The sequence below is a fragment of the Canis lupus genome, chromosome 14, assembly GCF_011100685.1.
Source record: "Canis lupus familiaris isolate Mischka breed German Shepherd chromosome 14, alternate assembly UU_Cfam_GSD_1.0, whole genome shotgun sequence".
In the NCBI taxonomy this organism is placed as follows: domain Eukaryota; kingdom Metazoa; phylum Chordata; class Mammalia; order Carnivora; family Canidae; genus Canis; species Canis lupus.
The window spans coordinates 19,363,797-19,435,885 of record NC_049235.1 but is presented as its reverse complement, the minus strand read 5'-3'; the positions used below and the strand labels follow the sequence as shown (position 1 = coordinate 19,435,885).

General features: G+C 38.0%; 2 protein-coding genes and 1 long non-coding RNA gene across 3 annotated transcripts; all 3 read right to left on the bottom strand.

Annotated features, from left to right (window-relative positions):
* Window positions 1-45,147: 45,147 nt before the first annotated feature.
* GNG11 (G protein subunit gamma 11) lies at window positions 45,148-49,458 on the bottom strand. The gene is made up of 2 exons (XM_038556377.1): window positions 49,274-49,458; window positions 45,148-45,574 (listed from the first exon to the last, which is right to left on the bottom strand). The coding sequence occupies exons 1-2, from the start codon at window positions 49,367-49,369 to the stop codon at window positions 45,449-45,451; spliced, it is 222 nt and encodes a 73-aa protein (XP_038412305.1). The 5' UTR covers window positions 49,370-49,458; the 3' UTR covers window positions 45,148-45,448.
* Window positions 49,459-49,718: 260 nt separating this feature from the next.
* On the bottom strand, window positions 49,719-50,819 carry LOC111098756. Its single transcript, XR_005369376.1, has 2 exons — window positions 50,719-50,819; window positions 49,719-50,625 (listed from the first exon to the last, which is right to left on the bottom strand). It is a non-coding gene; the product is annotated as an uncharacterized LOC111098756 (long non-coding RNA).
* Window positions 50,820-56,067: 5,248 nt separating this feature from the next.
* Window positions 56,068-60,601, bottom strand: GNGT1 (G protein subunit gamma transducin 1). The gene is given in 3 exon segments (NM_001003225.1): window positions 56,068-56,336; window positions 60,352-60,457; window positions 60,544-60,601. Coding segments are annotated over 2 exon segments (225 nt in total). The 5' UTR covers window positions 60,448-60,457; window positions 60,544-60,601; the 3' UTR covers window positions 56,068-56,207.
* Between the last annotated feature and the right edge of the window lie 11,488 nt (window positions 60,602-72,089).

The following is a 72,089-nucleotide window of genomic DNA, read 5'->3' as shown; positions in this document are numbered from 1 at the left end:
CACTTTTAAGAATGCAATTTACCCAAGGTCTTAAAAAGCCAACCAACTTAAGTTTTGATGGGGCAGGAAAAGCTTGAGTCAAAACTACTTAGGTTTACATTTTAACTTTTCTATTTTAGCTGGGTAGCAAGCCATGTAATGTCTTTGGCCCTGTTTCCTTTTCTCAGAACTTGGGACACTTATATCCATAGCAAAGAACTGTTGAGGGGATAATTCATTCACTCACTAAACTAAATATTTAAAAAGCCCTCCAAGTGCCATGCATTTTGCTAGGCATTAGGGATACAATGAAGCACAAAGTAGGGAAGAGAGAAACTAAATCCGCAGATTCACCAAACTGGCATATTTTGATAAAGAAGTAGGGTAATTACCGTAAGAGTTATTGAGGAGGCCACTTTAGGTGGGATGATCAGAGAAGGCCTCTCTGAGAAGCTGAGATTGGGAGGATCCCAATGAACCAGGCAAAGCAAAGAGCTTGGAGGAAAGATGAGCTGAGTAGAAGAGATAGTGAGTGCAAGGGGCTAGAGGCTGACCCAGGGACATGGCACAGCTCCTACAGAACATGTAGCACTTACACCTCACCGCTCACCTCCAGCCCCAGCCTACTCACACTCTTGTAGTCATTCTGCTTTGCAGACAAACACTTCACTGGACACGCACTAACAGCTGTAATGAGTTTCAAAGGCCGCAAGCCTTTGGGGAAACTCAGTGTTAGTGTTAATATAATCATTTAAGCCTACGTGCCTGAAACATTTCCAAAGAGGAGCAAAAACGTAATCTTGAATACAGTTACTTAGGTATAGGTAATCTTGGAACAGGTCATAAATTCTAAAACATTCAAATAAAAATGAGTCTGGCACTTGCCTCTCTACAATTTAATTAATAGGTTAATTGTCTATTGTATTAACTTTCCACCAAAAGAAATATTCTAACAATATATTACTTTTAGTCAAAATAATATTCAAGTTTAGTTACTGAATCGCAGAGAGTAGCAGCCAATGTTGCTAAATTACCCAGTATGAGCTAAACAAATATCTTGCTGATAAGTTTGCAGCTTGATGCCCCTTGAGGTCTTTGTATATTTTACATGTCTTGTTAACTTCACTGAAAAATTGCTTTGAGGAAAACAGACAATCACGGACCATCCAAATAAAATCATCTTTAAAGGGTGCAATAACAAAGCTCCATCACTGAGCTCTGCGCAACATTTTGATCAAGCACTCCTGTCAAGAACCAGGTAATAGTCTCCTGATTCAACATACATAAAATTCAAATGTACAAAGACAAACATGTATTCAAGACCAGAAATATTCCAAGTACTATCCTGGTTTACAGGTTTGAGCAGATTCTAAGACATTGTCCAGGAGAAATGCTTCATCACCGTCAGGGCTGAACACTCTGTGAACAGTGGACAAATCCACATCCCATGTTATGACCCTTTGACAAAGATCAATAGGACACTAGACTGAAGTATCCAAGTGTTCCTCATTAAATCATGACGCTTTTATTAACCACAAATGATTGAGATGAGACAAAATATGAAACAAAAAGCATTGCTGTGCTAATTCCTGTTGCTTTAAATTCAATAAAAGTTAAAAATTTTCTTTTATAGTTATCCAGAAAACCATTTTCAGAGATCTTGCCTATATTTGGCTTGACTAGTAAATGAATAAAGCTACGAGCATCAAAATATTATTTTTTTAAGATTTTATTTATTTATTCATGAGAGACACAGAGAGACAGGCAGAGACACAGGCAGAGGGAGAAGCAGGCTCCATGCAGGGAGCCCGATGCGGGACTTGATCCTGGAACCCTGGGATCATGCCCTGAGCCAAAGGCAGACGGTCAACCACTGAGCCACCCAGGGGTCCCACAATCAAAATATTCTTACGTTTGAATTGTTACTCCACCACTTAACGTGAATGTTATATATATATATATATATATATATATATATATATATATGCATATATATGTATATATACCATGAGTAGACACCTTTCGATGTATGTATCCTGCTTAGTAAAGGTCTTGAAATAATCTTATCATAACTTCTTTGCTCCACTTTTGAAAGTGAAAGCTTAACATCCTTTCTTTGCAATGTGAAAAATAATTCTGGGTGTCAGAGGGTTGGGGAAGAGTAAAGATAAAAGAATGATTTAGGTTTTCCATCATATAAGCCTCCCATTAATTCACTAATTATCTGCTCAGTTTTTTTTTTTTTCTGTAGCTCTCTTAAAACTATGTTTTACTTCAAATTTAAACATATTTCTTGAATAGCTTAGAAACTACAATGTAGGTTTTCTCACAGTGGATCCCTCAGTGAAAGCCTGTTTCTGCTCATTTCAGCTATTCCTTGGCATTTGTCCAGAAGCCTAAAAAGAAACAGGCTTCCTTTCAGTTCCATCTATCACAGCCACAGAATTATATAATAACATGTCAACATAATGACTTGGAGGCACTGTGAAATCCTACAGTGCCTTCCAAATCTTCCAAGAAAGATGTAGGCTTTTTTAAACAAGTATATTTTGTAGATTCATAATACTTTAAAAATTGAAAATCAATATATGGTGTTATGGTTGAGCATAATATTAAAAGATAGTATCAGGACATTCTTCAACTTATTCAAAAGAAAGTGGCATTTTCCACACTTGCTCATTCTATCTGGGACCATTTCAGCTTTCAAAAATGGGAAGAGTCTGCTTGCAGTCAGAACAAAAGGATGACTGAATGACAATTTAAGTACCTATACAAAAACAGCATTAACTGGCGTGGATTTTTTTTATCAAAAGCTGAATCCCCTTTGCTATGAAAGCTTTCAGATATTTTCTAACACATGATATAAAAAATTTTGCATTCTCTTTTTAAAATAAAAATGTGTTGATTTTTTCACAACCAAAGCCACACATAATTTCCTGACCAAAAATTATAATAACATGTCTTTTCTGAATATGCATGCTTATTGTTATAGAGATTTTAGAAAACAGAAAAGTACGAAGGAGAAAATAAAAAGCATCTATATGTTCACCTTCCAAAGATAACTGCTCTTAATATTCTGGCACATTTTGTTTGGATTTTTAAAAGCTTTTGTTTTGGGGACACCTGCGTGGCTTGGTGGTTGAGCATCTGCCTTTGGCTCAGGGCGTATTCCGAGGGTCCTGGAATCGAGTCCCACATCAGGCTCCCCACAAGGATCCTGCTTATCCCTCTGCCTGTGTCTCTGCCTCTCTTTGTGTGTCTTTCATGAATAAATAAATAATCTTAAAAAATAAAAATAATAATAAAATCTTGTGTTTTGAAAGAGTTTTAGACGTTTAGAAAAGTTGCAAAAATAGTACAGAGAGCTATCTTACATGCTTCACCCAGCTTCCCTTGCTATTAATATGGTTAATAACCATCTTCCAATTACCAAAACTAAGAAATCGACTTGTACAATACAATTAGCTAGACTAGAGAATGAATTCAAATTTTTCTAGTTTTTCTATTAATGTCCTCTGTTCCAAGATCCTTTAGGAACTCATGTTGCATTTAGCTGGCACATTTCCATAATCTCCTTTGACCTATGACATGTGAACATAGTCTTATCTCCTCAAACTCTCACCTACTAATTTTTGTAACCATCAGTGGATCTTACCTTTGATGATTTGTTGGTATTCTAATGGTAGTTTTCTGTTTCATTCATAACTTCTACATTTCTTAACTGGACAACTTTTTAAGGAACGGTTCTCTCTCTCTCTCTCTCTCTCTCTATATATATATATATACACACACACACGTATATGGAGAGATATATAGATCTATATATATAGATATATATAATATATAGATATATAATATATATAGATCTATGGATCTCTCTACATATATACACACACATATATATGGAGAGATATAGATATATAATATATAGATATATGTAATATATTATATTATATATAATAATATATAGATATATATAGATCTCTCTCTCTCTACATATATATCTCCATATATATGAAGATATATATGTAGAGAGATCTATATATACACACATAGACACACAGACACACACACACACCCCCATTGGGGTTCTTCCCACATCATGGTTGATTTAAAAAACATTTTACATACTATATAATTAATTTTTTTGTTGTTTGTTTCCAAGTAACTTTAATGCATTCAGAGCAAAGCTCATGAATATTTACAGAATACAAAATTGTCATTCTTTGAAGTGTAGAATTCTTCGAGTTTTGACAAATGCACAGTCTTGTATCCATCGCCTCTGTACTGTGAACATACATGTACCCTCAACTCTCAGCCTCCAGAAACAGTTGAGGAGCCTGTGGTGCTCCGCAAAGCAGTTTTGCTTCAAACAAATCAGCAAACGAACAAACAGCATCTCCCTGTTCACTTCTCCCACTTTTCAGTCTCCTCATCACAGGGCTCAGATGCTAGGTTTTGAGGTGTGCCCAGCAAGCCTGAAAACCCCCTTCATCTCTGTGTTCTCCCTGATGAATCCCCTGCAATAAAGTCATTAGCTCTTTACCATGTGTGGTTTTATAGGCATATGCAATCGCTCTCTCCCCACCCCAACTTCCCTCACAGGCCAGATCCCATATTCAAGACTGAAAATATATTTTTGCTCAAATACCTTACTCAGCATGGGTTTCCCTTTGAGCTAGTTCTCATCGGATGGGAATGACCTGCTCCTTTGTAGTTCACAGAGCTGCAGAGAACTGAAGCTTCCCAAAATGCCCTAGAGGCGACTGAAACTTTGAGCGTTAGTCACCAGGCAGCACTGCAGGGACCCTCAGTGGATGTTATCCGAGAAGGACCCTGGTTCAAGTCTGCTGATCAGTGTGGGAGGACTTACGACATGGCTGGCTTTCAGACAGTGGTTAAGATTGTGGAGTCTTTAAGGACTCTGGATTCTCCTGTCCCAGAGTGGGGGCAGTCTTTCATCCCACATGTGAAGGAGTTTGGACATCTGTAGCAACCATGACTGCAAGGAGCCGGGAACTTTTTTGATGTCTGTGAACTATACTTCAAATATCTCTACCACCAAATGGTTCATTGATCCTTTTTTTTTTTTTTTTTTTATTGGTGTTCAATTTACTAACATACAGAATAACACCCAGTGCCCGTCACCCATTCACTCCCACCCCCCGCCCTCCTCCCCTTCTACCACCCCTAGTTCGTTTCCCAGAGTTAGGAGTCTTTACGTTCTGTCTCCCTTTCGGATATTTCCCACACATTTCTTCTCCCTTCCCTTATTTTCCCTTTCACTATTATTTATATTCCCCAAATGAATCCTTGAGAGTTAAATGAAAAGAGTATCAAATGCCCCTGCTCTTCTTTAGATTCCTGATACTCTTTAATTTTGGAGCCAACTTCCCAGTTTTGAAGTTGAAAAGACTGAAGAACTTGGCCAGTTTACAGCTTCAAAAAAATAAATGAAATGGAGAAGATAAGGCTGTCTTGAGGCAGTACAATAATAGAGAGTCTTCCCACTGAAATGTACAATTGCCTTTAAAAAATTGTTAAGGGCAGATGGGAGAAGAAAAAAGATAAGGACGATGCTGTCTGCCCACTTTTTTTTTTTTTCTAAGGCGAGTGTTGAAGATTTTTCAAGTAAAATAGGAATATTCAATTTTACCTCCTTGTAGGGATTCTTATTTTAGTCTAGTAGGAAATGGTTTTCTACCCACGTGAAAACGCTCTTCTCAGCCAGAGACCAAAGATTGGAGCTAGAAATGCAAGCAGGGGTGGGGCAGAAAGAGCACACATGCTGAATCAATCAGCCAGGATTTGAATCAACCTTCCCTCAATTACCAACGACTTTAAGGGAGTCATTTAATTTCACTGGCTATTTTCCTATCTGTAAAGTAACACAGACCTCACAGTTTGTTATTAAGATCAGATAAAATAATTTGTGCTTAAATGCTTGGCACATAATAGGTTTTCTAGAAATGTTCATTGAACCGGAAAATAACTGGTCGTATATGGTTCAGCATACTTTGCCTTTAAGGCAACTCCAGTGATAGAATTTATGCATATTGGTTTTGCTCCCTGGCTGCTTGGCACCATGGTAAACATTATAACTCAGGAGAAACAAAATTTGTCTCTGATGGGTGGCAGCTCATGTTCTAGAGCTGACCCATTACAGTCAATTGCATATGAATAGGAAGATACACCAATGTCTACTCCAGAATTACTGCCAAAGAATTGATATAGAGAGTGTCACTCTCTGGGTAGGAAAAAATAAAACCATAGCCTGATGCTTCAGAGAAAGCTCTATTTAAAAAAAACAAAGCCTGAGTACTGGGTGTTATACACCAATGATGAATCACTGACCTTTACCTCTGAAACTAATAATACACTATGTTAATTAATTGAATTTAAATTTTTTAAATGTGACAAAAATTAAAAATAAAATTTTAAAAAAACAAAGCCTCTTTTGGGAATTTTCTCGAAGCTATCTTTTTTTTTTTGTTTTTGAAATCACAATTGGACATTTAAAAAAAATTACAGCTGCTGAAAATAGCTCAAAATATAAAAAGGAATTTCCTTTAGTATAGCATTTTTCTGCCCCTTTAAAAGTTAGCTGACTTCATGGAAACTTACCATTTAATTAAAACTTTCTTAGTTAAATCTCATTAGCAACAAACCCATATCATTAATAAAATTTCCTATTTGTTGCCTTAACTAAAATAGGGTGACTATATCGTTTATTATCCAGGCTGAAATGCTTTGGGGAGTAAAAGTAGGCTTTATTAATAATTATGCTGGGACCATAAGGCATATTTAGAGACGGTTTTGGGAAAACCTGGACAGAGGGCTATTCTAACTTTCCAGAAAGGTCAACTAGCCTGATCACAACTGTGATACAAGAAGTGGGGCTGCTTAGAAACACACTGTGAGTCTTCTCCTTGAATTGGAAGATTTGCCTGGAATTTCCATTCTAGCATTAACTGTTATTCTAAGAAAAACTATGTAGACTCAAATTGTCCCCAGATTTCAAAGCTGGAGTAGATTTCTTATATGGATGGCCTAAACTTTGATTTACTTTTGGCTGATGCATTAGAGACAGTATGCCAATTTTGTGATTATTAGATCTGAACCTCATCATATGGCACCCTCCACCCATGTGATGGGACACATTATTTTCAATAGGTCTGAGATTACATGGCTAAAAGACAAATGTGGACTTTCAGATAACATGTGAAGAGAAACAGGGGTGCCCATGTATATATTATATTTTATGGATATTTCTGTTGAAATATTACAGTGTATATAGTTTACATTTGAGTCTATTGGGTTTATCCAGTAGGTGCAGTGGGACTTGTCTTGATACTGTGCAGTATTCTGTCAAATAATTAGCTTAATAACACAATAGCATAAATATCCTCAGTAGTTATTATATGTAACTCACAGTTATTTAAAATGTTCTGCTAAGGGCATTTCCCCTTTTCCAGATTTCAGACAAGGCCTATTTATTCCATCTCTGCCTTACCTTTTTCAAGCTATCTATGTTCACTTTGAAAATTTACTACTTCACTATATCTTCTAATTAAGAGACTACTGGAGACACTAAAAGATTTAAAGAAAAAAAGGGAATGATTGCATTTTTAAAACCCCCAATTAATAAGTTTTTTTCAAAAGCCAGATACTATATAATATTTAACATGTGTCCCCAGTACACTTGTAAATTCCTTCTTCCCTTCTTTTTTATATCACTCATTTTATAATCCAACCAATGTTTTTGAACTATTTTCTATGTGCTAAGCACTATTATCAGAGGACGTGGCAAAAGAAATAAGACATGTGCAGTATCTCAATGGGCTCACTACTTTATTTCTGCTATTTAGAATAAGGTAACAGGGTAAGGATTATGACTATATATTATATATGCTCAGGGTTCAGAATAAAATGTGCAAAATATGCAAATTCTAAGCTTCTTTTGAAGTCTAGCTATTTAAAAGGTCAAAAAAAGTGTTTTCCTCTCCAGAGCTAATAGAGATGTAGGGATATCTGCCAAGCAAAGAGGTTCAATTTGGCCATGTGTTCATTAGCTTCTCCATACACTGCCACTCTACTTAGACAAGAGGAGCTACTTAACGAATGTTCTGAGGGCGGTCAGGCTGAATGAGTGCTTTTCCCAAAGGAAAAATCTCATTTTTCACTGATATTTAATTATTTCTTTTATTTTTTTCTCTATTAAACAAAGGTCTTGATAAATGGTCTTTGCAAAACCCACCTATTTTACCTCCTTTATGAATGTTAGATTATACAATATTTCATTTCAGAGTAAAGTATCTTTAATGCAAATGCTCTTATATAACACCAATTCTGTAGAAGAGATTATGAATTTAGATATTTCATTAACAAAGAACCACTGACTGAGCATGATTACTAATTTATATTCTCCCTGTGAAGACAAAAAAGACTTGCCAAAATTCACCAAATTATTAAATATTTGGGTAAGTATGACTTACCTAAGGTTGATTTAAAATACTATATATTAAATTTCCTGCAGTTCAATGTAAAAATTCAAAGCTCAACTCAAGAGAAGCTGACTAGAACATTTAAAAACAAACTGACATTTCCAAAACTATAAAGAGGCAAGGTCAGAAAGAAACAATATGAAAAATAAATTAAATAATTTATTAATTAAATTAATTTTATTTTATTAATTAAATTAATTAAATTAATTATAAATAATTAAAATAACTCCAAAAATAAAATATAGAAAGATATATTGTATGAGATTCCAGTAACTGATATAAACCAAAGGAAATAGGAAAACATCTCCATAAAGATAGCATAGCCTTAGGAGATTGTCTCAAGTGTTATGATTTGGGTTTTTTCTGCTTTCCAGACCAAAGCAGGTCATAAATGCATCTTTATCCAAAGGGCAAAGTGGCCCGGCATCTATGCCTCCTTCCTGATCACTCATATCCATCAACATTACAACAGACAAATTTATGAGCTGACTTGTTATATTGACAGTTGGAAAGGGACTACCAAGTTACAGTAATTTACAAGGGAGGGGGCATTCTTCGGTGGCACAGGACTTTCTCCAGGGAAGACAGAGCCTTCCTAAAGCTGTTTGATGTTGGAGTCCCTTGTCACCAAATAATCACATATGTCTCCTGTCTGAGTTCTGAACAAATTGATAAGTGGGCTCAAGAGTCAGATAGTGATCAAACCATCTACTGAAATTTCATTAAACCTGGATTAGAGCATTCCCTTGGACCCAAGAACAAAAATATGCCTCTAATTCTTTCTCCTAGGCACTCCCAACTCTTCACCCAGTCAGGGACAAATAAATTGGGCAGCAGCGCAGGTTTTCTTCTCTTCAGGAAAGAGGGAGATGGGAGGCTCCAAAAGTGAGCTGAAGAGAAGAATAGAGGGACAGAAAGAGAAGTGACACACGGGCTGGGCATTTGGCACCTTAATTTTGTCTAACATGAACCACTGGTTAGATAAATCACCTTAAAAGGAGCTATTTCTATCTCATCCTTCACAGAGGCTGAAGTCACTGGTGAATGGGGGTGGGGGGAGATGTGAGAAGGAAAGATGGTCAACTTTATGGAGGTTGGGGGGAAAAATGCAGATCCTCTAAACCAAATCTGGTGAGACAAAAACCTCTTCAATTCTTCAATTACATTCATCTAGGTTGTACTTTCTCTATATATACATATATATACACTCTAACTATACACACACTGGAGCCACTTATTCTGGTACAGAATCCTATTTGGCTTCAATTATTACTTAAATGTTTCATATGTGGGTTTTCCTTCCCTGATTATGAATTATAAATTCCAAAAGGAAGACAGTACAGTGCAGCAAAAGCATCTGGGCTTTAGGTTCCCAGAGAACTGGGTGCAATTTCCAGTTGTGCACTTTGCCAGGTGTGTGACCTTGGATGAGTCATTTAACTCTGCAGAGGCAAAATCTCCTCATCTATTAAATGGGCCTAACTCCTAGGATGGTTATGTGGCATACAAAAATATGCTTATAAAACATCTACTGAATGTGCATCAGACATACTGACACTCAAATTACACCAGCCGGAGCCGCCCCCCTAACCCCCCCCACCCCCTGCACAGAAGGCATTTGTTATTTCTTTTCAATTCTGTTCATTGTCAAAATTGTCGAATGATTTAATGAATCACAAGCTCCAGATTGCCCTGCCTGGGAGCCACTACTAAGCAGATACTACTTTGGTATGTATGACATAGTATATTTTTAGTGTGTGTATATTCTAGTCTGGTCCATTAGAAATAATCTGCTTTTCAAATCAGATACATTTGTAAAATTATGTCAGCACATTTGCAGTAATTTCTAAGAACAATGGAAGTCTTATTACAAGGGTACAAAGTTTCAGTTATACAAGATGAATACATTCAAGAGATCTAATGTACAGCCTGGTGACTAGAGTTAATGGTATTGTACTATTTGCTAAGAGGGTAGATCTTGAGTGCTCTCCTGGTAGCTATGGATACAGTGGCTTCTTTGTGGTGACCATTTCACAATGTGTATGTGTATCAAAACCTAAAGCTGTACACATTCAATATAGGAATTTTTTGTTATAACTCAAAAAAACTAAAAAAACAATTAAGTTTACCAATATTTACAGATTTGATGAACCACCAAGAGAGGGATTATGAGGAACTTGAAGTGGAGGTGGTGGGAGTAGTTTGGAGAAAATAGATTATACCTAAACTGAAATGTATCGAAATTGAACGTGTTCATTTTTGGGCAGCCCTGGTGGCGCAGCGGTTTGGCGCAGCTTGAGGCTTGGGGTGTGATCCTGGAGACCCGGGATCGAGTCCCACATCGGGCTCCCTGCATGGAGCCTGCTTCTCCCTCTGTCTGTGTCTCTGCCTTTCTCTCTGTGTCTATGAATAAATAAATAAAATCTTAAAAAAAAAAAAAAGAAAGTGTTCATTTTTACGTCAAGAAAATAGATAAAATAAGATGCCATTTTTATGGTCTTCTGTAAAGCAGACAACGTTCTATTAATATGTTCTGGGCAGCGTGTGTCAAATGAGTTTCTCTCAGGAGTAAATTTAGTTGTCCTTTATGGGCAAAGAAATTCTCAATGCAAATACTTATCAATAGCTTGGTTTTTCAAATACTCATGGAATACTGTGATAATTTTGTAAAGGTTTCACAAGTAGAACTCAGTATGTGATAAATTCTATGGAATGAAATATATTAAACTAAAAAAAACACAGCTCTTATCTATGAATAACAGTATTTGTGGTCCTCTAATGAGAGAAAATTCATTAGAGATTGTTAAGGGTTTGTAAACAAACAGAAATCTTGAGTTACTAATAGATCTTTTTTAAAAAAAGGTTTATTTATTTGAGAGAGAGTGTTTGCACAAACCTTGGGGGATGGGGGGGGGGAGGGAAAGGAAGACTCCATGCGCAGCTGAATCCTACCCAGGGCTTGATGCCACCACCCTAACATCATAACCTGAGTGGAAACCAAGAGTCAGAGCTCAACCAACTGAGCCACTCCACACCCAGACTTATGAATAGACTTCCTAATGCAAAATTCAATTCAGCTTTTATTTTAATTTTTTAAAGATTTATTTATTCATGAGAGGCACACAGAGAAAAGCAGAGACACAGGCAGGGAGAAACAGGCTCCCTGCACTGAGCCTGATGTGGGACTCCGTCCGGGGACCCCGGTGGTATAGGAATGAGTTAGGGGCAGACTCTGCTAGGTAGGGAAAGATAAGGGAAAGGCCCAGAGTCAGGCTTTCAGGAATCTATGGGCTCCCATAAACCCCAAGGACACCAAAAGGCCCCAAAGTCAGGTTCCTACCCATCCCAAGAGAACAGAGATAAGACAGTAAAAACAGAAAAAAATAAACCTGGCTCCCTAGTTCCAAAATGTTAGGGAGTATTCCCCCCTTTAATGGCCACTAGGCTCACAGAAACCCCAGAGGTAGAGAAATATTATGGAGGAGATATTAACCAGAGAGAAGGAACACCCTGTTTGTACTCAGGGTATTTACAAAGAAACCTCTTGTTTGTTACAAGTCCACCATGTTTGTTCTAAATATAGACAAGAAATTTATAAATCTGTCTATATTGACAGGAAATTTACCAAGTTCCCTGGTCAGTTCCCTATAAAACACAGGCCATAAAAGCCCTTCAGTGGCAACCCTGTCAGGACCCCTCTCAGTTTTGAGAGCTTTCAGGGTATCTCTGCTTAATAAGCCTCTAGCGCATTGCTCACTCTCTGTTGTCCATGAGATTTACTCTCCCTCTCCATGAGACAAGAACCAACCTCTCCCATATCACTGGGATCATGATCTGAGCCAAAGGCAGATGCTCAACCACTGAGCCACCCAGGCAGCCCTCAATTCAGCTTTTTAAAATAGATAATAAGATCTAACTTCAGTTTCTCCTAAATATATGTATTTCAAACATAAAAAACTTCTCATTGCCATCACCACTGCTACTACTATCATTACTAATACTTTTGCACAATAGAAGTTTTAAATATAAACGAAGCCACATGAAGTTGAAAGTCAGCAGGAAATGGAATGGAAAAAGGGACCTAAAGGGTAAACTTGCATACCTGCGACTGCCTCCTAACTAGCTCTTCTGTTCACCTTCTGCATCAGGTGCAAACGGGCAGCACACTTCTGGAGGACCTACTCTGCTTTCTGTTTCACATTCAGAGAGCATAAATGAAATTAGGTACCTGTCTACATTTACTACTTGTCTAATTTTTCAGGTAAGGTTCTCTTTACACTTAAGCAAACTAAGCATTTTTCTAGGGTGAGTCCTGACTTGATTTCTGAGATACGTTATTTGTCTTGTTTCAAAACAAATTGTACGTACCAAACTAAGCGAAATTAAAATACATTTATTGTTAATTACCTTAGAAAAATTTTGAGGGAATTAACATTAACGAACAAGATACGGAGCCAGTTTCCAGAGGGACCACCTTGGCTGGCTAAGATTCATGTTCCTCCCCCTCTATTTGGTGGGGTGCAAACCTGGTGGCCAAGTTGGTATTGAAGTTGTCGATGACCAGGACTAAAGCCAACAAGTAACCCCAAGTAAACCAATTAGATTATTTCTCCAGTGTGCTAAAATGAGGGTAGGCTCTCCTCCTCCCTCCCTTCCTGCTTCTTTCTCCCTCCCTCCTCAACTCCCCTTGCACACATACACACTTTTTCTCCAGATGGAACATGATCCATGGAACAGTTTCCACCACTTAGATGGAAAAGCAGCAAGGAACACTGGTATGCAAGAGGGAGGGGGAACAGGCAACAAAACAGCAGAATAGGAGGAAAATGTGGGAGAGACAGTCTGGAGTGCATTTTAATTCTCCGCTTCAGTCCTTATGTGTCTTTGGCATTCTTAGGACATTCCCCTTTAATGATTTTCTTTTTAGCTCAAGCTTTTTCAAGTTTCTTTCTCTCACTTGTAATTGAAACAGTCCCAACTAGTATAATCTCCCAGTCAGACCCATTGGCAGGAGATAACAGGGACTGGTTGCCAGTGTTTTGCTCTTACTCAGAGACCAGTATACATAACTGTAGCTTCCCCAGAGAGCCCCAAATTATATCTCTGTGAGTAAATGAACAACAGGGAAGGCTCTGGGATTTGCTTTCTGCTTCAGCTTCTTTAGGAGTCATTGTGGCAGTACTAGATCCTCTGGACCTGCTTTCTTCTGCAGTCAACTCAAGCTTGGCTCATTTATCAAAACTGTCTGGGTTTCAGTTCCCTGCCTGGCTAAAGGTATTTTTGCTACATTGGCTAGAAGAAGGTGGAAAGGAACTAATGGGCAGAAAATTAGGAAAAGTTGAAAAGTGTGGAGAATGAGAGATGTAAGGAAAAAAAATGATAAAAAGAAGGAATGCCAAAACCAGAGACAGTGGGCTTGGTCAGAAATAATGGAAAACAAGTGGACCTAATAAGAAAGGAGAGTGAAATAAATAAATGGAGAGAGTAATACAAAAGACTGCATCTACTGGATAGATAGTAAATTGCATTTTCATTGTTCTTTCCTTTTCTAGTCCCATTGTTTCCTGATTTTCAGTGAAAAGATGTTATTCCTTAATGGCTCTTTAATCTCAGCAGGTGTTCAAATCTTCTCTACCTTTTCTACTTCCTGTAAATATAGTCCACCCTAGACTTTCTCTCTAGTCCATGGTTCTCAACTCTGGTTGAACATTATAATCACCTGGGAAATAGTTAAAATTACAGATACCTGGACTCCACATCAGACCACATAAATGAGAATCTTTGGAAGTGTAACCCAGCATTGATACTTTACAGAGCTGCCCAGCTGAACTGAAGACCATTCACATCCTACTTCTGGGATCAGAACTATGTGATAAAAACTCTGATGATGATGGTGATGATAATGATTTTGCCTCAAATTTATTCATCTATTGTCACTCATACATCCCTTATTCTCTGAGATCTTAGAGGAAAATTATCCCATGTCTTTACCAATGCCTCTATGTATACTCCTGATTCCACCACCACTCCATTTCCATTCCATTTCCACTTTGTTACACTATTTGCTTTATTATTATTTCTCTTTCTCATTTCAACTTCTATCTTTTCTGAACCTAAAAACTGCCTCAAACAGCTTCTCATTAAGGAACCCTACTACCTCAGTTCATTGTCTTCACCACCTTTCCAGATTCTTAAATAACGTTTTCATGTTTCAGTTAGGTTTCCCATTCAACTCCAGTGGCACTGGTCCAAGGCCACTGTGACTCTCTGGTGCCCAGATCCCATGCCTTCCCTCAAGTTCTCATTTGGCCCCATCTTCCTGTCCCATTTGAAGTGCTGTTTTCTCTAGTCCCTCTTGATGCTCTGTTCTATCTCTCTTGCCTTTGGATAACATGTTCTGTCTGCCTCCCTATATCAGTCCCCCAAAGTGTCACCCATCTTTAAACCTCATTTCAAACCTCCCCCTATCCATAAAGCTTTTATGTCATTGAATTTTTACTTCATGGAATTATCCTCTACCACTGTTAACAGTAATCCCTCCCTTTATAATTAATCATTTTAGGTGTTTTTAAGTGCTACCGTAGCAAAACATATCTCCTTTTTTTTTGCAATAAAACATTTAAAATTTTCATAAAGAAATATCAACACGTCTGGGGGGAACTACTTAGTTGTGAGGAATAAAGAGAGCATAAGGGTCAAAGTTAGTTTCTAGGTGTCTGTGTTGAGCAAATGACCTTTGACAAGGAACATGTTAAAGGAGTGAGAGACAAAAATTATTACATTTTAGAGCAAGCTGTTTGCAAAATGCCTATTGGCCTTTGGTACAAACTTGTAAGCAAGACAAAGACATACATTTTTGCTGGAGTTGGGGCCATGGAAGTAAATCTGTTTTTCTACTAGAAGCATTTAAATTGAGAAGAGGGGAAGGACAGAAGCCAATATTTTAGAATCAAACAAAGGAAAAGATTCCAGGTTTCTATTTAGATAAAAGTCATAGAACGGATAAAATCAAATACTTTGAAATCCTTGATACCTTGTTGTTATATTGCAACTTTCCTTATACTCATCTTGAACACAAAACAAAGGTAATGTACCACAAAAGGAAATTAAATCAATCTAGCAAAAACTGTGTTTTCATGAACTCACTCTTAATTTTTAATCACCCCACCACCACCCTTCGGCTGCCATCAACTCTTTGCTTGTGGCTCTGCCTGCAACACATGGAGTTCTCTATGTCTTCCAACACAACAAGTATATGATCCTGTCTTTTAGAACAGTTATTGTCCCTAGAAATACCTAGGGATGACAAGTGGCTGGACCCTGAAGCACCTGCTGAAATATGGTTCCATGTTTGCTAGAGAATTTTTACAAGCTAACAACCACAGCAACTGCTACAGAAAAGCATATAAGAAAACATCATGTGGGGAATAAAATAACCCTCCTGATCAAGTATGATTGCATCTTCTTAGTTTTAAAGTCTTCTCTGATATTTCGTTATCATTCGTCATCATCATCTTCCCCAATACTTTGGAACAGCATGTGTGCCAAGTGCCTTTCCTCCTTACAGCATCTCAATTATGATCATCCTGAAAAGCAGAAACTGAGGTTTGGAACAAATTGCCTGAGGTCATGTAATTAATTATGATATGAGATGATTATCATCACATGTAAACATAACCCAAGAGCTCCACCATCATGACCACTGGAACATCCTCTTGTTTGTGCTACCACCAGAACTTGAGACTTACTAAAAACTCTCTTAACCAACCTCCACTTAACAAATGGATGGATATTCTCCATTTCCCCACTAGCACAGGCTGATACCTACTGCGTGTTGCACAACACAATAAGAATGTCCCTGCACTTCTGCTCCCACAAGTTGTGTGCTCACCAAGAGCCAGTTTGTTTGTTCTCAAAGTTGTTTGTGCCATTTGTACATTTCATTTTAATTATGTGACATAAGTAAATATTACCTAAATCAGTGGTATAGAAGGGCTAAAGAAAGGAGGTTGTTGTTTAAGGAAAACAAAATTAAAAACATTTTGAGGATTTTGAAGAAGAAGATGAATTGTTTCATACCGCTATTGAATTAGGTATGGGTAAGACATTAATAAGATTTCTAAAATTTCATTCAGCATTCAAATTGCTTTTCAAGTCTCTAAACTCTTGTTTCATTTTTCTTAAACACTAGAATTGGGCACTAGGCAATGCATATGATTGTGGTTTATGAGGGGGAAAAAGTAGGCTTTCCATTCAGCAGAAACTCATTCAAAGGAAGTATCTTGGCACTACATCAACTGAACATACCTTCATAAGTTTTAAATTTAAATAAAATATTTACACAATACACATATCATTTTTTTATGACTTCCAGCTTTAATTAACTTTTTTTATTACTTGACCAACTGCTGGTCCCATCTACATCAGATAGCAGGATTTCTACCACTCTCTATCATACTTTTCACAACGTATTCCTTTGCTAACATGTTTGTCTTCTTACTAGCCTGTGAACTCCTTGATTGTAGCATTAGTGATCTCCCAATTGTTATATATGATTTTGAAATATATGTTTGTACTTAATATTTTAATAAAAAATAAGTCTGATAATCTGATAACTTGTAATAGCATAAAGGTAAAACTAAGCCATTTGTAATCTTGATCCCAAGTAAACTTAGGCATCCAGTCAACACATTCTGTATCTACATGTCAAGAACTGTTACAAATATTACCTAAAACACAGTTGTCCTTCCCTTTTTAAATAATATTTTTCATATATCCTGAAATGGTAATTAACTGGTTTAATCTAACACCCCCCCCCACTTCAAATTTTTCTTAGGTGTTACAGGAAGGGGATCTAGTATTTATTATATATCTACAACGTGGTAGAAAAATGGGTGAAATATTTTACATGACATTTCATTGTTATAGCAACACTACATGGTAGAAATTATTATACTCATTTTATGGATGAGAACACTAAAACTCCAAGGAGACAAGTATTGCTCAATGTTACACAGGAAATGAGGATTCAAATCTGAGTTTACAAAAAAAAACCAAAAAACAAATATGAGTTTACCTAATTCCAGATTCTACAATCATTCTGAGGCACCAAGGTATTTATGTCACCAAAGAAAAATTATATAATGTGGGAAAATAGCCATAATAATTTGAAGGGAACAGAGTTTTGTACAGCCTACTTGTTACCTGTTTGTTTGTCATTTAAAGATCTCATGCTGCTTTTAAAATAGGTTTCTAAAGGCTAAAGCTTTAAAGAGGAATGCTTTACTTATTCTGAGACTAGAAGTATCTTCATCCACAAATGCTGTGATTGAATAATCCCTGTCTAAAAAAAGAGAGAGTTTAGGTAGATAGGCAGACAGGAAGAGGGAGAGAAGGAAGGAAGGATGTAACTTTCAGGCCATTAATAATGGATATACAATATACAAATGTACATACATATACACATACATATGTCAATATATACATATCAACTTATGTTGCCATTTTCCTAGACCAAATAGTTTGAGCAAGGAAATGTATATTATAGTTAGATATTAGCAGCTGTATGTCTCTGTAAATTATCCACCTGCAGCTCTTTTTAAGTATTTGCTACAAATGTTACATAAACTACATAGAAATTACTGCAAATATGTACCTGATTTCCCAGTATTATAGCCTGCCAGGAACTCCATCTACTCTTCTGTGTCCCGTTGGGTGCACTTGGTTTTGTTTTCAACAGCAGTGCTATGTCCTAATCATGCAATGCTCACAGAACATAAAATAATTTGTGTTGATGAGCAGCCCATCTTTTAACGTCTTGGCAGTTCTCTTTCCTAATGTAACCCTGTGGAACCATTGTGAAAACAACCAATAGCGGGTTCCTGGTTACCCATTTGTATGTGCGTAAGAAGGAGAGACGATTCAGGCTTGGAATAAACTGCCCTTCTCCATGTTTTTCAACAGGTATGGTGCACCAAACCTCCAGGATCATTGCTTCTTTAACAAGGAGAGGGAGAACGTCTTCCTTTCCATTGTAGAAGTTCTAATCATAGAAGTTCTCCTTTGAGAGTGGGTCTAAATATTAGGGATATCTGTTTTTGCCCTGCTCCAATATGCATATTCTATTAGCAACTGGATAACAAAAACATAGTTTAGAAGGGTAAAGTTACAAACCCTTCGGGAGGAAACTGACTTGTATAATGAAAATGCTACCAGGCACTTAACTAAAGCAGCTCTGGCAGGGACAATTATAATATAATTTATCACCAGAAAGCACACTTAGATGCAGAATACATAATCATCTTATCAGTAAGCTGAGAGCAATGGCAAAACTCATTTGAATTAAGAACCAAAAATGTAAGTCTCAAGGAAATTATAAGGTGTCAGGCAATCAGTAAAATTGAGATGAACGCTAACAGTCTTTCAAGAGGTATATTTTAATTTAGGGGGGAAGTGAAGTCTTTATGCAAAGGGTTAAAAAAGTACTATAAGTTTACGAGTTAGAATGGCTTATTAGGGGTGTATATGCACCTGAAACCAAAAATGTTTTATTTTTTTTTCTTTTAGAGAACTATATACTTAAGTATTATAACTATAAAATAATTTTTTCTTGTGTGTCAACTATGCTCAAATAAAAGAATTTTAAAAATAAAATTATTTCCATTACTGAGAGCCTGAAAGGACATCATCCAGAACCTGAACTGCATTAAAAAACAAAAACAAAAACAAAAACAAAACTTTGTTCTTTTGCAAGAAAACTGCCCTAGGTAGCGGAGAAAAGAACAGTCTTTTTTGTCCCATCCATTCTCTAGGGAGAACTTAATAATACATGTCCTAGCCCTTGGGGTCTTCCCACCTCTGCTTGGATGCAGCCTTGTGAACTAGGGGTCCCCATGGGCACAGCATGGACAAGTATGCTCTTTCCCTTTTTGTCTTCAACGCAGTTGAGCCAGGATATAATTTCCAAAAGGAACTACTCTAAGAAATGATGCAAAAGTAAACAAAGGAAATGCAAAAACATAAAAATAAAATAAATTCTAAAGTGACAGTGTCCAATCTAGGATATCTAAAGGTGACAAAGAAGCAGTGGTGGCAAAGGAGAAAAAAAACATGAGATGTAAGCTTAACTCGTCTTGATTTAAAGTCTTTGTTTACCTTGCCTTGTACTGGATATGTGTGTTTGGTGATGGCATGTAATCTGCGCACCCTCAATTTCTATTTCAATTTATTTGTCTTAATGTGTAAACTGTGATTAGTAATTCCCACTTTACAGGGCAGCTAAAGAATTAAAGTTCTGTATGCCAACTTTTCTGTAAACTCCTAAGCATAATCAAATAAATGTAAGGCTTTTTTTTTTTTTTTTTTCCCTCTTGAAGCAGTTTTGATCTGGAAAACTATGTTATACACTCTGTGGTTGGCATGGCCCTTCAGGGATGTAGAGCTTCCTTACTGTTAGTTTAAAACTCCTAAATAGACTTAATCTCTGCGACCTCTCATGATCCCGGCCATGACTCACAGTAATAAATTAAAAAAATAAAAAGTCTTACTTAGGTCCAGTAGCCTCGTACCTTCTAAAGGCATTCTCCACCTTAAGATCTTCCTTCCCCCTCTCTATCCAATTTTCAATTTCTCCCCTAGGTGAGCCTTTAATGTTCACTTCATTTGAATAGTCCTGACGTCAGGCTCATATGTAACCCACTGAAGCCACTCCCTCCCTGGATTAATTTTTCTAGTTCTACACACAGCTAAAAATCTCTTCCTCTCTCCTCTCCCATTCTTCCTGTAAGGGGTGTTCTTGTTAAATAGGTGTGTTTCCCAATATTGCAATAACTTAAACATTTAAAAAGAATCCTATGCATGCATATATTCACTCCTTTGTATTGCCTTAGATCCTTCCTGTGAAAAAAGCTGTGCACCTTAGTCCTCACACAAATCACTGCCATGGACAACCCAAGGCATCATTCAGGGCACAGAGACCTGCTGAGAGAGACACCCTCACCCTCACCACTGGGATGCAGGGGGTTTGCCTATGACTGAGCCAGAGCAGGAGAACCAAGAAAAAAATTCCTTTTAGTCCTGGTCTTGCTCCAGGTATAAGGCAACGATGATGGCTTACCACAGAGGGAGAAGCAGCCATGCAGAGAGGGACCCTCAATGAAGTCCAATAAATTCAGGCCCTTTTGTATCTGAAGGTGGAGGAGAACCTGCAAGACTCTCCAGCACCCCCTCTTATATTAAGTATGCCTTTTACACACAATGACCAGCATTCAATTTAAAAAGTTAAATATACATGAAAAAAAAAAGAAGAACAAAATACATCATCCAGAGTGAACAGTCAATAAACGAAAACCCAAGCATGGCACAGATGTAAATGTGATCAGACCGAGACTTTAAAATAACTATTACTATAGACCTCCAGCAGCAGAACATCAATAGCTCTCTAGCTATGCCAGCAGTGCTTCTCAAAGTCTACCTGGAAGATGGTCACCAGCTGCATCTCCTGGGAGCTTATTGGAAATGTAGCTTTGGGGCCCCATACTGGACCTACAGAATCCTGGAAGGGGGCCAGCAATTTGTGTTTTAACAAGTCTGTCAGGTGATTGTTATACCTTCTAAAACTTATGAACCACTCCACTAAAGAAATTGAATTCACTACCATCTATAAACACGAGACTCAACATAGCAATACAACATAAACATTTTTAGAAAATAAAGGAAAGTAGGACAGTTTCGAACTCATTTAGGAGGCCAGCATAACACTGATACCAACCTGATGAAGACATTACAAGGAAAGAAAACTATAGACCAATATCCCTAATGAACTCATATATTAAAAATTTCAAAAAAATATTAGATAAATTAATCTAATAATATATAAAATGGAAATACATCATGACCAATGAGATTTATTCCAGGAATGCCAACTTGGATTGACAATAGAAAATCAACCATGCAATTCACACTAACAAAACAAAAGAGAAATATCATATGGTCCATTTAATAGATGCAGACAAAGCATTTGACAAAACTCAACATCATTAATGTTAAGAATTTCCCATCAGAGTAGGAGCAGAAGAAAAAAAATCCTAAATCTGATCAAAGGAGTCCACAAAAACAACCGCTAACTTCCTACTAAACGTGAAAGACTATGCATAAAGCTTTCAGAACAGTGCCTGGTACAAAGTATGCACTAAAAAGGTTTTTCAAAAAAAATTACACAAATTTTTAATTTCTCTCTTCAGAAATGCTACAAGTAACTAAATCTTGTGAAAATTTATGATACAATATTAACTTTAATCCTAGCAGAAAAGAGATGTTCAACAGATGTTCTTTTACATTTTCCCTTGGATCTCTAAATTTTTTAAAGAGATTTATTTATATTTAGTTTTGAAATTTAATGATCTTATATATACTTCAGTACAGAAAAAGAAAGATTTTGAGTCATAAAATTAATTTTAAATACTATTTTTTTCCTGTCCAAAGAATGGATAATGCCTTTGTATTTTCGTAGACTGAAAAACTGAAGCAAAAGTACAAGTTTCTAATGGTATGTGTGTATGCATGTGTGTGTGTTTCTGAGAGAATGTGAGTATATATATCTGACCTGTCTGTACATCGGGGTCCTTTTCTGTCTTACATTATGTGTCCATCTGCATGAGGTCCAGACTTTGCTTGCAAGCACCACGTATTACCAAGCATATACATCTAGGTGTGGCTCTGTGGTTCCAGTTGGACCTCTGTGTCTCAGTAATGTTTCCCAATTCAGACCTTAAAAATAAAAAAAAAAACATTTATAGAAGTACAGTATTTCTCTACATCTCTTTAGGTTTCTGAAGGATAAGAGGTTTTCTTCCTTAAAAGCTGCTTTAAGAGATATGAACTACTCCTAACTCCTTAAGTTCTCCAAACTCCCATTCTCCTGTCAGAAAGAAAAAGCCCCACCTTTAGCCATAATAATTCATATCCTCACTACAGTCTTGTGATATGATGCCAATATTATCATCATTCTATAAATTAGGACACTGAGTCAAAGTGAGATTCAGCGATTTAAAGTGCTGTATTCAGTAAGTGGCAGAGCTAAGTTTTGAACCCAGGTAGATTGGTTCTGGACTTCAGTTCTTACTGCATATATTGCCACTCATATTATTCATTTGCTTAATGCCGTCATTAAGCTGTAGGATTCATAAAGCCACAACTAGTTACCTTGCTCACAGGGCTTTGCACATATAAATATCTAAGAAATAGATAGATGTTGAATGAATGAACCCTATCAGGTAGCTATTCTTTTCCCTGATCTATGGATAAGGAAATACAGATTAAAGAAGCCAAAGTAGTTTACTCAGAATCAAACAAATAGACAGTACATCTAAGATTGAACCTAGACCGTAGACTGAATCTCTTTTTCATTGCTCTTAAAGCACACCATACTAACTCTTTAGATATCTGGACATCTCCAGAAAATTTATAGACAGTAAAAAAGCACTGGAGAGAATTTGACTCCTTGAGGGATTGCATATGAAATCACTTTGGGCATAAAGCCTTTATAAAAGGAGGGACTCAACATCACTTACTGGAGGTGACAATAGCCTTGAGGTACTTGATAATGATGGTGACTATGATGCTGATGATGACTCCTATGATGAAGAATTAGAAACAAAAAAAAAGGAGGCCAATGTTTTATTCCTAGGACATAATGTTGTTTACCTCACTTATGCAAACTTTGATGTGTCCTGTAAAATAGATCTGCTATTTAATGGTCAGACACTACCTGGGCAAGTAATAAAAAAAAAAATCATGTAGTTCAGTAATAAAACATCAGATATTGATTCAGTACTGTTATTAAGACAACACTGAACCATCTAGTTCACAATCTTGTTTATTTAAAAAGTTGTTTTAAGCTTTTTACTTCTAACTGCATCTTTGACACTATATAAAATGTGTTTAAACAGGAAAATGCTAAAATGAATGTAAGTTAAGTTAGACAGACTGGATGGAAAGATATCTATCCAATCAAAATAAAAAATATAAAGGAAGTAAAGCAGATTTGCTTTTATTCTCTACAGATTCAGAGGTAAAAGTGGAAAAATTCACATTTTAGCAGATAACTAATTATTAGTCTTAGTAGGAGCAGACTTCTTGTCAACAGCAACAAAGTCAGAAAGCCATTATGTTAACAGCGATGTTCAGTATAGTCCTATCCTGTTATATCCAATTGTTTTCTCAAAGAAAAAAACTAAAAAGGAATTGGAAAAGCAGCAGTTTACTACCATTCAGGGTCAGCTGCAGGCATAGCCACAGGGTCTGTCCATGTAAATAATGGTCTGTTGCTGTCCAGACAAGCTGATGAGTCATTCCCAGACTTGCCCTCTGGACAGAATCGTAATTACTGGAAAATTTCACAATTTTCTGCCGCATGATGTGAATAATAAGAAAGCACAAATGTATGTTTAATGAACAAATAAAACATTTGTTTTGTTGTTTTGAGTGACCTAATCTAATGCTTCAATCTTTTGATCAATAAAAGACTAAAATACCTTCCACTAACTCTAAAAGTAGCCAGAAAAGGAAAGGGCATCAGTAAGACATGTGACAACAACTTGTGAGTAAAAAACAAACCAAAGTGTATTGTCCTTCCTTGTATGCCTTCTTTCCTTCCTCACTTCCCTTACTCATTCATCCATTCAACAAATATGTTTGGAGCACCTATTATGAGCAATGCTGAGAGTATGGCTATGCATGCTGTGAGTCCAGCACCCTTGAGAAAGGAAGATGCTACATTGAAATTTGGTAGCATATGGTGGATCACATTAGAAGGAATGATAAGCAGTTGAAACAACTGTGGTAAATGAGATTTGATCTTGATCTAGAAGTTCTAGAAGAAGATCAAGATCTTCTAGCTGGGGTAATGAGATAAAGTGTCTGAGATCCTTCCTGATTCTTAGGATCCTTGATCTAGTTACAACTCCTTTTTAAAAAAATATAATAGCCTTCTGTTTTTATTTAACTTTCCTTTGAACCAGAATGTTTGTATTCCATTAGCCAACATTTCAATAACACTCCCATCTCACTCTAAATGTACATATGTTCCTACATGTTGATATCACTGGTTTTATAAAATACCAGTCCTGGATAAACTCTCTGATTGATTGTCTCATGTATTCCTTGTTGGCGTTCCAATAACTATTTTTCATCTTACTCTGTAGTCACATTATTCAGCTATGACTATTTTAAACCTTTTCTAAATTCTGAAACTCTCATCTCTGCTACTTTCCACTTCTTTCTTGATGTCAGCATGTGATGGTACCTACTATCTCAGAGAGAAAATAGATGCCAGCAGTTGGGCCTTTCCTCAACCTCAAAATCACCATGTTCCTTTTCTCTTCATCCATCTGCACCCTCTCTCTTTATGCAAGAGAGGAGGTGGTCCTCCTTCCTGTAAAATTCAAAATCTCCCAGCTATGATTTGTAGCCTCTCCTCTCCCACCTTCTCAGAAACTTTAGAAAATCAAATATTTTTTATCTTGCAATATTTTCTGATTTTCAAGTTTAAACTTGAATATTTGCAATTGCTTTTAAGCTCTTTCAAGCCTGTCCTAAAGAAAAAATTAAAATGTTTACCTGACCCTTCATTCCCCTTCAGCAACAACAAACTTCTCAAAAACATTGTGAGTATTTTACTGGTTCTAGTTCCTTATTTCCTGATCATAGAAGCCACCTTCTATGTGGCTTACCCTTCATCTTTCCACCAAACCAGCTTTTGTCAAGGTCCCTGGCAGCCTCCATGTCACTAAGTGCAATTATCTTTTTTAAGTTTTAAATTTTCATCTTATTTGATTTCTTAGCATTTGACAATGTGGAACGCTGTCTCCTTCTTGAGACATTTTCTTCTATTGATGTGTCACATCATACTCCCCTAGCTTTTCTCCTATATTTGTCCATAGCTTCTTGGTGTCTTTGGTATGCTCTTTCTCTTCTACCTAGGAGGTAACTGATAGCCATCCTCCCTCCAGGCCAGGCCCAGGTTGCCTTCTGCTTTTATGTCTCTCCCTAAGCAACTCCATAGTTTTAATTAGCATCTTTGTCACTATTATACATAAATATTGTGTATCTCCTAAGATGTCCCTCAACTGCCTCCTTCTTATTCTTTCTTGTTCAGCACCCCACCTAGACCTCGGCATACTTCTCTTGCATGGTGAATACTGAGATTGTTTAATTTAGGCGTTAAAGTTTGAGTAGACTTTCAGGAGGTGATGTATAGAAGCAGAAAAAATTATCCCAGATACTGAAAATGGCAAAAAAAAAAAAAAAAAGGAAAAATCATAAGAATAAAAGATCAAAGTGAATTTCAGAACTACTTGAAGTAAGCTACTTGAATGAGCATAAGCTTTACAAATAGGTTGAGCCTGGGTCATGGAGGCAGCCAGGCCCCACCCAACCAATAATGGTAATCCCATGACAGTTTTCAACAAGGGATAAATGGTATCAAAACGAGTGCTTTAAGATGACAAACCTCACTCAGGTCCTTACGCAAGGTGGCTCTATGGAAAGAAACAACAGAAGCTAGAACATGAAGTTGGAGTACAACTATTTTAGGCTTTCTGTGTTAAGGTAATAAAGACCTTAATCAAGTTGCCAATGAGAGCTAGAAGAAAGAATGAGCTAGAAAACATAGTGAAAGACAGAAACTAAATTTGATGTGCAGGATATGCAGCAGATGAAATTCAGGCTAAAAAGTCTCATGAAGGTTGAAAGTAATTGAAAAAAAAGAGTCACTCTTCAGTGTTCAGAAGAGGATTTGAAAATGTGAAAACAGCATCTAGGAAAGAAGCCTGGGGTGTTCATATTTATTTAAAAGTCACACTCAAAGAGATGATAACTGAATTTTCGAGGTTGAGTTTTCCAAAGAGGAGGGTATAGAAAAAGGGATGAGAAGAAGGTTGAGGATGAGACTTTAGAAGGTATATAAAATGTTAAGGAAGGAAAAAAAATGTCAAGGAAGGAAATAAAAAAGGACAAGTGAAGAAGAAATTTAATTTGTGCAGGGCCAGAGAAGCCAAGGAAAGGAAGCATGTCAAGAATGTTCTGAGACGCCAAGGGGGAGAGAAAAGCACTTGGCAAGTTCTGAGTGTTTTCAATCTTTGCAAAAGGATTAAGAAGAGTTTGATAAAAACAGCCCAGTCTTTGAGGAAATGTTGCGGTTAAAGGGGGAAAAAAAGTTGTGTTAGTTTAAGGAGGGAGTAGAATTGCTGAAAAGTTGATATTTTTGCTTATTTTAGGCAAAGGAAAAGCTGTATTTATACAGTGTGGAAGGACAATTATTGGAAAGAGGAGACATAACATGGTAAGGAAATGATGAGGTAAAAAACCATTTTCAGGATAGAAGAAACTGAGGGAATTTAAGGAACAGTGGAAGATAATTTCCAGAAAAAAGGAAGGACACCTTGTCCTTCTAACCATTGCTGAAAATAGATCAGTTGTGAGGACCTGAGAATGATGTGCTTGGAAGTCTATTCAAAATGGATGAGATCAAGTTTTAAGGCACTGTTGGAGAAGAAAGATAAGGAAGAAATCGGATCACCCGCAGTCATTCATCTCCTAAAGTGGCCATGTACAAAATAGAAAAGAGGGACTGCCAAGATAGTCTTCTAACATTTTTTTTTGAAAAGTGATTAATGATAAGTTTTGCCCAAATAATTGTTGTATCTGTTATATTTAGAAAAGTCTAAACCTGAGAAAGCAAATGGGTTTAATCTGTCATGTCAACTCCAATTGATTAGTAAGCCTGCAGTGCTATTGAAAAGGACTATGAGACCTGTTCTAGCTCAGCAGGAGAGTACCCCATGATTGATCAGCCGTGTCTACTTTGGGCCAAGCATAGAGGGTTGATGTATTTGCTAACCTGGAACCATACCTATAAGTTATTTAGTCCAATTTTCTGATATACAGATCAGAAGCAAGACAGCATTTAGATATTCATCACAGATTTATATAAAAGTAGAAATGTCAGGCAAAGCCATCCTACTTTAAGATTCCTTAGCCGAGAGATTTGGATTTTGGAACTCAAATTTTTTTGAAACGTACAGAATTCAAACAGAAATGGCAGACCCCTCTTATTTCTCTAAACTGTCTTCAGATTTCATATTCACTCCTTCCTTTTAAGTTAATCTGGGACTGGTGTGGAAACACATTTGAACTTTACATTAAAGAAAGTATGACCAAAATTTGCACCACTATCCAAGATTGATTATCTGTCCAAGATTAGTTATCTGATTTCTTTTTCCTAGTGGAAAGAAACACTATTCTGCATCAAAAAGCTTTCAAAATGTACTCTTTTTAGTGGGAGGGAGAGAGAGGATGGTAGGAAGGGGGGAGAGGAATAGTAACTCTGTAGCTACAGAAGTGGCAGGGTAGTGTGACAGCCATGGCAAAACATGTTCTATAGTATCAGCCCCTGTCAAAGATGCAAATGTTGGCCAAGGACATGGGAAGTAGGGTGTGGCTGGGGGGCAGTCCTCTTCGTTAGCTTCAATGCCTCAATTTAAACTGGATATAGAAATTAGCTATAGAAAAGCAAATCACGGGATCCCTGGGTGGCGCAGCGGGGATCCCTGGGTGGCGCAGTGGTTTAGCGCCTGCCTTTGGCCCAGGGCGCGATCCTGGAGATCCAGGATCAAATCCCACGTCAGGCTCCCGGTGCATGGAGCCTGCTTCTCCCTCTGCCTGTGTCTCTGCCTCTCTCTCTCTCACTCTGTGCCTATCATAAATAAATAAAAATTAAAAAAAAAACCCTTTGAAAAGCAAATCAGAAGGTCCATCATTTCATTAAAATCATTTTTACTAAGAATATTGATATGTTTCTTGAGTATAATTAACTTTTTGATTAACATTGCTGAAACTACTTTCTATATTTAATAGTTGCATTCTTATTCCTATACTTGTGTTATAAAATTCCTTCTGCTATTATGTAGTGCATTGTTCATGTGAAGCTGTTTTGAAAGGAAACACAGCTCTGTCTTGATAAATATCAGGAAACTACCAGATGTTTCCTACTGTCTAAGCCAAATCAGTCAACAGTAGGATCATGCTTTCACGGACATAGTGGTGAACTATACACCACCCATAGCCACCCTATAATACAGAGTCCAGTACTTTAGCACTCAGCAGAATGTACAACTTAAAAAGTTAGAAAACCAAACCAAACCAAACCAAACCAAACCAAAACAAAAAACAAAATAACAAAAAAACCCTCCGAAACCCAAAACAAAACATGAGGAACATCATTCTAATATTATTTTACCTTTCTTAGCAAAAGAGAACGCAGTAGTCGTATTCAAATTTTTAATCCAAAAAAGGAATAGACTTGCTTTCTGATATCATGTAACAGTTCCATAAATAGAATTTATATTTTTCCTCTTCTGAAAGTAGAAAGTTCGTTAAGAGATAAGACAGAGAAAAAGTTAACTTGTTGTTAAAGAATAATATATTAAGAAAGGCTAGTGGCTAAGCAAGTTTCTTATTTGAATAACCCAGAGCTAGTTGTAGTTCTTTTGCTGAGCTTGCATACTGATGTGGATGCCACCTAGACAGGGGTAAGGTGGGGAGGGAAGACAAGTTTTCAGACTGAGCAAAAAGCATCTGCAAAAATTGGGATGCAAAGAACTTATGGCATACCTAGCTATCAGCCAGCAGTCCCCTGGATAGGTATATGCAGAACAAAGGGGGAGGGGGCGTGGTAGATTCAAAATATTTGGTGTGGAACCTTGAGGACAAGCTAAGTCATCTGTGCCTACATCCTCAAACAGGCAAAATAAGGCCATGAGAGGTTTGTGAAAGAAGTATATTATAGGATTGTTGATGAGATTGTTCATGAAGAGGGGTAAAGAGAAAAGTTTGAAGGGTAGAGGTCATGGCATGTCTTTGTATGAGAGCCTGGAAAGAATGGCTATCACAGAGTGGAAAAGCTCCAAGAGGCAGAAGCAGGCAGAGAAGCAATACGGATGAAGTTTCAAAGTCAAAGGATGATAGGGCTTTGAGGAGAAAGCAGCTTCCAATGATAGAGAAGGTCACCAGTGAATGAGAATTTAAATACACTGGATTTGCCAGTCATGTGGAGAAAGTCAGTAGTGAGAATGGAAGTGGGATTGCAAGATTTCAAAGAATGAGTAATTAGTAAGAGAAAGTCAGGCAAATGACACAGGCAATGCTCTCAGCAGTGGAAACTGAATAAAAGCATGGAGGGTATTGCTTGCACAGGAAGCAGAACAAGGGGAAGTTTCTCCTTTTGTTTTATAATTGTTAGGGTGATCATTGATTTGGGTGGAAGGAGCAGTTACATTTTTAGACAGAAAAGAGGAAGCCCACTGAGGGTGAGAATTAGAAAACTAAGGAAACCAGCATAACTTAGAGACTTAAATCCCAGGAGACCAGGGATACAAGAGCTCAAAAAGATAGGCTTAACAAAAACAACAACAACAAAAAAGGAAAATGCTTGCTTGTCCATCAGAAAAGAGAGGGGCCAAGAAGAAAAATGAACGTTTTGAGACATTCTCCTATAGGAAGTAGGAAAAGTAGGAGAGTGCACATGTGATGCTCTCAAGCTTTTCTACTGAGTAATAGGGTAGGACACCTGCTGGACTCTTGTAAGAGAAGGGAGAGACTTGGTGCCGACATGGTGGAGAACTCAAACAGCAAGTAACAGAATCCCAGTGCAGCAAAGGGCCATCCAAGATTTGTCAGGTTTTCTCCATACTAGCCAACATCCTGAAAGTAGAAGAAACTTCAGACTATGTGGTGGAGAGATGGATTTTCACTAGAAATTAACTGGCATTTGGGGGTGAAATAGAGCAGGAAAATAGGGGATACGGAGGAGACACGCAAGAGGAGGACTGGATAGCAAGGACTGCGGAGAAGGATGGCAGGAAGGTGAGACCAGAGACAGCGGACACTCAACTTCAGGTAGGCTCTTCTTTTATCTTGGAACTTCCTCTTTGCTGAAGTCGTGAATTATATTTGCTACCCCCCAAGCACAGCTGTGGGGACATGAAAAGACTAAGAGAAGAACATAGTGGCAGGAGGTGTAATTCAAGTGGGCTGGGTGGATGAGTGGGGTGGGATTCAGAACGGGAGAAAGCCAGCCTCAGGGATTCACATCCCTGGGCCTGGGCTTCCTGCAGGACTCCACACAGGAGAGCTGAGAGAGATCTGCCAGTCTTAAAGGATGGTGTGAAATTATCTGACATTGGAGTGTTACAAGAATGGTGTTAAGTGGCTGACTGCCCGAGCCAGTGTGCACAGGGGAAGGACATTCAGACTGGGGGGCAAATGGGGGAAAGTAAAGGGACTACGAAAGGAGGGTGTGGACAAGCCTCCAGATTTCTAGAAAGAAGAGGATGAGATGAAGCCCCAGAAAATTCACCAGTTTGGGATGGAAGATGAATGCATTTTAAGGTAAACTCATGCTGACAGAGGGAAAGTGGAAGAGAAGGGAGTAGAAGCCGAGTGGCCACCGCAACACGGGGATACGCGGGGACCATGCGGGTATTATGATATTTAAGTTGGTAATTTATCAGAAAGCAGGATGTGGTTGTCGTCAGATTCTATATTCCATCCCAGGTGCTGTTCTCCCTGAAAGAGGGTCAGGGTCCAGGCCTGAGATGCCTTTGACCTCTGGCTCAGATGATTGATGAAAAAAATCCTGGTTTAAATAAATCATCTAAGAGCACCAGGGGTCAGGCCCCTGACAATTTACCAGGCTTAGAATAAGAAGAGGAGGAGGGTGAAGTGCATCAGTATTCAGCCTGCGGGGCCAGCCTGGGAATTAGAGGAGGTGATGACCTCCCACCCTCCATGCTCTTTTCTACTCCCACAGCCCCCTGCCACACACCCTCCTCATCTCCCTGTTGTCCCTCCCCTGACCCCCGATTTTTAAGATCCTGTTACAGATCCCAGGAAGTGCAGGACACACTGGCTTTGGGAGAACTACAAATGATTAAAACATAAGATTCATTCGCAGTTCCTTGGTAACCTGGGAAATCTGAATTAAAACAAGAACATTATCTTTTAGATGGCTTCAAAGGGTCTGAGAAAGGAGCTCAGAATATTTTCTGTGATCTCCAAAAGGGCATCATAATAGAATATGGCACAAAGAAATATTTCACAAAGTGAACATAAGCGTGTAATGAAGGACCTCACTCACCCAGCACCGAAAACATTACCAGCATCCCAGAAGCTCCCTCCTGCTTGCCCACAGTCCTACTGTATACCTAGGAGCAACCATAATCTTGACTTCTTACACCATAGGTTACTTTTACATTAAAAAATTCACTGCCAAAAAGCAGAAAAGAGAAGAAAAGATTTGCAACTTTCTCATCATTAAGGAGCCCCAAATCAAAACAACAACACAAAAATAAAAAAGTAGAAAGTTCACTGTCATTTTGTTCACATTTTTAATACTCTCTGGGCAGAGCTCCAGATAGAAATTACTAATATCTCAAATGGGTGATATGCCAACAAAAATACTAGTACTTTATAATACATTAAAATAGCCCTGTATAATGGAATGTGAAAATCAGCATTGTAACACTTGGGTAAAGGAGATGAGAAATTCTAAATTTGAAGTGTTAAAAGGGTCATTGCCTTAGAAATTGACAGGTGAGGGAGACGGGTGGAGTCGAGGTCTCTGATGTCATCAAGGAAAAAGCAAGAATGGCAGGTAACTAATTGCATTTGAGAGGATGGCAAAATTGATCAGCCTGAACTATAAACATTAAGTGGAGGCAATAAAATGGTGGTCAGGATATGGCAGTGGAGGCCCCTGAACCCATGAAAGAAAATCAGTGGAGGAAGCAGCAGCCTCTTGGACTGATTGGGATAATAGGAAAAGCTAATGGAAGGAGATAATTAGGAGCATGGGTCAATTTGATTACTGTGGACTGGGGAGTGGGGGGACAGGGCACAGAAGAAGGTACACAGGGCTTGTGCTCCGAGTCATTGGGATGTCCTCAATATAGTGAGACAGTACCTGGTCTAAACTAAAGAGGCCCAATGCCCTTCTTCATATGGGTTATGTAGCAGTCTCCTTCTTAAGGTGACACACTTGAGATTAAAATAGACTGCCTTGCCATGGAGGGAGGGTGTTGAACACATATACACAACACATATTAAATTGAATTTCAGAAGGTTAACTGACTCCAAAAACTTATTCACATATATCCATGCATACTATAGGTTAAGACTTTTGATTTAAGAAAAATGTGTGCTTGAAGAAAGAGCTCACCAACTGAGGATATTTATTTAAACAAAGGAAAGTCAGAAGTCCTGACTTAGAGATATGACCTTGGGAAACTCCTTGACCTCAGGGTCTTAATTTTGTCATCTCTAGGATGAAAATAAGTACGAGGTCTTTAGGTGTTCTGAGGCCAGTTTTAATGTTGAAGTGGGGGGAGGGGAGAGGAAGGTTTCCCACACGAAACCAGGCAATTCTTGGAAGTCAGCTCGGTGTGTCGGAATTCAACTCAATTCTGACACTATCCATCTGAGATAGCCTCAGATCTCACAGGTTAAGGGTTCACTAGATTTGTGTCCCCCACCTCCCCCAACCTCAGATGCCAGCTGCAAGACCAGATTGTTACCTATACTTTTGACGGACTGGCTATAAATCAGAAGTTCCCATGTCCCCCTCCTTGGGTTTGATTAATTTGCTATAGAGGCTCACAGAACTCCTTATTATAAAAGGATATAACTTAGGTATAGCAAGGTGGAAGAGATGCATACAGCAAGGCACGAGGAAAGGCTGCAGAGCTTCCATGTTCTTTCCTAGCATACCGCAGTCCCTAAATTTCCACTGGTGCACCAACCCAGAAGCTCTCCACTCTGTCCTTTTGATTTTTTATGAAGCCTTCGTTATTTAGGCACCACTGAATCATTGGCTTTTGGCAACTGATTCAACCTCTAGTCGCTCTCTTCTCCCCTCCCCCAGGTCGGGGAGTAGGGCTGAAAGTTCCAATCCTCTAATCACAGGGTTGGTTCTCCTGGCAACCAGCCCCCATCCTTTGGTGTTTTCCAAAAGTTACCTCATTAACATAGCAACGGACACCTTTGTTGCTCTCATCACACAGGAAATGCCGAGAGTTTTAGGAGCTCTGCCAGTAGGAGAGGAAGCTCAAATACATATTTACTTATAAAATCACAATATCCCCTGGGGTTTAATACTTATACGGTCTCCTGATGAAGTTTTGGAGTTAGGTGACCTATCATGGGGTGAGGTCCGGAGCCAATGACCAAGAAAGAATTCTTGAGACATCTTTGGTGCAAAAAGATGGTTTTATTAAAGCACAGGGGACAGGAGCTTTGGGCAGGAAGAGCTGCTGCCCGGGGCCTGTGAGGGGTGGCTGATTATATACCTGGAGTTGGGAGGGGTTTAAGGATAGCATACTCTCTAAGGAATCTTGGAAGTGAGGTTTCCAGGACCTTGAGGGGCCTAGCTATTATTGGGAAAAGGTCACTTACCACCGTCTAATAAAATCTGAGTCATGAGACCCTTCAGATGTATATCAGTGGGCCGTATGCTTGGGGATGATTGCCAACATGTATTTTGGGGGGTAGAGATAAAGGAAATTTCTAAAGGAATTTTTATATATTACAGTAGACTTACTCCTGGGGGGTCAGGCTAAGATTGCCTTCTGTCCTTAGCAAAGTATGAACATCAAGACAGTTGAGTCTGTAGAGGAATATCACTCTCTTTGCTTTAAGGACTTGTCAATGTGCTTTGTCCTCAGCCGGTCCTCTGTTCTCACTTCATCTCCCTCTCAGGATCAAATGAAATAATGTCTTAGTGCAAGGAAAGTATCAAAAGACCATACAAGTAGATGACACTATTAATATTATTACTTGTTGGCTTATTCATCCCAAGAATCTAGCTTTTCCTAGAATATTGAATACATGAGGAGCAGGAAAACAACTTTTTTCCTCCCACTGGTGAGTAAATGGTGTATCTCCCCATCTCTGCTCTGGTATCAGGATTGGAAAAGAAATAAAATACATTTCAAAAGGAAGGAAATAAATTTTGAAAGGGAGATTTCCTTTAGATTCTCTAAGTGGCCTAAATTATGAATTAGATGGTTAGAAGAGTCTTTTTGACTTCAGATTTCAAAGCATTATAAATTATACTAATAGTAATTTTACAATGCCCATTTTTCAATTGCTTCTCTTCAGATTTCATTTTCTGGGTATCCTTACCCTAAATGCCTGAGGGGGAAAAAGGAAAATTCGGGTTCCATTGTGTAGTAAATAGCAGAGAAACACTGTTAGAGAAAGTATTATAGCAAAAATCTATTTGAGCAAAGTCCAACCAAATACCCCAGTCAGCTGCAATTTTGGCTTAACTCAGTTTTTTTTCTTTTTTAATAAAGATAGATAGATAGATAGATAGATTGATTGATTTATTATAGACAGAGAGAGAGAGAGGCAGAGACACAGGAGGAGGGAGAAGCAGGCTCCATGCTGGGAGCCTGAGTGGGACTCGATTCCGGGACTCCAGGATTGCACCCTGGGCCAAAGGCAGGCGCTAAACCGCTGAGCCACCCAGGGATGCCCTTAACTCAGTTTTTTAAAGAAATTCAGAGATTTAGATTAGTCAAGTAAGATTTTACTACTAATAATGAAAATAATGGAGATGGAGGATGAGAATTAGAGGAAGTAAGAGAAAGAGGAAAGTAGGGTAGAGAGGAGGTAAAGAAGGTAAAGATGCATAGAAAGAAAACCAGTGTGTCACAAAAATGTGGAAAACCAAGAAGATACACGAGATTCTAATCCAATGTCCTTTATCTTTTATCCTCATTCATTTTCACTCTCTTTTTGCTAAGGGTTAACTATGCCAGGTACTAAGGGGAAACACAGAAGATGTATAAGGTGCAGGTCTTTGTATATACATATGCAACAGATAACCTGATGGTTAATAAATTAACATCAGCTTCTCCAGAGAATGGAATGTACAACATCCAAGGAAACAATATTAAGCAATGAAAATATAAGATTCAGGTAGAAACAGAGTCTCAGACTTTGAAACTTCGTTTCACCATAGAAAGCCTGTATGACTCTGGGAATTTACCTAAGCTCTCCAAACCTCAGTTTTGTTGCTGCAAAATGGGTGTAATCCTAGTGAGATAGAGAAACTAAGGGACCTTATGAAAAAATAACTCTGCTTTTTTGCTCCTTTTCCTGCTTCTATTCTTGCCAGGACCTGCACCCCGACCTTATACATGGTTTAGAGTACCAATAATGTTCCTTGTAAAGGTCAAGGAGTTAATGATTTCTTTGGAGTCTTCCAGCACAGTTGATAATGCTTAAGGAGTGACCAGATGGAGTCATCATGTGTCTTTTCCAAGACTACATACTCTAGACGCCTTGATGAGAAAACCCCTGGCTCCAGGGCTGTAAGTGACTTATGGAGGCCACCTGAGCATTCATCCTTGTTTTGACCAGTTTCTGGATGCTCGAGAGGACAGGTACACAGACCACCATCCTATAAAACTCTAGACCCCCAAGCAAAGACAATACTCTCTCCTTTCCTCCCTGAAACTCTCAGGTACTCTTGTCTATTCTCTGTCTTCACTAAACTTCAGTAACCTCCGCTCCTACTTCCTCTAAGCTCACATTTGATTTCTATCCTACATGAAGCCAAGGACCCTCTTGGCTGATCCTAAGAAACCTTGGACCTGGCCAGCCTGCATCACTAGTACAAATCTTATACGGTCCTTGTGAGGATAAAATAGGTTAGTGTGTACAAGGCCCTTGGCACAAAGTCAGATAAACTCAACAAATGTCAACAAGCATCAGGAATATGCACAGAAATAGGAAGAAGTTTCTAAATAAGGAGACTACAAACCGAATACTCTCATTGTGGTTTTTCTGCACTAATTTGCTGCACGATCTTTATAAATGTCACTGACCCATGGATTCCACATTTTAGAAACTAGAAGAACATAGTACACAGTATTCCCTTTACTTTTGATACCAATTACAAGTTCAGGGGTACCCAAGACCACTCTTAGAGTCAATAATTTGCTAGAAGAGCTCACAGAACTCACCGAAAGCCTTATGTTCACAGTTGCAGTTCATTATAGCTAAAAGAGACAGATTAAAATCAGCCAAGGGAAGCGATGCATGGAGTAGAATCCAGGAATGTTCCAAGGATGGAGTTTCCAGTTGCCCTCTCTCAATGGAATTATGGACAACGCCTCTTTCTCTTAGAAATTATGTGTGACAATAAGCAAAGGGCATTGCCAAGCAGGGGAATTCATCAAAACCTTGGTAGCCAGTCTTTACTGGGGCTCCATAGTCAACTACCACATGCTTGGTCTCAATCTCTAGCCTCTGCAGAGATCCAGCTGATACCACAAGATTCAAAGACTCACCATAAGTCACATTGTTATACTTCTTGGCATGGTCCAAAATCCCCAGGTAAATAAAGACACTCTTACCAGGCAGGACATTCAAAGGGGTTAGAGATTAGCTCCCAGGCGCAGGTGGGGAAAAGTCAGGGCTCTCTTTGGGTAAGGTTAAATTCTTCACTATATATTATCAAAAGTTAGACTTTCACCTCTAACACTCTGGACTAACGTTTTCAAATTTTTATCAACTGAAACCTACAAAAAGAAATGAATTTTTACATGTTGACTTGAACATCTATGTTTCAAAAGATAAATACTTACCCTTTTACAATATGGTATGTATGCTGATATTTTATTTTAAGTTATTAGTAACATTCCACTAAATTGATCACTAAGTGAAATATTGATCTAGAACAGGGCCCTGTGGGCCAGATGCAGCCAGTTGCCTGTTGTATAAAAATGGTTTTATTGGAACACAGCCACACCCATTTGGTTCTCTACTTTATGGTGTGTGGCTGTCTCCATTTTGGAGTAGTTGCCACAGAGATAGTATGGCTTGCAAAGGCTAACATAGTTACTCTCTGGCTCTTTAGAGAAAAAGTTTGACAACCTCTGCTGTAATGTACCAATATGACTTATGACCTCAGGAACATATATTTATAATATTGCCTTCTAGCTCTTCTAGTATATGACAAACACATACCCAGTTTTTGGTTGATATAAATGCATGGTAATGACACAAAGTTTAGATTACAGGTTCCCAAGTAAATTTTGTGGAGGAGAGTCTCTAGCATTGCACTGGGAAATGTCCTTCTAAGTAGGATAAAAGAAACACTTATTTCCAGGCAGTGGATGTGGCAAGACTGTATAATACTTTAAGCTCATGATTTGCATGCCCTCAAACTTGTGATCGTGTTACTCATTAATCAAAAAGTGTTTGCAAACTCCTTCCCTTCCAGATACACTGCATTTTTTTCAACTACAACAAAGTATGAGGAATTATGTGAGAAACTTCTGGCATTAAAAAAAAAAAATCAGAAGCTTCAGAAAACACTGATCAGGATTAAAAAGGAGTTCAATTTTAGTAAGAGAAGTATTATGCCAAGAGAAAAAAAATCCAACACAGACAGATACCCAAAGAAATATCAATAGAAGTTTCTCTAAAGTCCAGATTCAAGTGGAGTGTTCAGAAGAAATACAAGAGTAAATTCGGGAGGTGAACTATAAATTGAACAGCAAACAGAATTCTCTGGACATCACTCTCATTGCAGCCATCTAAGATTGAATATTAGGAAAAAACTAGAACTAAATGTAAGCTGCTAGAAGGGTGAGGTAGATAATGGCACATTATTATCAGTTTCTGAAATATTGGAAGGATGGCTTATTATAGCCCTTACCCTTACCAGATTGGCTGGCCAGTGCTGGGAACAAATCTTGTGACTTCTGGGAAGTTGACTGTATTGAAAATGAGTCTCTGCACAAAGAGGTCATTGAGTCGTAGGGATTTTTTCTATTCTGTAACGTAAGATGAAGAGGGCATAATCAGAACCTGTAGTCTCCTGCCTTCTAGAAATTGATGCTTTTATAAATTGAGTCAGTAAAATTAATTTTTGAGTGGCTGCTCACTTTCTCCTAGATGCAATTTGGATTTGCCACAGTGGCTGTGAGGATTTGTCAAGTCTCAAGTTCATTGTGATGCTTTGCCTCTCACAACAGATATCTAATCTATCCCTTCCCAACTTTTTGACCATCCCGACATTTTGCCTTTATCATCAGAACCCTTTGACTTTTATCCTAACTAATCTTTTCCCAGGTATCCCTAGGTTATTCCTATTGGCTTTCTGCTGCTCCAGGTTAAAGCCAAGATCATCCCTCAATGTGGTGGATGGATTGTAAACTGTCCTTAACTTTCTACCCTTCCTTGTATCTATCTATGCCTTTGCCATATGCCTTCCTTTGCACAGTTGAATGCAGTGGAAGTGATTGTGTGCTAGTTCTTTTCTAGGCCTTAGGGTACCTTTTACCTTTCCACTCTTCTTAGAACTCTGCCATGCTATGAGAACAAGCCAAGGCAAGTCTGTTAAAGGACAAAAGACATATAACCCAGTCACCAACTTTGCCCTAACTCCCTGCCAACACCCAGCTAGCCAGTTAGCCCCCAGGCAGATCCACCCACTGACAGCACATGAATCAATGAAATCAACTATGATCAACAGAGCAAGGTCCAGATATACTGACTGGTAGATTCATAAGCAATAAAAATGTATTGTTTTAAGTCATTGAATTTGGTGTAATTTGTTTCCCACAATAACTGAAAAAGCATTTCAAAGACTTTATTTTTTTTTTTTTTAACCAAAGACGGTGTACCCAATTAGTTATAGGCTCTTTCTGCTCTTGTTCTATACATTTGGCAAATACTGTCTGAGTCTGCTAAGCTGCATTCAGTAAGTGAAATTTCTTCCTCTTAGTTTCATACTTTACAAATTATTTTCCTTCACTTAAGCTATTGTATCTACTTCCATGAAATGTTCCCCCCAAAAGTAGGAAATGTCTTAGTCTTACTCTAATCATTCTACTTATTATCCCCTTTTTCTCACTTAATCCACTTACATCTTTTACATAAATTGATTTAATTAATTGGACTTGATAAATGTCACTACCATTTGTTTCGACTGCCAATTCCTAGAATGTAGGAACAATATTGGCTGAACTGCCCAAGAGTGTCATGTTTATAGGCCCTTAATCCATTTGTTGAATCAAATTAAAACGAATTATTTTTAAATGTCTTCATTATTTCCTGCCCCAAATTGAATAATCCAAATGTTAATAAACATTAATTTATCTTACTTTATATCTGCCTTTATATCAATGTATGTAAACAAGAACCAGCTGAAAGTCCAATGCATGTGATCTTTCAAAGATGAATTAAAACCAAAAAAAAAAAAAAAAAAAAAAAAAGATGAATTAAAACCAAAAAAGAAAAAAAAAAAAAAAAAAAAAAAAACAAGTCTCAGTGTTAGTAATTAGGGAGCACCCACAATAAAATAAAAAAAAAAAAGTTGTGGGTGCCTGGGTGGGTCAGTTTGTTAAGCATTTGCCTTTGGTTCAGGTCATGATCCCAGGGTCTTGGGATCGAGTCCCACATCGGGTTCCCTGTTCAGTGGGGAGTCTGCTTCTTCCTTTCCTTCCTCTCCCACTCTGCTCATGCTCTCTCTCGTGTACTCTCTCTCAAATAAATAAAATCTAAATAAATAAATACATAAATTTTTTTAAAATTTTTATTTATTTATGATAGTCACACAGAGAGAGAGAGAAAGAGAGGCAGAGACACAGGCAGAGGGAGAAGCAGGCTCCATGCACCGGGAGCCCGACGTGGGATTCGATCCCTGGTCTCCAGGATCACACCCTGGGCCAAAGACAGGCGCTAAACCGCTGCGCCACCCAGGGATCCCTACATACATACATACATAAATAAACAGCACCACATCCATGTTGTGATGTTCATTGCTAACAATATAAATTCAGTTATAAAGATGAAACATTTAGCAACAATGGCCTTTGAACTGCTGTTAAGTAATCAGTGAACTGTGTTAATATTTATCAGTTTTTATATTATGTTTTCGAATTATTTAATATAAGCTTAAATTCTTCTTTCCTCTTCTCTTCACTTTTCCCTCTTAGAGTGAGACACATCCAAGTTTCAATACTATTTCAAAATGCTCAATAAGGCAAGACCCACCCCCTTTCTCTTTCCCTATGCTGCATCAAACAGAGCTGTGAAAGTTTGAATGAATACACTAATTCTGCAGAATAAATATATTTTTAGATATTTATATTTAATCTGATTACTTCCAAAAGGGATTTGAAGTTATTTACTGATAAATACTGATCAATGTCAAAACATGAGGACATTTTATGGATTTAAAGAGCTCTACTCCTCACCTGGAGATCAGGCTCAATAATTTCCAAACCAACTCTGTGAAGTAGGTCATTCACATTGAGCCTCAGGCAGGCTGGAAGAAGAGGCTGAGATGACATAAGCTAAAGCCTAGGGCTAACTTTATTAAGGAAAATACACAAGTTTCTGCAGGGAATGGGTTTAACAGTTCTTAGAAAAGATTCTTTGGTATCTATACATACTCTCTAGGGCTAATTATGATTTAATACTTTTGATAAAGAAAGTCCTTATAGCGTCTGATTTATTTCTTCTAGACTCTCTACCATAATTCAAGTAGCTTATATCAAATAAATTCTGGTACTAAACTGAGAGATTATATTGTTCAGCAAATGAGCAAGTGCTATTTGCTATATAATTAGAGCTTATCACTGTTATAAAAATTTAGGTTGTGATATGATTTTTACTGAGGAAGCAAAATTCACCCCCTTTGTAAAGGTTAACATTTTTATATTAGGCTGTGATTACAGAAAACCAACCAACCAACCAACCAACCAACCAGTAGAAACAACTGAAATAAGCAACTATAAAATGTTATGCCATAAACCAGGGCTAAAAATTTCTGAGGCTACAGTAAGTAGTTGGCTATGTGTGCCAAAAACCACTTCAGAAAATTATTGAGCTAACAGTTCTTTTCACTGCGTATATATTGGCTTCTACAAGAGAGGTAGTACTACATATTGTTTATCACAGTCCCTATGTTGCCAGTTACAGTTGCTATATGACTTTGTGTAAATTACTTTCCCCATATATACAAGGTAGTTGTGAGAATTAAAAGACATCATCTATGTAAAAGGGCTTATTCCAGTGCCCAACAAATATTAAGCTCTTCATATGTATAAGCTATCACCACCACCATCATCATCATTATCATGCCATCATCAGCATCATCATTAAAAAGTAAAAAAACCCAAAAAACCCTTTACTATTTATCCTAACATATACATCATAATATACTCTGTAATTTCCACCTACATCTGAATAATTATAACTTCTATAAATTTCATGATGTTAAGGACTTTGTGTAATTCACCTCTATATCCCTTGGGCCTAAACCAGGGCCTAGTACACAGAGAGAGCTCCAAATATTTTTGGTTTTGAATAACAAATGCATACATTTTTATATATGCCAATGTGAATTATTTTTCATGACTGTTAATTTTACAAAGATCTTTTCCCTTCGTTTTATTTTTTATCCCTTCTTTTATTTATTTATTTTTATTTTAGTTTAGTTTTTTATTGGAGTTCAATTTGCCAACCTATAGCATAACACCTAGTGCTCATCCTGCCAAGTGCCCCCCTCAGTGCCTGTCACCCAGTCACCCCAACACCCTGCCCATCTCCCTTTCCACTACCCCTTGTTCGTTTCCCTTCATTCTAAGTGAGGTCAATTCTGCAATTTATAATCCACCTATTTTAATCCTTCCTGCCCATTTCATGTTCAATGGAATTATGTACTCTTTAATATCAAGTTTAAAAAAAAAAGGAGGTCATCATTTAATGTGTATGTGAGCCAAAAGAAAAAGGAACGAAATGGCGTCAATGTGTTTCTGCATTCTCCTAGTACCAGTGGATGATTTTTAATGGTCTGTGGATTCATGCCCTCAGACTGAATGTAGCCCAAATGGGGAAGGTGCTAATGATGCCCTGGTCTTCCCCATTAGGACAGCCCAACAAATAGAGAAGGATATCAGGGTTTATTCTAACAGGAGAAATCCCATAGCATTTTCCTTCTGTGACCACCTCACTCCTCTCTATTAAATCAAAGATATCTTCTGATTGATCCCTACTTTCCTAGACTGTAATACTAGAAAGAGGAGCTTATTTTTCATTGCTTATCATCCTTCTAAGTCTCAGTTAGAGGGGATAAGGGAGGAATATAACTACTACTGACTTAACATTTCTGTCTTACTTCATGGGATAAGCTGAATAGATCCAAATATATTATTAATCAGATCATGTTGACTGTACAGACTTATTTATGAATTCATAGGACTCTAATACCAAAATGTACTTACTCTCCAAAGCCTAAACATAGTAACAGAAAACTTGCTTCTATTTTTTATTTTTAAATTAATTTTACTTCTTAAAGTAGTTAATACATTTACAGGGTACAATAATCAAAACTTCATAAAAAGAATATTCTTTGAGAAGTCTCAATCTCTTCTTTTACCACCTGGCTGTACCCAACAGTGACCCTAAAATACCAAGTATGAGGGAACTTATGATGTAGATTCTGCCTAGAAGTAGGAAAGCCAATTTTGCCAATTCAATGAGTTCATAGAACCTGAGTCTCAATACAAAGCATGGTAACTATTCAATCAGACGCCAAATGATTAACACGACTGTATACTTGGAAGAAATTGAACACATGATTTAAAATCTGCTTGACAAAAAAAAAATAAAATAAAATCTGCTTGACAAATTCCCACTTACTAATGGTTACTTTTATAATACTCCCAAATATGTAGTTACCATATTTTTCATTTTCTTCCTAATGCAAGCTAATACATTTTCAGCAGTTGAACACTTGAAACCAAGAGGATTTTATTTCACTTCTACCTATTTGCTGAATTACTATGATGAAACAGTAAGAAAAAAAAGAACAGAATTAGATTTAGTAGAAACAACTACGAGATGGGGAATTTATTAAGGCAAAACCAGAGTGGGCCAAGCTGTCATCCAGCTGAAAGCACTTAAAAAGCAAAGGCTAGGACTTCAAGGTATACATGAACGGAGAGCTGAATGTAGCTAACAGAAACCCAGGATACAACCTTCTAATCCACAACTCTGAAGAGGTTAAGGATAAATGTGTTGACTTGGCCCTCCATGAAAAAAGCAGGTGATCTGATCTGCCTTACCAAGGACCAGAATAGATGCTTGATACCTCATGCAACACAAGAGAACTCCATGGCTTGAGAGACATGAAGCTGTTCATTAGTCAAACTTTATAAGCCCCAAAGTATTAAAATCCCAGGCCACCTTAAGTGTGAAATGACTAACAGTAGCAACACATCCCAATACTAACTGTTCTATGGCGGTTGGAAAAAGTATGCCTTTACTGTTCTTAAATCTCACCTTAGAGTAGAGCATGCTTTGGGCTAAAATTATCCCTGGGCTCTCATTAATCCCAATTGACGTCAACACTCGAAAATGGCAGGAAACTGGAGGAAATAGTCCCTGATCTTGGTTGACTGTAACCTGCTCTTTCAAAAGCCTGGGGCATCCTGTTCCCTTGCAGAGAGGGAAAGGAAAGTACATTCAGAGTGAGGATGCTGATATGCTCTAGGAAGCTGCTAGAAGTCACAGGCACCTCTCTGGCTTGGTAAGGTATACTTCTGGGTCTGAGCAGGAGGAAAAACCTACTCAAGGACAAACCTGGGCTTCTTGTGTCACATTTAAAATCACAGGGCACATATGAACCTGAATTTACCTGTAAGGGTTTTGCTTGTCTTTCTTTTGGCTCAAACCTTGAACAACTGACATTCAAAAGACAAAGAGAGGGGAGAAAATGCTTCATATGAAGAAGAAAGGTCCCTTTCTTTGAGGTCGCTGCTGCAGGTGCTCTCACAAAGAACAAGGGTGGGTAATGAACCTCGGCACATTGCACCCAGGCACTAATCCTGGGGCAGCTACCATCACGCCCTGAAACGTTAAGCCATGGACTGGAGAAAATATTTGTAACACCTATCACCAACAAAGGCTGAATGGCCAAAATATACAAAGAATGCCTGCAAATAGATGAGGGGGAGAAAAAAAAGGAGCTAATTTTAGAAATGGGCAAAAGATGAACTGGTCCCTTTGGAGGACAAGGAAAGGCCGTATGGTTGGCCTGGGCTTGCTGGAAAAGGCTGGTATGAATAGGTAAGAGCCAAGCATCTGTGTCAATGCCACAAAGCTGGAGGGTCACCATGCCCAGGACCTGCAGATCCTGTGGGAGATACCAAGGCTGACCTCCTGGTGGCTTCTCCTGGGCTCCAACCATGGCTCTTCCCCAAGTACACTACTGCAGGAGCACTTTGAACAGGGCTGTATGGCTAATGTGGTTCCGGACTCAGATACTCCAGCTCCAGTCAATGTTAGGAATTCTACTCACTCAGTTCCCTAAGAGTCAAAATTAGATCAGAAACATTCCAGAAGTCAGAACTCAGCATTGTAAACCAACTGAGATCTGAAGTAGACAGCTGGATGGGAGAACTGACCTATCAAATCCCCTAATCTTTTGATATATGTCCCAAACACATGGAAAGTTATGGGGAAAAATATAAAAGTAAATGCAAAAAAAAAAAAAAAAAAAAAAGCTTTTTAAAATTGCCAACACTCATTTTCCAGAGATAAAACTTTATTTAAGGCATCAAGCAATATACTGAAAGAGGTGAGTCATGCACAAGTAATGTCCTTATTTCCATAATTGTACATTTGATACTTTCTGCTCTCTTAAAAAGGGTGCGTAGTGAGCAAAGATGAGAAGCATACAGCTTTTAAACATAACCATACAATATAAGTGTTTAAGAAAGTCTTTAAATTTTGTTTTCCTTCTCTGAAAGGAATTTCGATTTTATTTCAGAAAACCAAAACAAACTAGTTCTTCTACTGAGGATGAAATTTCTCTCCAGAGTTATTTATGAAATAATGCAGCTGCCTTTCTCTTTAAAAGGATTCTTGTCTTCTGGAATTCCTTTCACCAGAGGATCCTCTCCAGAACGTTCTTCAATGTAGTTCTTTATTTCTTCGGAACATTTAGACACCTTGAGAAAAAAAAAAAAAAAAGAATGAATTAGGTCAGGATTGTCTACACTTCGTTACCACCCTTTAGTGAAATTAATATAATGGAGTACAGCTAGCATTTAAAAAAATGAAATAGTATAAAGATATTAGCACAAAGCATGTATAATATATATATGCTATATATGAATGACAGAGTCATGTAAAATATATTTCTATGTTGAGGGTCAAAAAGCTTGAAAGTCACTGTACTGAATAGATCTTCCCCGGCAATTTCTATCCATTGTGCCTCATATGATTTCCTTCCTCTACTATAACACAATTATGATGTGTCCATAATATTTTAGGATCTAAATCAAAGTGGGGTATCTCACTTTCAATTTCCCATGCTAATGAACAGGTGCAGTAATAGATAATCCCTAAATGTTTTGGGCTGTGTCCTGCCAAAATTCTCACTTATTATAGGTGTGTACCATGTTCTGCCATTTTACAAAATGATAGAAACATTGGAGAAAGTCTGATCTGGGAGGTTGAAGTAGCCCAATCCTACCATTTATGTCTCTATTCTGAATTCCTTCCTATTGCTTTAGGGCAATGATCATAACAAAAGATTTATTTGAGGTTTATTAGGCTTATCTGAGATTCTGGTGTTTATGTAATTAGTTGAAACTCTGCAATGGAGAAAGGATTGAGAAGTTTTTTCAAAAACTCTGTCCTTCAGAGATAGGTTGCAAGAGTGAGTTTTAAAAAGAAAGGGAAAAAAAGGATTAGTGTCTTAATGAAGGCCTGCATTGCTAAGAAGAAATTAGAAGTAAAATTAACAGAAGCTCCAGCAAATTCTAATAGAGACCTCTTAACTCTAGGAAACTGTTCCCATAGAATTTATACTCTAGATTAGCAATCCTCAAATTGTTTTAATAGTGATCACTAAAATATGTTTGCATATGTATCCCAAAATGTTTATATTATAAATAACGTGTAATTATTTACTTATAAATAAGTACAGATGCTACTGTGTTAATAACTAATGTGTAATTATAAAACATAAACTGGAAATTGTCAAAAGATGAGATTTAAATCTAATCAAAGTAGAAATTTTAATATTTTACTCCCATGCCCCAAATACTCTTCACACACAATGTGAAGACCACTGTTCTAAAATTTAAAACTAGGTGATGGTAGTTATATGACTTAAAATGTAGTGAAATAAAAATCTTTTCAAGGTTTTTCAGGTGCCATTCTCTCAGGTAACAATCTCTCTGATTTGTTGCTGACATTTATAGTGCACACATTTTATGTGAGTTGTCAGAAGTACAGATGCAAGGTAATCATAACCTGGGTCTGTCTCCCCAGGTATTTGTGGATAAGATTAGAGTTCCCCCAAATTGTATCTGTTCTTCTTTTTTTTTTTTTTTTTAAAGATTTTATTTATTTATTCAAGAGAGACACACAGAGAGAAGCAGAGACACAGGCAGGAGAAGCAGGCTCCCTGCGGGGAGCCCGATGTGGGACTTGATCCCTGGACTCGGGGATCACGACCTGAGCCTAAGGCAGACACTCAACCTTGGAGCCACCCAGGCGTCCCAGTATCTGTTCTTACAGAGCCTTCTTCATTAGTTTCCCAAAGAGATCTGTAACCTCCTAGAGAATAATTACTCCTCTGAGCATTTCCTTCCATGATCAAGAAGATATGTTTGAAAAACAATTAGCTGGAGCCAGAATTCAGCCTATGAATTCTGTGTCCTTGGCCTGAGCAGAGCACACATCTTAGCCATGAACAATTTATTGACAGAATAATGAACTAGGCGTCAGAACGCATGTGTTTAGTACATGCCCTATCATTATCTCTGAGGTCTTGAATAAGGAGGTACTTAGTCTCCTTGGAATTCAAGTTATTCATCCTTAAAAGTGAGAGCACTGAATGATCCCTAAGAGCCATAATGATTGTATAGCACTAATACTCTATAATTCAAAGTGTGTAATAATATATGTTTGCATATTATTATTAGGATTTAGAAGTCTCTCCTTGTAATCTCCTAAGGCTATCTTTGAGGGCTTTTTTTTTTTCTCCCTTTGGCATACACTTGGGAGCTGGAAAACTGATCCAGCAGGGTGTGGCAAGGAGGAACAGCTAATGAATGATACCTTTAATTTCTACACTGTCCGCTGCATCCAGGCCCCTGCCCAATTTCTGATTTGAAGCTTAAAATACCTAGAAGACACTTGTCTCTTTTTTCTCCTGTAAGTTCTGCACATTCCGGTATCAGGGTATTCCAACTTTGTTCAATGCTGCACTTCAGTATATGCGACTCTGTTTAATATGTAACCTCTAAGGTACATTGCGTGAAAAAACTCCAAGTGGCCAACACTTTGCCATCCACAAAATGGGTCTCTTAAAGTTTCAAGAAACTACCCTATTCTTTGGGTCCTGTAACTTTGTTTACTCCTTTAAACATAGTATTTTTAAAGCTTTAAAAAATGGATAGAAATAACTTTGCATTCCAAAATCTAGGGAGAATAGGGATTTGGAAGTGAAAGGTTAAATTTCAGAAAAGAAATATGTAAAGAGTAAAACTCAGAAACAACCGCATCTTCCAAATATCACTCAAAATGTTCATCCTGAGTGACAAGACTCTGTCATAAATAGAATTACCATAACTGGATCAGGAAAGTAAGGGAGCGTATCTACTAAACCTGCTTAATTTCAATTGTTTTTCTTAATTTTTTCTTGTGTTAACCCATAGAGAAATGAAATTAGTTTAACTTTTTCTTGCTGTGGAGAAAGGAGTAGATCATTTCTTTTAAAAAATCTCTATACAAAAACCTCTTCCAGGACTGCCTGATTTGAGGGGAAAAAAGGAAGAAATGCATGCTCATATTACCAGTAAGACGTAAACAGTACAAAATCTCCAAGAAATTTTAGTGGAGACTTCTGAACACCAACGTATGTGTTCTCATTGAATTTGTAATCCACTTCAGTGGCCTCTAAAATTTTTAATCATGATCCCTAAAGCGAATTTTCATATGCACCTCAGTCTCATTATTTATAAACAAATGCAGATACTACTGGATTAGTTCACTGTGCATACTTACTAAACAAAATGGAAAGTAAAAAAGGGATGAGAGTTAACAAATAAGTAAAGATAGAAATTGTAATGTGTTGTTCCCAAGCCCCAAAGAGCAGTTCATTGCACACCTCTGGAGAGGCCTGGTGAAATTCGAAATTGTGTCATTCAAATGACCTCAATTGTGATGAATTAAATAGTGATTTAAAAAACCCCACAAACAGACCATTCTCTCCCATAATGAAAAAGACCAAGGAACTAAATAGCCATCCGCCTTCTTCCTACAATTTGAGTTTTTATTTATTATTATTATTATTATTATTATTATTATTATTTCCAATTTGAGTTTTTAAAACCAACTAACAGCAGGCAGCATTTTTCGTGCATTTCCCCAACGGGAGGCTCGGATGTTCTGACCTTTCTCCTCGGACCCTTGCCTCTCCTTTACCGCCTGAGGTTCCCCCACATCGGCGGGCAGTTCCCAGCTCCCACCGAAGCCCTACTTCAAGGGAAGCTGGGGGGAGGGACCCCAAAACAGCAAAAAAAAAAAAAAAAAAAAAAAAAAAAAAAGCTGTACTGTTTTACTATAATAAACCAGGGGAAAAACTGCCCTTGGTTCATTTCAGGGAAGGAACTATTCCGGGGCAGCCCTTTTACCTGCTGCCTCTGCAACTTCACTTCTTTGCGAAGTTGCTCAACTTCCATCTTCAGCTTTTCCTTTTCTGGCAGATCTTCGATGTGAAGGGCCGGCATCCTCGCCCACCCCGGCCCGGGACCGCTCCGCAAGGGCAGAGGCTGCGAGTGCAGCAAGCCCGGGCCGCGTCCCGAAGGAACCGCGGGGCCCGCGCACCCCGCCCGCCGCCCGCCCCGCCCCGCCCCGCCCCGCGCCCCCCGCGCCCCGCCGCCTCGGGTCCGCCCGGGCTTTCCTCCGCGCGCCCGCGGCCCCAGCCGGCCCGGGGGGGGGGGGGCGGGGACCCCGAGCGGCCCCGGACCCCGGCCGACCCCGCCCCTGCCGCCGCCCGCGCCCGCCACGCCCCCGGGGACCCCCCGCGCTGCGGCCGGCGCTTGGGGCTGCGCTAGCCCACTTTCCCGCAGAAACAAGTTTTACTTTTTGTTCCTTTTTTTTTTTTTTTTTTTTTTCCCCTCCCCGTTCCCAAGTCACATCCGGGTTTTGTTTGCGAAGCAAGAAAAGGAGGACCCTGCCCGGCAGGAAACGACCGTCCTTCACCTCTAAGAGTCGCCCCGACACGTACGGCCTGTTGTTCCCCGGTTACAGCCTTCCGGGCTGGGGGAAACGTGAACGCTGCGGGGAGGCCCGGGAGGAAAAAGAAACTGAGCCGTAAGGTCAGAAGCCACCCACCAGGTCTGCTGCGGTGCATCCACCCGGGCTGCTAAATGCCTGGGACGTACTGACGCATTTGGGGTCCCGGGGGCATCGGGACGCGAACACCGAACACCGCCCAGCACTTGCTCGGCCTCTGCGTCCCCCGCAAGCGGGGCTCTTACCGTTTCTTCAGGGGAATGTTTTGAAAGGATTTGGAGGATACGCGGATGATACTGGAGGAGACAGAAGCAGGAATCTTAAGAGTTCCTACCACGAAGTGCGTCTCCACTTCCCATCAACCGGGGTTTGGGTGACAGTTGACACCAAGGGTTGTGAACTCCAGACCCCAGTACCTCCCTGGGTGTAGGCAGCGGATTCACTCAGCGTTGGTGTCTCCACCTTCACTCAGTCAGTGTTGGTGTCTCCACTTTAACTCAGCGTTGGTGTCTCTACCTTCACTCAGTGTTGGTGTCTCTACCCTCACTCAGTCCCTGTTGGTGTCTCTACCCTCACTCAGTCCCTGTTGGTGTCTCTACCTTCACTCAGCGTTGATGTCTCTACTTTAACTCAGCGTTGGTGTCTCCACTTTTACTCAGCGTTGGTGTCTCCACTATCTGCAAAGCAGGATTCATCTTGCTGCCATTTCGGAAAGGCAGGAAAAATGTCTGATGTGACACGCGTTTACCTGCAACATAAAGTTTCCCTTTGACCGTTAACTAAAACCTTGTTAATGATACTTAGTAGACTAGAAGAAAAATAAAGCATGAATGTAAAAAACCTTTCCCAGCAGTCAGATATTTCTCTTTTTGGAGATCACCTCCTGCCTACGGAGTCAAATTCAAGTTACCCAGTATTTCAGGGTACCTGGCCTTAGAACCCAAAGCCACTCCCTATTTCGTAAGCACAGATTTTTATTTGTTCATCCTTTCTCTCTACATTCTACTTGATTATCCTCAATGAATATATTGGAAGGAGAAGAACAATGAGCTGCTTGATGAGTACTCTGGGTCTAGTCCCAGCTTTGCCACTGACAATCACTGGAAAAATCACTTAGTTTTTACTGGATTTTGGTTTTCTTATTTATAAAATATCGATGGGGAAGGAGAATAGCAAATTAGCTAAGGTATGTTTTGTTTCTAATTGTATTTATGTGTCCACATCTGATAAATCACTTTCACAAAGAAAATTGTTAAGGAGCTTTTTTTTCTGTATTTGAAATACCACACATTCCAGGATCTCCCAAGCTCAAAGAAGTTAAGTCAGCTGCCAGAGTTTTCCCCTGTTCATAAGTGGTGAGCCAAGACAAAAAACTCACATCTGTCTCCAAAAGCAATTCATATTTTTTGATTCCCCATTGCTTAGTTTTTAAAAGTTGGTTAAAAATAACTTAAATAAGTTAGTGAAAGTAGTTAACATGGCCCAAATTAAATAAGTGCAGCGCCCAAATTAAATAAGTTGGTTAAGTAACTTAATGTTGTCTGTTCCAGATCATAAAAATAGAATTATTTTGGCCTGGAAATTTCTTCTGTATGAAATCATCTAGTTCCATGCAGTGATAAATAGTTATAAATCCGTAGTGGTTATTTAACTTCTTCCACAGTATTATGAGACTTAAATTAGAGATGAAATATATATTAGCATACTATTTTTAGTTTTTGTTCTTATAAAATAATGCACGTCTCTAATATATTAAGTTAACTGATTAAAATGAATTAGGAAATGCTGAAATCCCATGATCACACAGCAGTCTGAAAAATGTCTTGTTTGGTTTTAAACAGTAAAATAATGAGAACACTTTTCTTTTTAGAAGAGCATGTAGCCCCTATCCCTAAGCATGGAATTTACCTCTTAGAGAGCAACCATGGTAAACAATTTCTTGTGTATTCTCACAGAAATGTGCTATCATCAAAATTTTTTGGATAAAGTTTGAAATCCATACTAGTTATATCCAAATGTCATGTTAGCTTTTTACTTCTATTTTGCATATGACCTGTAATAAAAATTGTTTTACAAAATAGTATGTGTTCAAACCATTCTGCAATGAAAATAACAGATATAATCAGAAAATAGCCTTTTTTAGCCCACTGTCTTTTGACAAATGTTTTAAAGAAATTTGCTTAAGAAAATTAACCATGTGGTTATTTCTACCTTTAAAGTATGAAAGAGCAAAGACTATGAAATATTTACCTTGATATACAAAAAAAAAAAAAAAAAAGAAAAGAAAAGAAAAGAAAAAAGAAAATCAATGCAATTCTTGACCACTTTTCTGATGTATTTAGTATGTTGTTAAAAAATCCATATAAAGGAAACTGTGTAAGAAAATATTGAGGGCAGTTATATTGTAGTTGATTTAATTCTAGGTTGAAATAAAAAAGACTGGGGTTCTGGTCTTACTCTATCTTGTGATCTTTTTTGTAAGACATAGGAACTCTCTGCCTTTGTTTTGTTGTTGTAAATAAACTGGGTTATTTCTCAAATTCTGCTCTTCTAGAATTTACAAAGTTAATGGTGACTGTTCAGGCCATTAAAATGATGTTTTTTAAGGAACATATTTAACACATTTGATACACTCAATTCAATTTGTTTTAGTTCAATTTTTTATAACAATCACATGGAACATTTCACAATCTAACCCATTCCATGAAACTATGTATATAGCTTCCTTTTCTAGGTGAAGATAATGTGAAGTTACAGAATGATTTATGTCATCCAGTGCTCCAATCACCTTAACAGCTACTTATAATTTATATCAAAATGATTTATCAATTCTGCTCTACAAGACTTTAAGTTCCATTATAATTGGTCATTCCTATTACTCTGTTTTACTCTTTTCCTCATGTTAATACATTCTTTCAGAATTGAGCAAGTTTGATATTAGCCTTGTTTTGAAATCTGAGTAAAATCAAATCAATTCAAATTAAAATAATAGTGAGAGGTTTTTTTTTTTCTTGCTAAAGGTTAAACTGACCCATGTGTACAAAATACCTCAAGGTGCAAGTATCTCAACTGATAAATTATAGTAACCTATTCTCCTTACTGGTACCAGGAAATTTTGTGGACAAGCCAAATGCTAAGGCTATGTATAGTGTTCCTTGTTTCTCTGTAGTCTTACCTCATTCCTTTTAACCTAGTAATCCATGGCCCTGAAATAACTTCTGGGGGGAAAAAATCACTCACTGTTGTAGCTATATAGCCTGTGGGATAGTCATGATCTCACATCCTTCTTCCTAGACTATCTTTCTTTATATATGTCCTTTCTTATTCCAACTCCTACAAACAGTCTGTATTTTTCAGTAACAGGAATGTTATCCTACTTTTGATTTATTCCCTAGTTAAGCTAATAAGAATTCTGAATTATCTAATATAAGAAGTACTGTCCTTTCCTGCTTTTAATTGAACACTTACTAAGTCAATTCAATTGTAGAGATAATTTATTAGTTGATATGGCAGTTTCAAAGATTTTTTTTTTTAATTTTTATTTATTTATGATAGTCACACAGAGAGAGAGAGAGGCAGAGACAAAGGCAGGGGGAGAAGCAGTCTCCATGCACCGGGAGCCCGACGTGGGATTCGATCCCGGGTCTCCAGGATCGTGCCCTGGGCCAAAGGCAGGCGCTAAACCGCTGCGCCACTCAGGGATCCCGGCAGTTTCAAAGATTAACAGAGCTTCTGGCTTGGGAAATTTACAATACCGAATTGAGAGTAAGACAACCACACAGATGATAATGAAAGAAGGCAAAGCAATGTTAAATGGGTTACAAGATACACAGAATACTCTTGGGATGGAATGAGGGACAGAGGAGATAGTTTATAGCAAGCCTCAGAAAAGGAGTAGGATTTCAAAAGGCTGAAATGAGTTAGAGCAGAGGGACATTTCAGGTGGAGAGGTCAGTCTGACTAAATGGAAGAAGGTGGGGAAATAAGGTGTCAAGTCAGGGATATTTGACACTTAAGTTTGTTGACTATAGAAAGTCTCCAGGGTTTATTATAATAGAAGACATTTATTAGGTTTTTATCTATATCTGTCCTAAGTGATTTTAAATTTTTATGTAAGAATCCATTCTATTCTCTCTTTTTATATGTGAAAAACACCCTGATGTTCCCAGAGTTGAAGTAGAAAAATGGCCAAGTCAGGGTTTTGACTTAGAATCATCTGCCTCCCAAATCTATCCAGTGTTAGAGAAAAGCTAGAGATTTTGGGTAGGACAATACATGTTACTAAATGCTGGCAAAGACTATATTTTTTTTTAATCAGGGGAAAAAGAAAATAAAGGGAACACTTAATAAACACTAAACTGCACATAGAAATATCTTTAAGATAGACCACAATTAAACAAATTAACAAGTAAAATGTATAGTACGCTAGATGGTGATGGGTGCTATGGAAGAAAAGAGAGTGGAACGGGGAGAGAGGAAGTGCTAAGGAATGGTTGGAGAGGAGTTTTGTCATTTGAAAGAGGGGAAAAGAGCATCTCCTGAGGAAAAAAATAAGAAGCTCCAAGTTGATCCTGGAATTTGTTAAAAGCACGTTTGATATGTGGTAGAGTGTGTCGTTAACCACTCAGCCAGAGACTCAGAGTCTACACCTGAAAAACCTGCCAACTCCTTTCTTTGAGCCGAGATTTTCTGTTTCAAATAAAGGGGTTGGACAAGGGTCAGTAGATCTTTGTTGAGCATTTACTACGGCCAGGGTGCAAAAGTACTATGCTGGGAGCCAAACTTGGGACCACCTGGAGATTCCCTTCCAGACCAAATATTAGATAATTCTTCTTTTTAAAAAGGATGACAAGCAATTAGCATTTCATTGTATTCTGATCACTGACGTATCCACAACCAGCACTGTAAATGTGAAATAGCAACAAGGAAACACTAACAACAACAACAGTTTCTGAGTTGGGGTAATTGGTACTCATCATTTGTTACAGAAGCAGAGGCAAAATATCTTAGTCATTAGTGCAATGGTAGTGAATTTTGGCTTATGTCAACTCAATAAGACACCAGGAGGAAACTGATTAGCCGGATGATGCAGAAGATGGCTATTTTTTCTATCATCTTGCTTTTGCACTGCTGTAGGGAAAAGGATAGTACTGATGAGGATCTTCTTAGGGATGGGATGGAACAGCATGTATCTCAAAGGATTCTGGCTATTCATCCAGGTTCTTTCCTGGTAACAATACTAATTACACCTACTGGGTCTTCCTGTGTGTCATGCAATATGCTAAGTGCCATAATCACCCTAGGTAATATTTAACCCCTATGAAAAAGGGGATAGAACCATTATTATTCCTATCCTACTGTGGAAGAAACTGAGATTTAGAAAGATTAAGTAATTTATTCAAAGTCAGGTAGGCAATAAAATGCCAGAGCCAGAACTCTGGGTATAACCTTGACTCTGGGTAAACCGACTGTGCCCTCAGACCGCAGACCTACTCTTAATCCAGTTGGTATTTCGGTAAAAAGTTACATCATCGGTAACAAGTAAAAATGGTAAGAATGTAGGAAGAGGTCAAGTTAAAACCCTCACTTCTGACTGAGGTTTGAGAGAGCAAGGGAAACAGAGAGCAAAACATCCACAATGAAAATCCTCAGAGCACACATTCTGCCAAGATAGGTCTTCCATGAGTCAAAAGAATAGACTTCTTAATTCTGTGAGCAAGAGAAAGGTTGGAAAAAATATAAGGCTAACCATGACATATCCTGCTGGAATATTAGTAGTGCTGAAAGAGAAGTTAAGAAACCTAAACCATTAACTATATGCGGCAACTGGAATAATACAGACTCATTCATAAAACATAGTAGTTATTGGTTTTTGTTTGTTTGGGTTTTGGTAGGTTTTTTGCTTGTTTTTGAGAGAGTGAGAAAGAGCACTGAATGGGAAGGGGAAGAGAGAAGGGGACAGAGAAAATCTCAACAGGCTCCATACCCAGCACAGAGCCCAATGTGGGGTTCAATTTACAACTCTGAGATCTCGACTTGAGCCAAAAGCAGGGGTCGGACACTTAACTGACTGAGCCACCCAGCTGCCCCCATAGTAGTTACTCTTAAAGAAAGGGGTCAATCAATATTTATTGTCAATTATGTGTTAAACCCTGTGCTAAATACTTTAAGAAAAAAACATAGATTTGTGCATTATCACATCCCAATTTTTATTAAAAGTTTATATTCATAAATTAAAAGGTTATGTACATGCTTAATAGTATTATTATAGATGACCAAAAATTAGTACTGTCATTAAAACTCAAGCTATTCCAAGGAACTTTTTTTTTCTTATGAAATCACACAGCCTCCTTTGAGCTCCTTGAAGGGATTTTTGTCCTCTGGGATGCCCTTTACTAGTGGATCTTCCCCAGATCTTTCTTCAACATAATCCCTTACTTCTTCACAACATTTGGAGACCTTAAAAGAAAGGAGAAAGAAATGACACATTTGGTTTAATACAGAATACTATAGCATCCAAGAACGTATTATAATTTCTGTGATCTTTTTAATCGTGGTTCTGGTTTCCACCAATGCATATGTACTTTCTAGGAGAGAAGAAGAAACAGCTGCTCTTCTTTCTGTCCTCCTAGACATCTTCAGGCAAAGGATAACCATCTGGTCACACTCCAGCTAAAGGCTCTCAGTAGACACAGCCTCCAGCTTCTCTAAAGGAGATCAGAACAGGGATCAGAACATAGCTGGCAACAGAAGTCAACAGTGTCACCAGAGTGAACATTGATTAAATCTTTTTCCTCATTCCAAAAATGTGACCTGCAAGGGTGGAAGGAATGAATAATTTTTGAATTCCAGACTTAGCACCACTCCTGAATTCTCAGAAGTATATACATGTAATTTTATTTTAAAGTCTTTTACAATGATTGATCATGACAGTACATTAGAAGTTGAGTTCCAATGGGTCAAGGACCTTTGGCTGATTTGTTCACATGTACCCAGGCATCTAGAAGAGAGACTGTAGTCAGCTGGTGCTCAGTAAACAAGTATTTGTGTTTACATTACATCATTATTTGTGTTTTTGAACTTGCTCCTCAATCATCTGTACCATTGTAGTAATGACTTCATGAAAAACCAGGCTTTAGTATTTTAATGGACTCAGCCAGAGCTTAAATGGCCCATGTGCCACTTAATACACGTTTTAGAAAGAATCAAGGTTCTATAACATACATAAATATAAATGTGTATATACACATAAGAGCAAATAATTCATTTCCTTTAACTTTCAACTTTTCACTTAACTTACAATTCATGACATTGACGTGAAACTAATTCACTTCTGGCAGTCCACTAGGTGACCATTCCATAAGCTATCTAACTGATTTATTGTTTTTTTTTTTAAATAAAATATTTATGCGATTTTTGTATGCAAATTTCCAGGAACATTAAACATAAGATTATAACTCTGCAAATTCATTATCGACATATTAGGAAACGTCATTTCTAACTGGAGCAAGGCATTGGTTGGGTGGCTTCTTCATATGATGATACTTGTAGTTTATACACAATTCTGAAATATGCAGTAATTTAGATTCACATTTTTTCCTTCTCAAAATTCAAAATTAAGATTTAGGTTTGCTTTTATCCCACTTCTCCAAACACCAACTGCTTTGGCCCCAACCAGGTGTCAGGAATAGAGGCTTAATTGCTGTCCTAATTCTACAGTCAGTGAGGGGTGGTTTTGACAATGTCTACCTAGGATCCGAGGCTATACGGAGCAATAAATTACCTAAAATCCTATGTGAGTGTGTGTTCAAAAATTACTTCAGTGAGGCTTACTATAAGTATTTATAGTTTAATATAGGATTACATGGCATGGTGGAAAGCATGGACACTGGATTCAGGGCATCCCCGGTTTGAATGTTGGATCGGCTGTTTATCATCATTTATTAAGAGAGTTCCTCTACAATTTAGTCACTTTGTCTATGAAAAAGGAAGAACAACACTGGTTGCATTAAGTGCCTATCATACAACAAATGCTAGATCAAATGGTAGCTATTTTTGGCTATTACTACAAAGATTATCTTTAGTCTTTGCCTATTGCATTGACATGCAGTCATTGTAAGTCTGTCAGCTTTAAAAACTGTATGCAATGAGATGTGTTATTCTGACAGTACTAGTTCCTTGATAGCAAAATAGGTTGAGGCATAGTATGAACTATGATATGTATATATATAAATATATATATATTTAAATATATATATTATAATTAAAATATATATAATAATTAAAAAGTAATAATAATAGTGGAAAGTACTTGCTACGTCCTAAGTATTGTTCTCTGAGCTTTGTATATATTATTCCATTTATTCCTCCCAATTGCTCTCTGACTTAGATGTTGTTACTATTCCCATTTTGCAGAATATATCTCAGGTGAGTGTTCCACAGGGAGAAAGCTATGAAGTAGAATCTGAACCAGGGATACGGTTCCAGTGTCTACCTGGACCATACTATAAGGACGCTATGCCATCCTGCATCAGAACTATAAGTTCAGGACCTAAAATGTGTGTGTGTGTGTGTGTGTGTGTGTGTGTGTGTGTAGTTTTGGCAGTCTGATATTAAGTTAGTTTGACTTCCAAATGCAAGAAGATTTTTGAGTAGCAGGGAAAAGGACCCCCAAACTGATAGGTGGTGATGTATGTGATGTTTACACAAAATAAAAATTCCCAGATAAGCTTGCCACAAATGAATAATAAACATGAATATAATCAAATTGCCTTCAAAACAACAATCCTGAGTAAATAAATAATGAAACAGCATTTGGATTTTTCAAGTCAGGAAGAAAAAATAACTTTCCTTTATTTATCCCAAAAGTTTATTTTTCCCAAATTATAAAGATAAAGATTTTAACTGTTTTGTTATGCATTCCAAGCTTCCGGTGCTGTGTATATATTTAATTTTATTTTTACATCAAAATGTTTTGCCTGTATGGAAAGAGCAACAGGGAAGTTTGAGACAATCATAAATAGAAAAGAAGCCAAAATTCCAATTATTATTGGGAGTAAGAGTCTTGAGCAAAGTATGAAGATAATACAAATTCCTTTTTTTCCGCTTTGGCTTAATAAAATGATTTTTTGAAAAAATATGAGATACTCTTATCACTCGTGGAGGAGTTTTTGTTCTACTTACTTTCCTAAAATGAAGAGATCTAAAATACGTATCTATATTTTCCAAGCTTCAGTCACTGTTTGTTTGGAGGAAGCCTATTCCTTTGCCATTTCTCTCCTTTTAATGGCAGAGAACTCTTGGTAACCATTTCCAAGATCTGTTAGATGTTTTTAGGAGGAATGAAGGAGTTCTTGTGCTTGAACTCATTTTTATTTGCAAAGAAGGAATAGAATGTACTCATTCAGACTAGCCATGACAGTGCTGGAGGAGATGAGGTCTTGGCTAAAAGTATTTAAACATCAAAGTATTGCATTAAATAAAGAGAAGCTTATCAGTTTAGAAAAGTAAAAACAAAATGCCTATATGCATTGCTTCATTTTACTGCTTAAAATACAGTCTTGGTGTCATTCTTCATTTCCTTTTTCTTTCTCTCTCTCTCTCTTTTAAGACAACTCCACAAAACCAGAAAAACATTTTTAGTTTAGTGGTCATTAAAAAAACAAAAAACCAAAAAACAAAACAAAAAAAACAGGCTAAGGGCTGGATTTGGCCCATGGAAAATAATTTGCCAAACTTCTAGAGTCTAAGTCAAGAGATAATTATGATCATTAATTTTCTTAATACCTGATGAATTTTTTACCTGAACCACTCATTTTTAACTACATTGAGCCTCTCCAGTGAATGGCATGGGGGAGGACAAACCATTTTCCCTCTACCCTTTTAGGCTCTTGGTTGAGACACTGCTGTTAGTAAAAAAGGCAGATTAATAGGAGAAAAAACACATAGAAATTTAATAGCATGTATACCTCTTGTGTACATAGGAGAGACCCAAGAAAACAAAGTAACTCTCTGAAATGGCCTAAGACACCCCCTTAAACATCATCTCCAGCTGAAGACAAAAGATATTGGGAACTTGGGTGGGGGAAAGCCAATTATGGGAGGTTTTCAGGAAAAGTAGTCAGTAAAATTCCACTTACATCAACCATATTTAAGTCTTAGCTTTCTCTAATTATAAGAGGTTCTAAAGATTTAGAGTCATTCTTCTCTTCCTGGTATAGAGAGGGAGATACCCTTATAAATAGAGACTTGTCTTATAATTGTAAATATCTCTTACAGAAGGGCAACTTTTACTTAATTTCCAGATATTCTCTAATATTTGCTGTTTCTTAAAAATAATCAGCCTAAAATAATACTTATGTCAAGGAGGTATATGTTGGGGTGGCAAATTCTGCTCCCCTGCAACAGTTTCTGACCTGGTAGTTCTACCATATCTATAGTTTAAAATAAAATTCAAAAGAGAGCAGCAGTTTACCAGCATTCTTTCCAGGGTCACTTCTTTCTTGAGCTGGTCAACTTCCATCTTCAATTTGTCCTTTTCTGTCAAGTCTTCAATATTAATCACTGGCATCTTTTGCCTGCTGAAAAAATAGACAATTCATATACCCAAATTGCTGGGCATGCTTCAGTCAATATTAGCCAACCCTTCCCTCAGCACTTAACTTACTAAGTGAACTGTTTCTTTGCTTTAGCTTTCTATGATAACTGATTTCTTATGAATGGTCTCTGAACAATTCTAGCACTGCACACTAGCCTTGCAACTTTAAAGCTCTTTATAATCTTCACTAATATGATTAAACCAAGCATTTGACTCTAAACACCTGCTAGTAGGTTTGTGGGGAGAGGTCAGTTTAGTCAGTATATAATCTTAAACATCCAAAGCCTCTCTTCCTTGCTTTTTCTTTTTTTTTTTTTTGCATAGTGTAAAAGTTTGGGTTTCTGACCCTCATCTCCAGCACCAAACCCCTCCATCATATGATTTATGCCATTTAAGTTAGTTTGAGGTCATTTTGAGGACTGGCCATTAATCCCCTAAATCGCTAAAGTATTTAATCTGGTATTAACAGAGAACTATACAAAAACTGTCATTGTAAGTTCTCTATAAATAATAGATTTTATGAAATATGAACCAATAGAGTGGAGATATAGCAAACAACCTCACTAATCAGAAATAAACTAGCATATTTACTTAGGATGTGTCTCTAAACAATACCTGGAAGTTGTGTATAACTGTCACAATGCATTGGAAAGCAATGATGAGCAAATGTAGCAGGTTAAATGTGACACAGTGGGTCTGGTCTACTGATGTACATTGTAAAAGAAAGATTTGCACTCTCAGCAATCTCTTCTTCTTAATTAGATCAATGGGGGAAGATGGTTCAGTAGCTGGTGGTACCCACATGCAATTGTCTGGAAAATATTTCATTGTAGCCAAGTGGCATCACACATATAATCTCTCCTTTTTTGGTCTTCTGTTTTTCTCCTTTGTCTCCCCAGTCCAATTTTTATAATGACATATTTTTATGAAAGTAGACATATTTAAGTCACATGCTATTTCAGCAAACAACATTACACATTTACCTAAAAATACTCTGCTAATAACTTATCAGAAATTAATGTATTTCCTTGTATTTACATCATGTTATCATTTCCAAAACCTTTGAGGAAATATTATTTCCCTTCTCAATCTTATAATGGACTGATATTCTTGGGGAAATATACATTTTAGTATATATTGTAGTATTGGAGAGCCCATGTGCAGGTGTATCCTTCCTTTCCTTCTCACTGCCTTCAGACCATCTGTAACCATTCACAAGCATATCTACCTTTGCTGATCATTTTTAGTTGTTGACATTATCCTTTGCACAATTTTTTCTCCATCTCAGAAAACTAATTCCACTTGGCAAAGGCTCTGACACTTCAGTGTGTATAAGAATCATGTTAGGAACTTATTAAAATATAAGCACAATCTAAACGTTTTGATCTGGAATAAGGCTTAGAATTTCACTTCTCTGTTTTAGAGACTCCCTACCATGTTATTGCTAATAAAATGATCACTCATTTGCTCTTGCTAGGTGTGTGGCCCTGATGAAGTTACTTCACTTCTCAGTTTACTAGGAAATAGGAGCAATATGATTACCTACATTGTAGATTTCTTGAGAGGAATAAAGATTATGCAATGGCATGTAGCACAGAACAAGTGTTCAGTATATGTTAGCTGGGTTACTCACTTATTCTGTACCTTTAGACTTTCAAACTGTGCTGCCTTACATGTCACTTGCTGAAAAGCTTTATAAGCTTTATAAGTGCTCTTAAGGGATACCGTTTGGGCATGATTTGGCTCCCTTAATATCATGCATAACAGATACTGCAGATCCCTGTCTAGATCCCCCTTTCCAGGGTGGGGTGTTCATTTTCCCAGCAGCTACATGTATTGGCTTCCAGGGACAAACTTTCTGTATAGATTTGTTCTTAGCTGATGGGAACCACTTCAACTGGTAATGTCTGGGAGGCTATGCTTTTAGGTGGTCCCTGTGGGTGACCTGTATAGCACATGGCTGGCTGATAATGCCTAATAGTTAATAGCTCAGATCTACCTGCCTCTGGACTGAAAAACCCTGTAATTGAGAACCCTCCAGAGCTCCCCATGGGGTCAGGATAAGCTAGACATCTGAAACCACACCTTTGCTTAACTTCCACTTCATCTTGCTTTCCACCTTCCTTCAGAGATTTTGCATGAGAGCTCACCCTTGATAAATCACTTGGACAAGGATCCCCGTCTTAGGCTCTGATTCTAAGAAATCTAAGACACAGTGGGTTATAAGGACCTTTATAAGACCACGTATATCTTTCATAACTTTTAAGTCCTTACTCCTGCCTATTGTTCAATGCATAAAACAGAATCATGAAGTGTGGATGAAGTCACTTGCAAGTAATAAATATTCACCTAGGCATAGAAAAAAGTGCAAAGTATCTAACTTTATTAACAAATGATTTCTGAACTCTAAAATTTAATAATATCTTAAGTAAAGCACATTTCATTTGGTGGAAGTGAATCTTAGAAGATGTGAGAATGCTTGCCAAATTTGATGTCATAGGACTTGTATGAGAAAATTCAGAGAGTGAGGATCAAAACTCTCACTGCCCTCAAGGATTGCCAGACACACAGAGAAGGGCAGTGAATATTGTCTGCATGGAGTCTAGAGGCTCAGAGTTGCACTGAAAAGTTTAAAAGAATCCAGATATGGCATAATCTAATTATCTCTTATCCCATTTTACAGATGAGGTAATGGTGGTCCAGAGAATTGAAGTGACCAAATGATAAAACAGATGGAAACAGAACTGGGGTTACAACACAGGTGTTTGGGTTTTGGTCTGGAGTATTTCCAGCTCCAGCACACTTCTCTCTGTTACCCTTTTCAAATTAGTGTCAAAGAACAAATTGTTTTCTTTCTATGTAATTCTAAAGTATGAAAAAAACAAAGGGCATGAAGCCACTCTGCCATATTTCTCCTCGTACCTGGGCAGCTCAAAGCTTCCAAGTTGAGCCACCTTTCCATGGGAAGTTCTAAGAGGAGCTAGATCATATTACTGGCCCTATTACCAAGGATCCTGACCCCGGCTCCAGCAGAATGTTAAGAGGGGAGGATTGAAGACTCAGACCAACAAGCTAAGGTAGCAATTACAGCTAACTCAAAGGGAAACATACCGCTTTACGTAGAAAATATTTGCCCTTTTACTACTTCCATCTTACACTACTATCAGAGGAGGTAAGGTCCAAAATTGCAAAGAAAAGAGGATGGGGAGAAAGCATCTCAGAGTTGTACCCCATTCATAGAGCAGTGGTTCTCTGTGGGGGGCAATACTGCCCCCTCCAGGGCCTTTTGAATATATGTCAGGTTATTTATGGTTTTCAGGGTTTTTTAGTGTGGATAAGGGATGTAGGGAAGATAGAACTTTGTAGACTAGCTTAAATGTTTCACTAACTTTTTCCATTGGCTTTCTTGCTAATCTATTCTAGAATTAAAGTGGGCTAGTATGAAGTTCAAAAGGTACCTGCTTTCTGTTTTTACATATTATAGATAAGCATATTTTGAAGTAAGGCAACTTGACAAAATATTTAACTTATAAGGGCTATATTAGGGAAAATTATTGAAATTATTTTTAGAAGTCCTCTGTTTTATACAGAGGATCAATCGCACATTCTTTGAAATAGAAATATTGCTAGTACACTTTAAATATTTTGATTTATAAACATTTAATTTGACATTTTTCAGAAACAAATCCACTGTTTTATGCACAATAAATTTGTAATCATACAGCTATAAATTTTCTTATCTTGTACTGTTCTTTTTTATCCTGACATTATACTTGGGACTATAAAAATAGCTAACATTTTATTCATTCATTCAACAAATATTTACTGAGCGCTATTATATGCCAGACACTATGCTAGATGCTTGAGGGTAGAGCATGTTGCCCATGAGGAACATACATTCTAATGAGGGAGAAAGACAATAAACAAGATAAAATGTACCACATATTATATTGTGATAAGTGCTAGAGGAGGCATAATAAGTAATTTGTTTATTCCACAGACACTTATAAGATCCTACTTTCCAAGTCTTGCTCTTAGCCCTGGGAAATAGCAGATAAGTTCCCTGCTGTCACAGAGTTTATATAATAGTGAGAGGGTCAGACAAGTAAAACAAAATGAATAAACATAGTGATTTCAAATGACAAATGCTATAGTTTATGATAAGTAGTGACTAGGATGTGAAGCAACATCATCTACTGATTGGAGGTAGTGCCAGTGGTACTAAGACTGTCAAGAAGGAGACAGTGAAGGTCAGGAGATGAGCATTTCGTGTGTGGAGAAGGTCTAAGCAGAGGGAACAGCTCATGCAAAGGACCTGAGGTTGGAACAAATTTGTTGTACTAGAAGAATAGTAAACACAGTATAACCAGGTATAGTGAGATCAAGGGAGAGTAAGGGATCATGGGATAAGGTCAGTAAGGGAGACAACAGTCAAATCACATAGAGTCATTCAGAGGAATGGTGAGGAATAAAATGAAGTGCTAATGAAGGGTTTTGATTTATTTTGAAGAAGTGAGGTGTTGTGACAGGGCCTGATGGGTTAAAAATACTCTGCTGTGTGGACTGCAAGGGAACAAAAGTAGAAACTGAGAGTTTATGTAAGAACCTAACATAATGGTCCCTTAAGAGCAGATAGATTTGAACAATATTGGTGGCCATGGGTATAAAGATATTTAGGAAGATTAGAGATGTGATTTGGAGGTAGAATTGACAGGACTACTGATGGATTGAGTGATGAAGGGATGGGAGATATCAAGAGTGATTACATAGTTCGGGGCTTGAAAGTCTAAGTAGAAGGGTCATTGACAGAAAGAAGGAGGATTGGAGTATTTGACCAAGACTTTGGTTTAAGACACATATCTGAGGGATCCCTGGGTGGCGCAGCGGTTTGGCGCCTGCCTTTGGCCCAGGGCGCGATCCTGGAGACCCGGGATCGAATCCCACGTCGGGCTCCCGGTGCATGGAGCCTGCTTCTCCCTCTGCCTGTGTCTCTGCCTCTCTCTCTCTCTCTGTGACTATCATAAAATAAATAAATTAAAAAAAAAAAAAGACACATATCTGAGAGGTCTGTTAGATATCCAAGTAGAGATATTAAGTAGATGTTAAGTGTTTGGAATTCAGAGGTGAGGTCAAGATTATAAACGAATATATGTATATGTATATGTGTGTGTGTGCATACTTAAAATCACTTAAGAATAAAATATAGTTAGACAAGAGTACTCAAGGTTGAGCTTTGAGTCACCCCACCTTTAATGGACATGCAGAGAAGGAGATTGAGAAAGAATAGTCAACTAAGTAGGGGAAAACCAGAAGAATATGGTAAAGTAAAAACTAAAAGAAAAGCATTTCAAGAATAGGGAAGAATTTGAAATTGTTAAATACTGCTGAGATGGAAAAATGTGGTCCTTGAAGACCACAGAGGCAGCTGCTTTGGGTGTCATATGAATTGAGAGGTCCAGTAAGATGTGGCAACAGGATGAGGTGTCCTTGATGGGAGCACTTTCTGTTCTTCCTCTTCCCAATGTGCAAGTCGAATGGAGTGCAATGTGGAAAAAGGGGGGGGGGGAGGGGGAGATGAAGAAGTGGAAGGCAGATAGTGAAGACAACACTTCTGATAAGTTTTGCTGGAAAAGTGAGCAGTGAAATAAGGCTCTAACAGGAAAGGGATGAAGAGTCAAATATGAATTTAAAGTTTGAGACAGAAAAAATCAGAGATGGAGCACTCCAAATGGAAACTACTGAAAGAACTGATGTTGCAGAGGAGTGAGAGGAGTGAAGTTCTTGAGAAGGCATGAGGTGAAAGGACACAGAACAGTAGCTATGGAGTTAGTGTCTGATTGGACCAGAGCATGACTTCTATTGCACAGAAGGGAAGAGAATGTCAGAGATCCCACTGATCAGTAGGAACAACTCACACTTCTCTGGCTCATTCAGTATATCTAGTCCATATAGTGTACTCAACTCTCTTCTAATGCAGACCTTTTAGTGTGACTCCATTTTTTCCTTGGGTAATAGTCGAGAGAGAGAGAGAGAGAGAGAGAGAGAGAGAGAGAGAGAAAACAGTGAAATAATGAGAGTCTTAGGAGATGTACTGCCCTTTCAAACTGCAACTACGGCCTCCCCCTCCCCCCAAATGGCAGGTTGTCTCTCCTGTGCGATTTAAGATATGAAAGTTTTTCCACGTAAAACTAGAACAAATGAACATATGGAGGGTTTATGACAGACACTTTAGTAAATAATGTATAACTAACATGAGATTTGGGCTCGGTTATAAAAATGACAATATTTGTGTATGAAAGAGTGTCTTTATACTCGAAAGGTCAAGGTCCATTACCTTCTGCTAAATATAACCCTGAAAATAAGGACTTTAGTGATTAACTCTCTCAATCCTCTAATCTGATTATTAACATTGGCAGACGTTTCTCTTAGAGCATTATAGCAATGCATTCAATGTGTTTGTTCTCAATTACATACTTTATATTTGAATAAAAAAGAAATCTGTAATATAGCTGTCCAGGTACTGAACTAAGGTCATGAGCACATGTTATAAATAATTAGCCTGACTTAGGTCCCCACTAATGTGTAAGAAGAAGAAATCTGTACAGTGAGTAAGACCAGTGGATCAGAATTCAGACTGCCTGAGCTAGCTGTGTAGCTTTGGCCAAGTCACATATTCACCTAAAGTTTCAGTGCTCATTTGCAGAGTGGGGAGACTAAGGTATTATATCAGTGGTTACTGTGGGAGATTTAATGAGTTAATGTATGCAAAGTACAATGTAAATTCTCAATAAGCATCAAATTCATTATTACAGTTATTACTATTCCCACATGCTATGCAGGAGTTAGAGGCAATTTTCTCGGTCTTCCCCTCTTCCTGACATGCCATTCTCTGGTGGTTGGTAGCCCAGGCTAGAATTTTGGGCAGGTGGTGAGGCTGTACTGTGCCAAAAACATCTTGGATAAAATGGTCCAAAATTTGTCCCAACCTTCTGGGTGCCCTGCATAGTTAAGTATACAGCAATCTGAGTAAGAGAAAAGATGGTCTGACTCTGAAGTAGGCATGGTAATTGAGTGAACACATATGGAGGTAGAAGAGAACAGACATCACTGCAGACAGTCACTGCATTCCTGCAGAAGGCAATGCTTTACTAGAACCAAAGCAACTTTAAAAACCTACCACGGCAACTAGCTATTGAAGGAATGAGTCTCTGTGTCCCATAGGCATAGAAGATATGTTAGATATGTTTGTGCAAGTTGGTTTTTGTTTTGAATCGAGTTCTTGTTAAAATTTTATTTCCTCCTCCATGATCCCATAAAACCTAGCACATATCTTTAATATCGTACTAAAAACACCACACTGCAACTGGCTTATTTGATGTTCATCTGTCTACCCTACTACGCTGTGAGATCCCTAAATGTATTTATCTTTGTATCTCAAATCCTAGCACAAGGTTTGGCACATATTAAATATTAATTCTGCTTATTTTTAAAATATATGGATGAAAAAATGACCACGGTAAGAGACACATTAATTACCCCATTATCTCATTCCTCCTAAGGAGAACAAGAATAATAATATTAGGCATAAGGAATATCTCATCCTCTTACGTGACTCCACCTTATTATCCAATGCTCACAGATGCACTGAATATCAGACAGAGGGCGCACTAGAGCAAACATTTCCTACATGACCCAACTCGCTAGAAAAATGCCTCGGTGGTGGTGAAGGAGTTGCCTAAACTTGAACAAAATCCTTGTGATCCCTAATCTCTCAGAAGAGATTAACTGCCTTTCTTATCAAATGTTAAAGTTCTTGTTAGTGCCAGTTGGATTCACTTCAGATTTTGACAGGGCCTAAGCTAACAGGCAGCTAGAATTTTATTAAGAAGTTATCAATGTAACTCCTTGTGTGACTGTGTTATATAATATATATCCCCAAGTCACTGGGCTCAATTAATTCTCCTCATTCATTCATGAGCTAAATATGCCACTTCTCTCTAAGGTGTCTGACTTAAATTCATGATCGCTGTCCAAGCATGTGTGGCTCTTAGAAGCTAAAACATCATACTCAAGACTGGGGAATTCAAGAAGTAATGTGTTCCAAGTCAACTTTGTATCCATTTTTAAATTTTTTTTTTAATGAGGCCCAGAGGGGAGTGATGAGAAAGAATAGAAATAAGGATCTGACACCTGCACAAGTGCTTCTGAAGTCACTGGGTTTTAATTCTGGTATTTCATGTTCTACTCTCAGGTCTTTGAACAGTAGAAAGAGTCCAAGTATGGGAATGTCAGAAAGAACACAGAGCTGAATATCAGGAAGCTGGGTCCTACTCTCAGCTCTGCTGACAACTAAGGTAAGTAAACATGACTAGGTCTCCATTTATAATTCTGTAAGTTGAAAATAGTGGAATAGATAATATTTACAGTTCCTGCAACATTCAAATTATAAGAATTCCATGCCTTACTTAACAGAACTCCAAACTATTTTGAACTTCTATTTTTAGTCGCAGTCACTAAAACTATTACTTGGTATAACAATGACAAATCAATCTGGATGACTATTCTTTGCCTCCAGTCTTGTACTTCCTGTTGACTTTGGATAAAGGAATTCTTTTCCTTTGCTATGTGGTAACTTTTTGGCTTAGATACTGGTTTCAGGATATAGAACTACAGTGACATCCCTATGGAGGCTGGTTGTAGTGGTCACATGGCTTCGTCCACATGGTCCTCAGGATAAATTCTGTAATTTAAAGTAGTCCCAGAAAATTCAGATTCCCCGTATATTGGAAGATTTCCTTTTCATGGATAGAAAGATACTCAATGTTTTGCAATTAAGAGGAGTAATTTCCTTCCTGATAACCTGGCTTGACAATCTCAAAACTTCTCACTGTCCCCACTTGTTCATTTCTTTTTCCCTGTCTCTGCTCAGTGGTCACAGGGGTGTTAAAGATGTACCCTAGTTGGCATAGAATAAGGGAAGGAAATTAACATTTATGGAGTACCTCCGAACATGAATTTCACCCACCACAGAGGGGTGAAAAGCCTGATTTGGGCCCTGTCCCCATTCCCCTTCCCCTCCATGTGTGATCCCGCATCCTGAGAACTTAGGATGGAGGATTCTGCTCTGGCTGAAAGAACCCTAAGCTCATTTCCCCAGAAGAAACCATCATGAAGTTATATCTGATTGGGTGACACCTTCCTAGGCAGAGAGGTGATCTCTGAGCTCAGCCAAAGAGGAGAGCTGGTGAGAGCAATGCCCAAGGCCAGTTTATGTTGCTGTTTCCTGATTTTCATTGATACTTCATCTCAAAGTTTTGTGCCAAGGCTCTCAACGGCAATCGGAAGGTGGATAATCTGGCTGCATTCTGTTCCTGTGTGTAAGGAGCTAGAGCCCATCCCTTTGAGCACTTAAGTACTTAGTCCTATAGTCCTCATCAAACACTTATAAAGTACAGTCATTACATCCATTTTACAGATAAGGAAACTGAGGCTCAGAGAAAGAGTTTACGTGACTGTCCAAAGGAGCAAGAAATAAAATTCATTTTCTCATTGTGTCCTGCAATTTCCCAAAATAACCTGCTCTAATTCGAGATTCCTACTTTTCTATGAAGCAAAAGATGATCAGAAAGTACCAACCCCCGAGAACAAAGGACAGAAGTGACAATAGTCAATGCTGAATGACAAGTCTGAATCAGTCCTTGAATTTATTTAAATCCATATGGGAGATATACTTAATAATCTTTAGAAGAATGAAAATCATATTCGGAAGAATGAAAATTTGAAGTTGAATTAACTTTTATCCTGAAAGTGATACTGGCTGTTTGATAAAACTTTCCCTACCCTATCAATGTTTGGGAAGGTCTAATCTGATTCTTCTATAGGTGTGTCTTTCCAAAACTAGCTGGCTATTTCAGTGGTTGGCGTGCTAGAGCCAGTTCACACTGGCTCTGGTGAACTGCTTGTACCTATCTATTTCCAATTCTGGTAGCTTGAAATAGGCCGTAGTGGGAGTACTGACACCATGGAAGTCAGTAAACTAAACAAATCAGCATGCTCCCTCCTTTTTCCCCCTTCCTGAGAGCTGGTTATTAAACATTTATCCTTACATCTTAGACTGTTGGTCTTAATCATAGATATCTGGTAATCTGACAGCATCAGTAACACTGAATATGTCCAAGCCAGGCTAGTTTTCTTAGAAGTATGATTCTATGTCATGACATCAGTATAACTGAAAACTGGCACAGAGGATATAGTGTGCAAAATGTTCCAGACTATTTTTTGTTGTTGTTGTTTTTTGTTCCAGACTATTAACTCACTGTAAGCATAGGGTTTCTCAGAAACTTTCAAGAGAACTCCTGTAAACTCCTTCCGGATCCTCAGGGGAAGCCAGGAATAATTATTCTCCTGAGAATATTACAGAAGAAAAAGAGGAGGAAAGGAAGACACATTCATCAAGAGAACCCATTAAACTGTTCTCCAAAAATATCTTTAATATTTCATGTGAAATCTGAGCATAGGCAATTTTTTTTTTGTATAAATAAAAAGGTAGAACCAGGCTAAAATGTCAGAGGAGAAATGAACTTTAACAGACACACTGAAGATTAGGAAATGTGAAGGAAAGGGTTGATGTGGGATCTTGCATGGCCACTTCTCTTTGGATTTTCATGTTCCAGCTCAAAAAAACATAGCTACAATACTTACATACGGCTGATGGGAGGAAGGGTAAATAAAATGGTATAATCATTTCGGAAAGATGGCAGTTTTTAACATTTATAAATATTTTACCCAAGGGTAATAAAAGCTGTATGTATGCACAAAGCAGCTTTATTCCTAACCGTCCCAAACTAGAACTATCCAGTAATAGGACATTTGTAATATATTCACATATTGGAAGAATGGATTCAGTATTTAAAAGAAATGAATTCTGCAATAATACGGTGTGTCTTAAAAAGTGGAGCAGGGACACCTGGGTGGCTCAGCAGTTGAGCCTTTGCCTTTGGCTCTGGGTGTGACCCTGGAGTCCCAGGATTGAGACCCACACCCGGCTTTCTGCATGGAGCCTGCTTCTCCCCCTCTGCCTGTGTCTCTACCTCTCTCTCTGTGTCTCTCTGAGTAAATAAGTAAAATCTTAAAAAAAAAAAAAAAAAAGTAGTGGAGCAAAAGAAGTAGAAACAATGTGTACTTTATTTTTTTTTTTAAAGATTTTATTTATTTATTCATGAGACACACACACACACAGAGAGAGAGAGAGAGAGAGAGAGAGGCAGACACTGGCAGAGGGAGAAGCAGGCTCCATGCAGGGAGCCCAATGTGGGACTGATCCCAGGTCTCCAGGATCACACCCTGGGCTGAAGGCGGCACTAAACCGCTGAGCCACCGGCTGCCCCAATATTATTCCATTTGGATGAGATTCAAGAACAGCCAAAGCTAACCTCTGGCAATCGGAAGCGGTTGCCCCCGCCTGGTATTGGAAGGATGGGCTGGGAAGGGGTATGAGAGAATGTGCTGGGGTGCTGCAAGTGTTCTAATACTTGATTGCAATGGTGCTGTACACTTAAGACACATGATGAGTCTTTTATTAAATGTAAATTAAATCTCCACCGAAATAGGCACAT

Excerpts from the sequence above, each read along its gene's own strand:
- GNG11 (XM_038556377.1), bottom strand. The coding sequence starts at position 49,369 with ATGCCGGCCCTTCACATCGAAGATCTGCCAGAAAAGGAAAAGCTGAAG. Across the intron at positions 45,575-49,273 it reads TGAAGTTGCAGAGGCAGCAG|GTGTCTAAATGTTCCGAAGA; the intron begins GTAAAAGGGCTG and ends TTTTTTCTCAAG.